The 55,709-nt window shown below is 36.7% G+C and overlaps 2 protein-coding genes across 2 annotated transcripts in view; both read left to right on the forward strand.

Annotated features, from left to right (window-relative positions):
• The first annotated feature begins 597 nt into the window (after window positions 1-597).
• Window positions 598-25,472, forward strand: Myh1 (myosin heavy chain 1). The gene is made up of 40 exons (XM_047547110.1): window positions 598-642; window positions 891-923; window positions 2,418-2,664; window positions 2,773-2,916; window positions 3,042-3,198; window positions 4,217-4,244; window positions 5,019-5,133; window positions 5,230-5,322; window positions 5,457-5,520; window positions 6,186-6,284; window positions 6,377-6,480; window positions 6,602-6,740; window positions 6,955-7,073; window positions 7,166-7,315; window positions 8,136-8,306; window positions 9,097-9,409; window positions 9,496-9,572; window positions 10,669-10,756; window positions 10,843-10,960; window positions 11,256-11,379; window positions 11,468-11,604; window positions 11,703-11,958; window positions 13,508-13,750; window positions 13,829-14,005; window positions 14,812-14,957; window positions 15,040-15,130; window positions 15,220-15,609; window positions 16,360-16,486; window positions 18,243-18,361; window positions 18,510-18,706; window positions 19,945-20,128; window positions 20,420-20,585; window positions 20,672-20,796; window positions 21,188-21,496; window positions 21,583-21,786; window positions 22,185-22,310; window positions 22,399-22,569; window positions 22,838-22,942; window positions 23,062-23,157; window positions 25,213-25,472. The coding sequence occupies exons 3-40, from the start codon at window positions 2,461-2,463 to the stop codon at window positions 25,363-25,365; spliced, it is 5,829 nt and encodes a 1,942-aa protein (XP_047403066.1). The 5' UTR covers window positions 598-642; window positions 891-923; window positions 2,418-2,460; the 3' UTR covers window positions 25,366-25,472.
• Window positions 25,473-37,427: 11,955 nt separating this feature from the next.
• Window positions 37,428-55,709, forward strand: part of Myh4 (myosin heavy chain 4) — a 25,906-nt gene continuing 7,624 nt past the window's right edge. The window contains 32 exon segments of the mRNA XM_047547112.1: window positions 37,428-37,498; window positions 37,724-37,772; window positions 40,156-40,398; window positions 40,503-40,646; window positions 41,017-41,173; window positions 42,768-42,795; window positions 42,894-43,008; window positions 43,429-43,521; window positions 43,665-43,728; window positions 43,874-43,972; window positions 44,096-44,199; window positions 45,981-46,119; window positions 47,031-47,149; window positions 47,239-47,388; window positions 47,926-48,096; window positions 49,889-49,931; window positions 49,934-50,143; window positions 50,146-50,193; window positions 50,998-51,071; window positions 51,647-51,734; window positions 51,817-51,934; window positions 52,105-52,228; window positions 52,318-52,454; window positions 52,579-52,834; window positions 53,543-53,785; window positions 54,090-54,126; window positions 54,129-54,265; window positions 54,481-54,626; window positions 54,890-54,980; window positions 55,065-55,146; window positions 55,149-55,334; window positions 55,337-55,452. Of these exon segments, the coding sequence (XP_047403068.1) occupies window positions 40,195-40,398; window positions 40,503-40,646; window positions 41,017-41,173; window positions 42,768-42,795; window positions 42,894-43,008; window positions 43,429-43,521; window positions 43,665-43,728; window positions 43,874-43,972; window positions 44,096-44,199; window positions 45,981-46,119; window positions 47,031-47,149; window positions 47,239-47,388; window positions 47,926-48,096; window positions 49,889-49,931; window positions 49,934-50,143; window positions 50,146-50,193; window positions 50,998-51,071; window positions 51,647-51,734; window positions 51,817-51,934; window positions 52,105-52,228; window positions 52,318-52,454; window positions 52,579-52,834; window positions 53,543-53,785; window positions 54,090-54,126; window positions 54,129-54,265; window positions 54,481-54,626; window positions 54,890-54,980; window positions 55,065-55,146; window positions 55,149-55,334; window positions 55,337-55,452 (3,723 nt within the window). The 5' untranslated portion in view covers window positions 37,428-37,498; window positions 37,724-37,772; window positions 40,156-40,194.

Here is a 55,709-nt window from a genome sequence, read left to right on the forward strand (position 1 = left end):
GCAGTGCAATTTTGGAGCAAGCCCGAAGTGGAAATGGAATGATTTCACAAAGAATAAGAGGCAAATAACTGGCGGAAACAAAAGAAGCTGTCTATCTTTGCTCCTCATGAAGCAAGTTTTAAAATAAGTTTCAAGGCATCATTGGAAAAGCACAATGCATTGCAAAAAAAAATGTCTTCTTGGGAGGAACCAGCAATCTCTTTATGATATTCAGTTAAAGAGCAAAAACTTTCCTCTCCAGTGTAATATTACAATTGTCAGACAGTTGAAAAGACTTCACACGAGCTACTCAGTGAAACAGAAGAGCAGTAGGCAACAAAGTCCAGGCATTCCAGAACTTAGCAGTCTTTGAAACAACACCTTACATTATTCCAAGGGCAGATCACTTTCAGATTGCCAACAACTCAAATTATTTATAGGAGATTGATTCATATACTTAACCCAATGTGAGAGGAAATATTTCTAATTATATCCAAACATCTTTAATATGAGGGGAATTAGGCTTGGAGACCTTCTTTGCCAAAAACATGTTTTGCCAAATATGTTTTAAGAAAGAGGAGGAGGTTACGTGTTTTCCATATTTGATCCTATAAAAGTACCCTTGGAATGAGTATGACTTGTCTTTCCTCATAAAGCTTCAAGGTAAGAGTGTGTGAGGACAGAGCTCTGTCTGGAGGACGTGAAGGGATGCTGGCTGCTTGCATGCATGCCACACATCCTGGTTCCCACTGTCCCTGGCAGCCTTGCCAGTGAAGCACCAACCTACCCCACAGCAATTTTAATTAGATGTTGTAGTCTTCCCAGTCATTTCCTGGTTCCCAGTTAAGAAGTGTACTATTATTAATAATCATTAGAATTTAATCAAAAGAATTTTATTATTTTTCTTACAGTTCTGACCCACTTGAAAGGTTTCATCTCTAAAGGTAAGAGCCTAGTTCCTTTTTTTAAAATTCCTCCTGGAGTGCAAGAGATTTTCTGCAATGGTTTGGATGTGGCATGGAGTAGGTGCTAAAAAATAAAAGTATTGCAATTTCAAGACTGATCATGCTCCTTTTAAAAACTCTGAGGACTTTAGAAACTGTGTCTAATTAACTCAGATCCTTGCAATATATGAAAATGTTTTCTCAGTCTTCAAGAGTTTCATGTGTAGTTTTTTTTTTTATTTGTAGCATTGTAGTTTGTCTTTTAAGTGAGTATAAAGTGCGGTGCAATACTTCACAGGGTTATTCATTTATAGAGAAAATGTGAACTTTCTATGCTACAGTTTTTACCCAGCACTATACAATATAAAAACTGAGACAATGTCTAAATGGATACAATGAATGACCTGAATCCTTGCCTTGGAATAGTTGCTTAACTCCATGTTGTTTCACAATCTGTAAAATGGAAATTTAAAAAAATACACTATTAAAATGATTTCCAGCAAGACAAATCATTTTAATGTGTTTAGATAAGTCATGTAATTTGAATGGAAAAATGTGAAATAGTTTATTCAGGTGAGTTTTATTGGAAAAGGTATATTATTATTATAAATATATATATGATGATCATGGATAGCATTCATGAATGCTAGTTAAAGAAGCAAAAGATGAGTTTGAAAGGAAAACCTTTTATAAATTTTTTGAGAATATTAGTAATAAGGTAAGAAACATATAAGATATTTTTAAATAAATCTTTGAGAAATACTAAGGAATAATGAAGAAGCTGGGTTTGTCAAAATTATGAAGAAAGAATAAACTGATGTATAATAAAATTATTTCCTCAACAAAACAATGTGAAACATATCTCTTCACAATTCCACTCTCTTATATATTAGTTAATCTTTGTAACTCCAAAGTCTATAATGAAAACATTTTTACCATGTACAAAATACTTCCTAAAATTTTTGCGACATATGCTTATCATTCTTTTACTTCAGAAAGCCAGCTCTGAGCCCTTCTCTGCATCCAGCATGTGTTTTTAGAGGTGTGAAGAATGCTGTAAAGAGTGTACCCTGCCTGCAAGTTGCTTATAATCCAATGGGGAAAATAAAAATCATGCTTGAAAGACCCCACAGCATCATGCTGTCATCTTAGCTTTGGGTTCTGCATAAACCAATGATAGGCAGCTTATAAAGATCAATACATATAACAAATGAAACACAGAGATTAGTCAGGATAGATCTCCCAGTAGGTGAGCCAGAAACAAATCTCTCTTTCCAAATGCATGATTAAGTAGCTGTCAGCACTGGTGCAGAACAAGGAGACTGATATTTCACCTACATCCAAGCCAGAGAGATGGTGATACCCAATGCAATGCTAAGCACCCAACAGTCAGTGAATTTAAAACAAACAAACAAAAAAAAAACTCTTTAAAAATGTGATGGATCTAATGGTCTAGTTTACGAATTTCTATAATTTCTTTTCTTCTTGCGCCAGGAGGCCGGGTCCTTAACTGGGCTGCCAGCAATAACCTGCAGCCATGAGTTCCGATGCTGACATGGCCATTTTTGGGGAGGCTGCTCCTTACCTCCGGAAGTCTGAAAAGGAGCGCATTGAAGCCCAGAACAAGCCTTTCGATGCCAAGTCCTCAGTCTTTGTGGTGGACCCTAAGGAGTCCTTCGTAAAGGCAACAGTGCAGAGCAGGGAAGGGGGGAAGGTGACAGCTAAGACTGAAGCTGGAGCTGTGAGTAAAACATCTGTAGCTGATTAGATTGTTTAAATTGTGCCTCATTTGGGGTTAGGTTAGCTGACCATTATTTTCTGATCTAGTCTCTCCTGTTTTACTAAACAGACTGTAACAGTGAAAGAAGACCAAGTCTATCCCATGAACCCTCCAAAATATGACAAGATTGAGGACATGGCCATGATGACCCACCTGCACGAGCCTGCTGTGCTGTACAACCTCAAAGAGCGCTATGCAGCCTGGATGATCTACGTGAGTTCTTATGGCCCTCTACTCATATGGAGTTAATAATTTTTTTTGAAAAAGAGTAAATTATCAAGTTTCTTGTCAAATAATCATACTCCTTTAAAAAAAATGTGTTTTCTCTTTTGGTGCAGACCTACTCAGGCCTCTTCTGTGTCACTGTCAACCCCTACAAGTGGCTGCCAGTGTATAATGCAGAGGTGGTGACAGCCTACCGAGGCAAAAAGCGTCAGGAGGCCCCACCCCACATCTTCTCCATCTCTGACAACGCCTATCAGTTCATGCTGACTGGTGAGTGGTTAGACCGGTTTTCATATGAATTATTTTATCACAAAACGTTAGTGCTAAGAAGATACTTAGAAATATTCTAATCCAATTCTCTGGTTGTTAAGAAGAGGTGATCAAAGCACAGAGAGGTATATGCTATCAACACTGGAACTAAAACTCAACTCTCTATCCCTTGAACTTACCAGAACTTGCTAATGCGTCATCCCTGTTTAATATGTTTATAGGCTTCTTGCTTAGAAACATACTAGCAATTTTATATATTTAAATAGTAAGAGTAAGACTAAGTAACATGTGAATCATATGTTGTCTGAATAGAAAAGAAAAATACATGTTAAATCCTTTTATTTCCTTTTTATTGTTGATTATCAATTATGTAATTTTAAAAGTATCATCATCTTTTAAAAGTTATCAGAGGGGTGATAGCTTCTCTTTGAAGTTGTTCTTTTCCCTCATAAAAGGATTTCATTTTGATTTAGGCACCCTCTCTTATCTGATCTTTCTTTAACACAATCATGGTACACTTTTGGGAAGGTCAGTCATATTAAGGTTCTAGTCTGTGGCTACAGGAAGAAAAAAAGGATTTTTAATTTTGAGGCTAATTGACTCATTTAGAAATTAAATCTCATCCTGCCTTGCAGGATACTATTTCAGTTTGTCAAACCATAGTCCAAACCCATAACATAAAATGCATTTTTCAGTGACATGTATTAATCAGTAGACAGCATGCCATTGAAATCTACAAATGGCAACTCTGGGATGTGTCTGGCTTTGGAATATGGAATTCTTTACATTAAAACAACAGGATTCATTTCTTGTGATGACTTAAGAAATTTAAAATATGACAACATTTTATCTCTCCCAACTTAATTGACTGAAGAATAATACCATGTATAACTTGACAATAATATTTTGAAAATACCATCAGAAATGACACTTATATACTCATATGTCCTGTTTCCCTATAGAAATTTTCACTTATGTATTGAATACATATACTGATTGTTCACTATTTTTCTTCTAGATCGGGAAAATCAGTCTATCTTGATCACGTATGTACTCCTATTCAGAGACTTATTGGTATTTTTTCTCACTAAAAAAATGACAAATGAAAAGGCAAAAAATTAGTGAATGCCCTCATACTAACACAATGGCAGGATCAGTCAGAAAGTAGATAATGGTTTAACTTTATTGTAAGGATGTAGATTGAGTCAGAATGTAAAATAAAAATGCCCCAAATTATCTCATTTTCTAGTTCAGTCCCAAAAGTCTCACAGGAGTTCCCTGGAAGTTGGGGATATAAATTGCCTTCTCTGATCCTGACCAGATCCTATTCAGGACAGAGAACAGTCCACAACCTTCTGGAGGTAGAGTGGTTTGGGAATACACCAGTGACACATTTTCAAGTCCTACTTAGGAAATGTCTATCACTTCAAAGATGTAGACATCTGCAGTCTAAGGAAACTGAAGAACACCTACACATTTCATACAGTTTCTTACTTAATGTTTCATTTACTATGTAATTGTTGAGTGGCTGTTTTGTATATCTCTCACAACCAGATCTCAACACCTAGCAATGAATTAGGAACATTTTAAGCACTCAAGAAATATGTTTAAGTGAATAATGAATGAATTTCTCTACTTGTCAGTGCTAAGCAAGAGAAATAATATGAGCTATTTGTAGCCTAAATGAAAAAGATCTAGAAGACTCTCAGACAGAAAGATATAAAAATACCTAGATGCATGAGGCAGTAAATGCTAGTGGTGGAAATTATTTCATTTGTCACGATGTATATTTTCTCATGTACATTGGTCTTTGTGGACAGTGGAGAATCTGGTGCAGGGAAGACTGTGAACACCAAGCGTGTCATCCAGTACTTTGCAACAATTGCAGTTACTGGGGAGAAGAAGAAGGAGGAGGCAACTTCTGGCAAAATGCAGGTGTGTCTGATTTTCGCCATCAGAATCCAAGCTCTGTTAGGACTCTCAGGTAAGAAATTCCTGCCCCAGATGCAAGAACTGCTCTCTTCTTTGTAGGGGACCCTGGAAGATCAAATCATCAGTGCCAACCCCCTACTGGAGGCCTTTGGCAATGCCAAGACCGTGAGGAATGACAACTCCTCTCGCTTTGTAAGTCTTTTGGTCACAGAAGGATTTTTTTCATCCTTTAGATACCAGAGGAAGCATATTTAAATTATTTCAAATACATCTCTCTTGTCTACTTCCAAGTTTTGTATATAACATCATCTTTTTTAACTTACAAGGGTAAATTCATCAGGATCCATTTTGGTACTACGGGGAAACTAGCTTCAGCTGATATTGAAACATGTGAGTAACAAGACCTTCCAAACGGAATTCAAGAATGATAAATGATGGTTTGGAGGAACACTCTGCAGCTCTTGCTGAGAGTAAAGCCTATAAAATCCTTGTCTTCTGCCAAACATGCCTGTGGTAGTGTCAGTCTTATCTCAAGTAAACATACTTGACCCACTCCAGGTATGAGCTAATGATTCTGTAGAAATCATTGGGAACTACTGGGGTTGTCCATAGTATCCTGTTTTCAGACTAATTTCAGACTTTTCCAGGAAAAAAAGTAACATTTGGTGCAAATGATTTGCCTATGTGTAGAAGATAGGTGATTTCTCCTCATCTGAGCCTTGATTACTATATTGCTCTCAGTAGCCCCTCTGGAATAGAATGACAGAGGACACTGGGGAAGGAGCATTCTCAAGACTCAATTACATTCCAAATGTCAAGGTTCTTCTGTATGAGAAGTGAATAATGTCTTCTGCCAAGCAGGTATCACTTTCTTTCTAGAGATGATAGGAGAAACTGCAGTGATATTTGTAGAGACATTATATGTGGTACCTCCTGGGAACATTCAACTGAACTCTCAAGGGTTCAATAAGATTTAACTAATGACCTCAAGCTCTAAAATCACTCCAGAGCACTTTTTAATTTTTCCCCAATTCAATGTTTACTATCCATTACAGATCTTCTGGAAAAGTCCAGAGTTACTTTCCAGCTAAAGGCAGAAAGAAGCTACCATATTTTCTATCAAATCATGTCTAATAAGAAGCCAGATCTAATTGGTAAGAAAAAAACTTAAATACACAGCTAGAAATTAATCATTATACTAATATTATCTAAACTAAAGCATATATCCTGAATTCTATGTACCCAGAAATGCTCCTGATCACCACCAACCCATATGACTATGCCTTCGTCAGTCAGGGGGAGATCACAGTGCCCAGCATTGATGATCAAGAAGAGTTGATGGCCACAGATGTAAGTTACACATTACATATAAAAATGACAATAACGGCTGACTGTAAATGTGGCTAAGAATAAAATTCTCCCAAATAAATTCATGTCTTTCTAACTTTTGTCCTTTCATCTCTCCTGGTAGAGTGCCATTGACATTCTGGGTTTCACTTCTGATGAAAGAGTGTCCATCTATAAACTCACAGGGGCTGTGATGCATTATGGGAACATGAAATTCAAGCAAAAGCAGCGTGAGGAGCAAGCTGAGCCAGATGGCACTGAAGGTACCAAACCAATCTCTATCTGGGTTTAATGAGAGAATATAGGACAAAAAGCCCAATCCAAACTCATCTCTTTTACAGTTGAGCTTTGGATGAACATACACAAATTTACCTTCACATAGATCTTTGATAATACAATTCACTCAATACTCTCTCTCTCTATGAATGGTGGGGCCCATAGTAGGTCATATTTAGTATCTGAATTATGTTTCTGCAGTTGCTGACAAGGCAGCCTATCTCCAGAGTCTGAACTCTGCTGACCTGCTCAAAGCCCTCTGCTACCCCAGGGTCAAGGTCGGCAATGAATATGTCACCAAAGGTCAGACTGTGCAACAGGTGAGTGCATGATCTCAATGAATCACATCCATCCCAGGCCTCCATGCCATGTTTTTTTAATAATACTAACAAACATTACTATGTTTGTGAAGGTGTACAATGCAGTGGGTGCTCTAGCTAAAGCTGTCTATGAGAAGATGTTCCTGTGGATGGTCACCCGCATCAACCAGCAGCTGGATACCAAGCAGCCTAGGCAGTACTTCATTGGGGTCTTGGACATTGCTGGCTTTGAGATCTTTGATGTGAGTTAGCAGAAAGTTTGTAGCAGAAAATTCTACAAATCATACATGCTATAGTCATACATGGAAAAGATCTATAAACTTAACTGACACATGAAAAAGGTCCAAAAGACCATAAAAGGGCATGAACTTTGAAATGATGCCGAACTGAATTTAAACTCCAACTCTGTCAATTCCTAACTTGGTGATAAGGGGAATGGTATCTAACTGATCATTGAGCAATTTCAATGGGTCCCCATAGGTAAAGCATCTTGCATTTCAGATAATACACTCATTTCTGAGATCATTTTGCAGTTATAAGATTTCTTAATTTAAAACTCTTAGCATAGTCCCAACACATAATGTTTAAGATGATTATGATTAAAAAGATGATGAAGGCAAAGGTAGCATCAAAGAAGTGATGAGAAACACAATGAAAAATTCAAAGACTTTAAGATTCCGATCTGACTAATTAAGGGAAGTGACATTTAAATATTAGGTTAACCTCAGAAATACCAAGGTATACAGAATGGAAATGGCATTGTAAATAAACTCAAATTTGTCTGCCTAGGAAAGAATACTACCTAGCATAGGAAATAAGGCTACTCTTGGTCCTTCACCTGACATCAGTATTTCTGAAGTATCTCATCCAGAGGACACATTTCTAAACATTTTCTGTATGTGGACTGATAGAAACTGGATGAAATTTTAGTAAGGGCTTGGCATGGGAGGACAAAATCTATCATCCTAGGAGGGCAGTCAGCCTACCCAAATGAGAAAACCCCTTTCAAAGGTAAACTTTTGTTATAAATTTAACTTAAATTTGTGTTTTCCACTTACTTAGTTCAACAGCCTGGAGCAGCTGTGCATCAACTTCACCAATGAGAAACTGCAACAGTTTTTCAACCACCACATGTTTGTGCTGGAGCAGGAGGAGTACAAGAAGGAAGGCATCGAGTGGGAGTTCATTGACTTCGGGATGGACCTGGCTGCCTGCATTGAGCTCATCGAGAAGGTTCATTTGCTTTTTTCAGACCACAGATTATACTACTGTATAGCATGTAAAAAAATCACAAAACCTTTGTATGTACTATGATAAAATATTTTTATTTTTAAACAAAATTAGGAAAATTCCTTGTTTTATTAACTCAGAGATAGGTATTCTGGTAAAAGGAGATTGAATATTTTCTATAAAGTCCATAACTCCATACCTAACCACAGTTTGAAGTACAAAGTCTTACATTTAAAAACATCTTTCTTTATAAAACATAGCTCTGACTAGAATACTTTTTACTTATTTCTTTGGCACTTTTAGATTCATTATTACTAACATTTGATGTATGAATTTCTAGTACTTTAAAACAGAGGCTTTCAAACTCTGGTTCTGCCAAAGACTCATGAAGACAACTGCAGATTTCCCTATTCTGATCCCTAGAAGTCCTCTTTGGCAAATGTGGGACGAGGTCTTGGAATTTGCGTTTGTTAGCAAATGATTCTGATGTAGCTAACTTTCAAGCCACACTTGGAGAAATATTGTTCTAAGGACTTTTGGGGTAAAGACAAACTCTACAAGAGCCCAGCCCTCATCTATCTTATTCTGTCATGTTCTAAAACTTGACATAACACCTCATTCTTTATAGGCACTCAATAGATATTTGTTAAATTAGTGACTTCTGACCAAAGAGATAAGTTCATTAACTCTATGGAATTAAAGAATGAATTAGTCAAATGGATCATTAATGTCACCTGTTATTTCTATAAGTACACAGAACTCATACATCATTTGTTTCTTTTCATTTTTCTAGCCTATGGGCATCTTTTCCATCCTGGAAGAGGAGTGCATGTTCCCCAAGGCAACAGACACCTCCTTCAAGAACAAGCTATATGAACAGCATCTTGGAAAGTCCAACAACTTCCAGAAGCCCAAGCCTGCCAAAGGCAAGGTCGAGGCCCACTTTTCCCTGATCCATTATGCTGGCACTGTGGACTACAACATTGCCGGTTGGCTAGACAAGAACAAGGACCCCCTGAATGAGACTGTGGTTGGGTTGTATCAGAAGTCTTCAATGAAAACTCTAGCTTACCTCTTTTCTGGAGCTGCAGCTGCTGCTGAAGCAGGTAATTTGCAATAAGTCAATCTTTTACATACAACGTAAGCAGAGAAAGTGTGTCTCATAATTGCTTGTGCTTTCTTTGCCCCTCAGAGGCTGGTGGTGGTGGTGGAAAGAAAGGTGGCAAGAAGAAGGGTTCCTCTTTCCAGACTGTGTCTGCTCTCTTCAGGGTATAAACTTCATTTTTTCTCTAACTGAATACAGGACATTAAATTTTACTTCACTGTGTGCAGAAAGGGATATAATCTTGTGAGGATTCTAGAACTGAATATGACTCAGGGAGATGAGTCAGTCAACAGTGGCAGAACTGAGTTTTAGGGAGCTTCTGGATAGTTTAGAAGAGAAGTCTCAGTAAATAAGATAGGAGAGCCAAGAAGTGATGCAGGTGAATGACAAAAGTATCAGCTGGCAAAATTCAACTTTGGGGTTTGGGAAGGTCCCCATAGGTATAGGATTAAGTATAAAATTAGATTTGCTTGAGCCTTTGGGGGCCTTCAAGTGATTCAGGTACTTAAGTATATATGAGTATAGCACTGAAATGAGTAGCTTTTGAAAGCCAAAGACATGAATAGTGATGGGAATTGGAGGATGAGTCAAAAGAAGGAAATATAATAAAACAGATATGATAAGAAATGGTTCTTTAAGGAAAACTTATTCTTCTTTTGACAATTCCTTCCCAAAAATGGAAGCTCTGTTATTCTAACTGGAGGATTTCCATAGAATGGAAAATGTCTTACCCTGGGTAACACAGCCTTTAGTTTTCTGTCAGTTCCCAAAGTGAGATATTAAAAGGCTATTTTCTTTGACATCAACAGGGGGGCACAACTCTATATCTATAACATAAATACATGATAAAGCAGTACACATGTGATAGGTAGACAAAACCGAAAGTTGGGGAAAGAAAGAAATGGGAGAGCTGGAGGAAAACCTTTAATTATTACTAAAACCAGACCATACATCTAGGAAAAAGGCTGTAGGTGGACTATATCCATATGTTTAGAGTGTCATACTAAATTTACAGCATAAGCTAGAAGATGCAACGACAGTGAACAACCACTTCAAAGCTAATAGAAAACACATATAATGTACAAAAATACCAAATCACATGTTGGGAAAGTGGAAATTTCAGAGCTAACCCTTTTGAAAACTCAAATGTAGACACTATTCAATAGAACTGAACCAATGTCAAGGAACAGGATCATTATGTCTGTAAATATGAAAGTACAAAACAGTGCATTTTAAAACCAAATATTCATGACTCTACAGGAGAATTTAAATAAGCTGATGACTAATCTGAGGAGCACTCACCCCCACTTTGTAAGGTGCATCATCCCCAATGAAACCAAAACTCCTGGTAAGATACTTTTGATATCTATCAAGACAAATCCCAGTGTGTTTGCTGTAGACCACGAAATATGGCACATGCATTTTTTCTTTTAGGTGCCATGGAGCACGAACTTGTCCTGCACCAACTGAGGTGTAATGGTGTGCTAGAAGGCATCCGCATCTGTAGGAAGGGATTCCCAAGCAGAATCCTTTATGCAGACTTCAAACAGAGGTCAGATGTTTTCATGTGAATTATTTTAAGAGATTCTTTTATTTAGTTTTTCAATGAAGAATCCTTCATACCTTCTATGAAAATTGAATAAAAGAGAAAAACTATTTATGGACATATAAAAAGCATACAGTCCTTCAAATATACAGAGAATAGATACAGGAGTAGATATGACTTCTTGTTTATGTTAGACAACCCTATGGCTGTGTTGTTCCTATGGCAGGAAGATTTCTTGTGGGTGACAACAGCTATCATACATTTGATATCACTATATCATTTATTTGTTTGGCTTAAACAGATATAAGGTACTAAATGCAAGTGCTATCCCCGAAGGACAATTCATTGATAGCAAGAAGGCTTCTGAGAAGCTCCTTGGGTCCATTGACGTTGACCACACCCAGTATAAATTTGGTCACACCAAGGTAATACTCTCTAAATTCAATCTGATAATATTCCTATCCCTTTGAAATTTATGTAAAGTTTCTAATATGCAACACTTCCCACACACAGGTCTTTTTCAAAGCTGGTCTTCTGGGGCTCCTAGAGGAGATGAGAGATGACAAGCTGGCCCAACTGATTACCCGCACCCAGGCCATGTGCAGAGGGTTCTTGGCAAGAGTGGAGTACCAGAAGATGGTGGAGAGAAGGTATTAGCAAAGATAATATTACTTAACCCATCATCCTAGGATTTTAAATTCTGATTCTTGTTATAATCTAATGTTGAACATTTCTGTTCCTATTATAGAGAGTCCATCTTCTGCATCCAGTACAACGTCCGTGCTTTCATGAATGTCAAGCACTGGCCGTGGATGAAGCTGTATTTCAAGATCAAGCCCCTTCTCAAGAGTGCAGAGACAGAGAAGGAGATGGCCAACATGAAGGAAGAATTTGAAAAAACTAAAGAAAGCCTTGCAAAGGCTGAGGCTAAAAGAAAAGAACTAGAAGAAAAAATGGTTGCTCTGATGCAAGAGAAAAATGACCTACAACTCCAAGTTCAAGCTGTGAGTATCAGAACCCATCTTTCCCCCAATATCATAAAATTTCAGTTCAGTGATCACCAAGGAACGGTCTAGATTTCATATAACAGAGGGTCTGGTTATCAGTCTTTTCTAATTCACAATTCCTTTGAATGTTCTATAAAATTTCATGTACAACATTACTAATAATCAATGTGGCGAGGATTCCTTATTGTCCAGAAAGCAAAAACAAACAAACAAACAAAAAAATCCTTGCTTTCCTCTAGTTTTTCTTCCTGGAAGAATCCTGAACAGGAAATAAGATTTTACCTTCCTAAAATTTTCCCTATTGAAAAAATGCAAATAAAAGCAGAAAAATAGACCAATATAGTCAATGAAGATAGAGAATTTGTAACTAAAACACATCAACTTGAAACCAGTATCTGAGTTGTATCTCCAGTTCCCTAGAAACTTTCTGCTCAGTTTTATTTTTAGAAACTTTCTACTGCCTGAAAGAGTAGGATTGTGGCAAGGATAATGGCAAGGAATTCTAGGGATAATGTCAATTTTTATGTAAAGCATGAGACACAGTACTGATAGTCTCTCTCTGAAGACCCAATAAATATTCAGAGGCTTGAGGAAAAGTATTTGAAAAAGGGTCACTGTTGAATCTACTATTTGACCCAAAACTGACACCAAAATCAATAAGAGAAACATTAAAGTTTATACCCCGATTTCTGAATTCAGAAGGGGAATCTATTGGGCCCTTGGGTCTATAGATTTTCTACACATAGTTTGAAAATTAAAAGAAAGATGAATTATAAATACCTAGGTTGGTCTGTAATTTTCTTGTACTTTGAATAAAGTAGAATTTTCCAAATTGAGGAAAGGGTCATCATACCTTCAAGAATCAAGAGATAATTAAAGGGAATATCTAATTCCGAATCATGTATTCTCTTCTCCTTTGGGCATAGTATGACCTCTTTCCAACAACACTCCATCAAATACCATTTTAGTAAATATTTTATGTATTACGGATCCTAGGGATACAACTTTGAGCAAGAAACATGTTCCAAGGCGTCACAGATTTTGTTTTTAAACTTCTCTTTGTTCTCTTGAGAAGCATGCCTTTTACTTCTTCAAATATCAGCTTTTAAACATGTACCATTCCTCTTAGTTCTTCCACACTATTCTGTCACTGGAGAACATGTCTTCCCTTTAAGTCACTTTCCTGATATCACTCTTTCCCCTCAGCTACTGCCTAAATACACGAGTCTTTTGTTTACTGGTTCTTCATATACTAAAGTTTTCTCAAAATAAATACTAAACAAAGAAAACTGATCTGAAATTATATGCCAGCACATTAAACATAGGTTATTGCAAATGAAATGGTATCATAATTTCACCAGGAAACATGATTTAAATTTCTTTATTTAAACTCCAATTTTATAATAAATGGTCAATTAGTATTTTCTGAGTGGTGGAAGGCTAAAAAAAAATGCAATGTCTTTAAACATAATTTGCATATTTGGTTTCACAATATTAATACTTTCTAAGGAACCCAAATCTAAAAGTGTCTATTGTCTCTCCATAGGAAGCAGATAGCTTGGCTGATGCAGAGGAAAGATGTGACCAGCTGATCAAAACCAAAATTCAGCTTGAGGCCAAAATCAAAGAGGTGACTGAGAGAGCTGAGGATGAGGAGGAGATCAATGCTGAGCTGACCGCCAAGAAGAGGAAACTGGAAGATGAGTGCTCAGAACTGAAGAAAGACATTGACGACCTAGAGCTGACACTGGCCAAGGTTGAAAAGGAGAAGCATGCCACGGAGAACAAGGTATGAAGCGTACTCTGTTGTACTACATACAGGTTCTTAGTGAGGTGGCAGAGCTCATCTCTTTCTTAACCTCCGTAGGTGAAAAACCTCACAGAAGAGATGGCAGGCCTGGATGAAACCATCGCTAAGTTGACCAAGGAGAAGAAGGCCCTCCAAGAGGCCCACCAGCAGACCCTGGATGACCTGCAGGCAGAGGAGGACAAAGTCAACACCCTGACCAAAGCTAAAATCAAGCTTGAACAGCAAGTGGATGATGTAAGCCTAACAACATGTGAAAATAGTTTTTCATTTTATAACTAGGCAAGCATGGGTTTGCATTCTTATGATACAATGAGTACTCAATAAGTGCTTCCTATGAATAAAAAATATAGAACATAATCCCTGCTGCAAGGGCCAAGATGTACACACAAGAAATTTTAAAAAGTCAATAATGACAGTTAGCTGTAACATATAATTTGGTTAAAAAGAATTAAGGGGAAGGAAGGTAAGTGTGTCCATCAAGAAAATCTGTGCAAACAAAAACAGGTCTTTGGTTATGCTTGAAAGGTTAGTGTCTATGGGAGGATGAGGAACAGAATTGTATTCTAAGCAGGGAACACAGCAACAATAAAGACGTAGTAATGGTCATTAAAGTTTAGTCTCTTAGGAACAAAAAAATATGGAAGACATATTTGGCTTTAAATATGATCTGATATCAGAAACCAATTGAAAATGTCTGAGTGAGGGAAACATTAACAAAGATCATGGTTTGGAAATATATTGCAATGGTCTCCATCCCATGTCATGAGGTACTGACTACAAGGGATTCCAATGGGGAGATATAGAAGGCATGATGTCTCACTAGTAGTTTGTTGTACAGGTTAGCACACTTCACATTTTAAATGCTGAATCCTTAAACTAGGTAAATATCAACAGGCAAGGAATTGATGGGACAATTTTCCTAATTCAAACAACAACCAAAACAATTTGCTGATAAGATACGTAGAAATGTTTAAAAGTTCAACCTGAGACAAAAAGTGAGGCCACTCTAGTAACTATATTCATGTATTACTAACTTTTAGCTTGAAGGTTCTTTGGAACAAGAAAAGAAAATCCGAATGGACCTAGAAAGGGCAAAGAGAAAACTGGAGGGAGACCTAAAATTGGCCCAAGAATCCACAATGGATGTAGAAAATGACAAGCAACAACTGGATGAAAAACTTAAAAAGTAAGCAGCAAGAGACAAAAGTTTCAGGAGCTAAAATTACTATTAATATTTCTGTGACTGACATAAAGTGTTTTTCCAATAGGAAAGAGTTTGAAATGAGCAATCTGCAAAGCAAGATTGAAGATGAACAGGCACTTGGTATGCAGCTGCAGAAGAAGATCAAGGAGTTACAAGTAAGTACATGATTTCCATCAATCTAATTCAACAAGAAAAATAAATGACTGACACTAAAAACTCAGTTTGTATTTACCATCATTTTCAGGCTCGCATTGAGGAGCTGGAGGAGGAAATTGAGGCAGAGCGGGCTTCCAGGGCCAAAGCAGAGAAGCAGCGCTCTGACCTCTCTCGGGAACTGGAGGAGATCAGCGAGCGACTGGAAGAAGCTGGCGGAGCCACTTCAGCCCAGATTGAGATGAACAAGAAGCGAGAGGCTGAGTTCCAGAAAATGCGCAGGGACCTGGAGGAAGCAACCCTGCAGCATGAAGCCACTGCGGCCACCCTGAGGAAGAAGCATGCGGACAGTGTGGCTGAACTTGGTGAGCAGATTGACAACCTGCAGCGGGTCAAGCAGAAGCTGGAGAAGGAGAAGAGTGAGATGAAGATGGAGATTGATGACCTTGCTAGTAACATGGAGACAATCTCCAAATCCAAGGTATAATCATGATTTAAGTTTCAAAGAGGTTTCTGTAGGACAGGTGTGAAACTTTCAAGGATCTAGTAATTGGCAGAAAGAAACTTGGGTCATGTAAGCTAGGGGACTTGGGGCCAGGGGAATAACCCCAACTTGCTCACTCTTTACTCAACAATAGACAAATCTAAATAATATGGAGGCTGAAAACTTAGACTCTTTCAAATAAAAAAATACATCCAACTTGAGATTTTTAAAACACTTCACATTGATTATTAGGCTTTTTATTTTTCCCTTAGAGACAATATAATTTGCTTCTCACAAATATCTCATGAACTGAATCAGGTATTATTATTCTCACATCACAGTGAATACAATTTAGTAAAGATGTTAAATTCTTTTTAAAAATTTTTTTCAAATATATTTTTAGTTGTAGATAGACACAATATCTTTATTTATTTATTTGTTTATTTATTTATATGTGGTGCCAAGGCTTGAACCCAGTGCCTCACATGCACTAGGCAAGTACTCTACCACTGAGCCACAACCCCAGCCCAAGATGTTAAATTCTCAAGTAATTTTGTGATAGTTTGTTTAGACTATGTATCTTATTATTCTTTCTATAACAATCTAAGGTCCTCATTGTTTTATTTGTTTATAAAAATAGTTTATTCTCAAAGTAAATTAATACTGCAGCTATGGAAGTTTCAGATTACTGAAATTTTCTTTGGTGCAAATCCTTGCTTGAGTGCCTCTACTACTTTTTGAATGTAGGGAAACCTTGAAAAGATGTGCCGTACACTAGAAGATCAAGTGAGTGAGCTCAAGACCAAGGAAGAGGAGCAACAGCGGCTGATCAATGAGCTGACAGCACAGAGGGCACGCCTGCAGACAGAATCAGGTGGGCCATTTACCGTTACCTCAAATGACAGATTTATCCTATATGTGCTATGCAAGATCAAGTATTACTACACCAGGAGGAACCTACTAACATGAACACATTACTGAAAGAAAGTATGTAGCTGCTTTCTTTCATAGACAGATGGATTAATTGATGGTTCAATCAGTCAGGTCCTTTGGTTTTGGAACATTTTAAAGCAGATTTGATTTTAATCAAAAAGTTATCAAACACCAAGGATATCCCCACAGTAACTCTTTCCCTTTTCAAAATGCTTTCACAAGCTATTTGTTTGTTTTCCTCATTAGCCTGTGTGATGGTGTCCCTACTGTAAAGAGGACAGATTATAGAAATGATGAAATAGCTGGTCCAAGAATTCTTACTTCTGTTTTTTTCCTGAAGTCTGTTAAGCAAAGCAATATTCAGGATAACAACTCAGCCATATAGCATTAAGTGAAGTTTGTGTGTTTTTGATTAGCAAAATTGGAAAGTCTCTGCATTTACTCTTCTTACTACTAACTTGTCCAACTTTCTACCAAAGTTCTACCTCCCTAAATAAGAGGTTATGAGATGGAAATTGGGAGTAGTTTCAGTTATTAGAGTAATAGGCAGGTATATGTGTTGCAGAACAACTCTACACTTTCATATTTATTCAAATGTTTTTTATAATAAGGTTCAAAAAAAAGTTTTTAGTTAAAGGCAGGAAGTACATTTCCTGAAAAGAAAAGCTACATTCTCAAAGAGTCAAAAAGCTCCTTATGTGCTGAATGCAGTGGCGCATGCCTGAAATTCTAGCAGCTTGGGAGGCTGAGGCAGGAGGATCTCAGGTTCAAAGCCAGTATCAGCAAAAGCAAGGTGCTAAGAAACTTAGTGAGACCCTGTCTCTAAATAAAATACAAAATAGGGATGGGATGTGGCTCATTGGTTGAGTGCCCCTGAGTTCAATTGCCAGTACCTGCCCCCAAGAAAAGCTCCTTGTGTTTTTTCTTTTTTAAAACATGTTTATTCCTAGTAATAATTAATTGCTTACTAGTAACTCAATAGTATGAAAGAAATAAAACTTGTGATTTTTATTTAAATCAAATGAGATGCTTTCCAAGTAACTAGGTAAAAAAAAAAAAATGGTGCTAAGAGGTTTTCCTCCTCTTCTAACATGATCTAGTGTATATCTTGAATTATAGCACTTAAAGAATTGAAGACAAATTTAAATGCCATTCAGTTTAGGAACTGATTAGTTATTTAGAACCAATTCATTTTGGGCTTAGGAGGACCACTGATCATTACTTAATATAAAAATGTTTCCAGGATTTTCTTTTAAGCATCACTTCTACTTATAGAGTCAATTGTTCAGAGCCTCCTACTTTTCATAGAATAATTTTTTTTTTTTGTTTCAACAAATTTTCAGTGGTAAGAAAACCAACACCACTGCCTTAGCCAAAAAGCACTGGAATATTTTGTTGGTTTGATTTACATTTCTTTTCACAGATTTCTTCTTCACTTTCTATTATGATCATATGATCTTAAATGTCATCTGAAATCTTTGGGGTTGTTCATAAATATGTATGTACCTTTAAGTTCTCCATACTTCTCATTTTTCCATAGATTTGCTCATCAGGGTTGAAGTGGATATTGGTGTTTTGCTATATTCATGCTCTCCAGCATATTTCAGACTTGGCTTCCTTTCCCTGCTCCAGTTTTTATTTTTAAAGACTTTAATTTTCAAAGTCAGGTTGAGTTTTCTGGATCTTGGTCTTCACAGGTGAATATTCACGCCAGCTAGATGAAAAGGACTCATTAGTTTCTCAACTCTCGAGGGGCAAACAAGCATTCACACAACAGATTGAGGAACTGAAAAGGCAGCTTGAAGAGGAAGTAAAGGTAAATCCTACTTGTTGTTTTCATTATAGTTGTTTTGTGGTTGTTTTTAACTTACTTTTACATATTTTCTACTAGTGATCTACAGGAGCTTGGGAATACACACCACTTTGAAGATATGAAATTAAGTTACCAATCTGTCTATTCCCAGGCAAAGAGTGCACTGGCCCATGCTCTCCAGTCCTCCCGCCATGACTGTGACCTGCTGCGGGAGCAGTATGAGGAGGAGCAGGAAGCCAAGGCTGAGCTGCAGAGGGCCATGTCCAAGGCCAACAGTGAGGTTGCCCAGTGGAGGACCAAATATGAGACAGATGCCATCCAGCGCACAGAGGAGCTGGAGGAGGCCAAGTATGTTCTAGATTTGGTTAAAATGGAAATGCCTCTGTTAACAAAGTAAATCTGCTATGAGTTCTAAATGGGCAAAGAGGATCCGGGCTGCCCCCAAAACTAAAAAAAAATAGGAAAAAAACCCATATAGACATAACCCTAAACAAGAAATGCAAATACCCTAGGATAGTCTAGGGAAAGAAATGACATAGAGGTTTGAAAGAGAAAGGGATATAAGATAAGAGGAAGCCTAATAATTAGTTTTTAAATGGGGAACTTTGGACCTCATTTCATCTACACAGGTACAGATTGAATAAAAGTTACTTACACTCTCCTGTTTCTCTTCCCTCTCAACCACTAATGGAATAACTGCTCCAGGGTGATAGATGTGGAAGAAAAGCAACCAAGCTTTAAAGTTCAGTTCTTTTTTTTATATATAAAAATGTGATTACATGTACATTTATTTATAGTAGGGGAAAAGTAGAAATATGTTGTTAAAGACCAAAATGTATACAGAAAATGCTATAATAAGAAAGAAAATACAGTGTTTTATAAAGGAGTAAATATTCAATGTAATTCAAAACTGAATTATGTAATAAGAAGAATATGGACAGGAAAAGACCTACGACTTGATAGAAAGTTTAAGATGACATTGAGTCATTTATTTTTCTGGAATTAATGTTTTGATGAATGCTTAGGAGAGATTCTGAGATGAGTTTTCAAAGCAAAATTTATATTGATTTGAGAAAGTTTCTTTTAATTAATGGACTAATAAAATGCCAGCAAAAATAAGAACTATAATTAAACACACAAAATCAAGTGTATTTTATTTGAATTCAGTGTACCCAATAGTTGGGTCCTTAATATGTATGACAGCCCACAAATACAAAGATTGGTAAGATACAGACTGTACCCTCTGGAGATTAAAATTAAGTAGAGGCAGACGTGAAAAATATTAATTCAAGGTAGATATGAATATGCTAAAAAGGAACAATAAACCAGCTACCTTGAAGAATAAATGTTGTCTCAGACTTGTCATGGATGCCTCAAAGGCAGACTATGTGTCCAAAAAAATTGAAATTTTCAAGTTTTCAGTATTTGGTGTAGGAGAGTAGCAATGAGTTAATATAGAAGTGGAAACCTGAGAAGCAAAGTGTTAAAGAGGTCTCCCTGTGGAAATCACTCACTTGTCCCCACTTTGAAACACCCAGATCGACTGATAGTCATTCACTTCTATTATCGATATTTCATTTTTTTAGGAAGAAGCTGGCTCAGCGTCTGCAGGATGCTGAGGAACACGTGGAAGCTGTGAATGCCAAATGTGCTTCCTTGGAGAAGACAAAGCAGCGGCTCCAGAATGAGGTGGAGGACCTCATGATTGATGTGGAGAGAACAAATGCTGCCTGTGCAGCCCTGGACAAAAAGCAAAGGAACTTCGATAAGGTATTCTACCCAGTTTCTGCTTCCATATTCAACACATGATTAACCAGAGCCTGCTACCTTCAGTGTGCCTCATTCAAAGCACCTGAGGGCTGTTCTCAGCAGCTCTTGCTTCACTGGTAGGTGTGTGTGTTTGAATGTGAGGGAGATGTTCCTGTGCCTCCTATGCTTCTCATCCACAATTATTTTTTCAGTCCCAGATCACTAAAACTCTGGTTGGGAGCTGCCAGAATATATGGCTTTCATCCCATAAAACTTTCTCCCTAAATTTCTTGACTGTTTCTTGCCCTTTAGATCCTGGCAGAATGGAAACAGAAGTATGAAGAAACTCATGCTGAGCTTGAAGCTTCTCAAAAAGAATCCCGCTCCCTCAGCACAGAACTGTTCAAGATTAAGAATGCTTATGAGGAATCCTTAGACCAACTTGAAACCTTGAAGCGGGAAAATAAGAATTTGCAACGTGAGTACATTTTACCTATTCTTTAACAAAAGATTTGAAAGAATGCTTCCCTTTTTCAACAAATTTCTCTATTTGTTCACCAACAGAGGAGATTTCTGATCTCACTGAACAGATTGCAGAAGGAGGGAAACGTATCCATGAACTGGAAAAAATAAAGAAGCAAATTGAGCAAGAAAAGACTGAACTTCAGGCTGCTTTAGAGGAGGCGGAGGTAGACATTTTATTTTATAATCTAAACCAATTACAAGAGGCATTAGGTTCTAGTGAATGCAAGAACTATTGAATCAGGAAAAATGAAAAATTATTTTTACTCTACAAAGATAAAGAATTGAACACGTATACAAATAAAACAACTGTGTCAAGAACTGTGCTAGAGACTGTGAAAACAAAGACAAGTAAGTTAAGTAAGGGTCCTTCCCTCAAGGGCATGATCTAGCTGGAGATAGAAGCATACAAAACAATAATAACACATTTGTAGACATTTCTGTAACAATGGAATAAAGATGTTATCATGGCAGCACAAAGATAGGAACTAAATCCTATTTTCTAAAATACTACAAACTTCTATTCCCCTGCTAATGTCACTTTTTGCGGTCATTAAGGCATCTCTTGAACATGAAGAGGGAAAGATCCTGCGCATCCAGCTTGAACTGAACCAAGTCAAGTCTGAAATCGACAGGAAAATTGCTGAGAAGGATGAGGAAATTGACCAGCTGAAGAGAAACCACATTAGAGTCGTGGAGTCAATGCAGAGCACACTGGATGCTGAGATCAGGAGCAGGAACGATGCCATCAGGATCAAGAAGAAGATGGAGGGAGACCTCAATGAAATGGAAATCCAGCTGAACCATGCCAACCGCATGGCTGCCGAGGCCCTGAGGAACTATAGGAACACCCAAGGCATACTCAAGGTACATGGCTTCCAAAGATGGACCCAGGATGATTTCTGTGACTGCAGCCTGAGAATGTGGTATCTCAATGATCTCTTATTCCACAGGATACCCAGCTGCACCTGGATGATGCTCTCCGGGGCCAGGAGGACCTGAAGGAACAGCTGGCCATGGTTGAGCGCAGAGCCAACCTGCTGCAGGCTGAGATTGAGGAGCTGCGTGCCACACTGGAGCAGACGGAGAGGAGCAGGAAAATTGCAGAACAAGAGCTCCTGGATGCCAGTGAACGTGTCCAGCTCCTTCACACCCAGGTGAATATAATAGTAGAATGGTAAATAAAGAACAAAGGGCATAGCTCGGTGGCAGAGCACTTGTCTAGCATGCATGAGGCCCTGGCTTCCATCTCCAGCACCCCAAAACAAAAAAACAAAAGAATGAAGATGAAATTCTTGCTCAGATTTTAGTGCTATTTAGAAATGTACTCATAATGTTTTGTGGAGAATTAAGTTTGAAACCTTCAATGTTTCTGCATAACAATATTTTTGTTCATCTGAACTAAGGCATACAGAATTGTCTTTTAAAAATATATTCTCAACTCAGATCCTTTATGGAACAAGGGATACTAGTTAACTAAGAGTTTATTATAGTATTGGATATCCTAACTTTGCTCTCATGTATTTAATATTTCTAAATTTGATATTTTAACCAGAACACCAGCCTGATAAACACCAAGAAGAAGCTGGAGACAGACATTTCCCAAATCCAGGGAGAAATGGAGGACATTGTCCAGGAAGCCCGCAACGCAGAAGAGAAGGCCAAGAAGGCCATCACCGATGTAAGCAGAGGACCACACATTGGTGGATAAACTTGAATCCTGCTGCGCTCTCTTAGCTATTAAGTAATTCTGTTTTACTGCTAACCAGGCTGCCATGATGGCTGAGGAACTGAAGAAGGAGCAGGATACCAGTGCCCATCTGGAACGGATGAAGAAGAATCTGGAACAGACAGTGAAGGACCTGCAGCACCGGCTGGATGAGGCTGAGCAATTGGCCCTGAAGGGTGGCAAGAAGCAGATCCAGAAACTTGAAGCCAGGGTAGGTCTTCAAATCAACATGTATTCCTATCTCATTCCAAACCAGCATATAACTCTGAATAACTAGTATTGCTAAATGATGGGAGCATCCTAAGATGCAAGAGAGATATTCCCTATAGTCTGAGAGCTCATAATAGGGCAATTAGATGAGGGCATCAAAATCTGCTTATGAAAGTGATAAAAGAAATATGTGGGTCATTTGAAGAAGTAGAAATTCATCAAGTAAATGGATGATAGTAACTTTTTTTTCAATGTCCACCTTCTTTCAGGTACGTGAACTTGAAGGAGAAGTTGAAAGCGAACAGAAACGCAATGTTGAGGCTGTCAAGGGCCTGCGCAAACATGAGAGAAGAGTGAAGGAACTCACTTACCAAGTAAGGAAATTGGTCTATCTAGGTTCTTACCCAGTCTACAATAGATTAAAAACTGTGTACAATAAAACGTAGCAATATTTGTATTTTCAAGAAATTCACTCTTTAAAATATTATTTCAGACTGAGGAAGACCGCAAGAATGTTCTTAGACTCCAGGACCTTGTAGACAAACTACAAGCAAAGGTGAAAGCATACAAAAGACAAGCTGAGGAAGCGGTAAGTTCAGAATCTCTGGGCAGGGGTGATTTGGCAGCCTCTAGTTCTCAGATGTGACCTGACTGATTTAGTTAAAGGGATGAAACAAAGGATAAGTAAAATAAGGAAAAATCAAAGGAAAATGACTGAGTGAAGGTCTGACAATGAGATGATACCAACCACTTGACAAGCCAGAGAAAATGTTCTATGGCACATGGAACAAAGTGGTAGAGTGTTAAGTTGGCACACGGGAGGCCCCAAGTTCCATCCCAAGCATACATGCGCACACACACACACACACACACACACACACACACACACAAATCAATATTCTAGAAAGGGGAAGGGCAAATGCAAAATTTTTAAGTGTAAAAGAGTTTGATTCAAGAAGCAGAAAGAATAAGGAAGAGAGCAGCCTAGAGGGGTCTGGAGAACTAGGCAAAAGGATAGATCACAGAAATCTTCCAGACCATAGTAAGACCTCTGGATTATATTCTAAGTACAAAGGGGCACTGGGAAGCAATGGGAGAGTTTTCATCTGGGTCAGTCATGACTTGATTAATATTTTTTTGAAGAATAGGTGGTGAACACCACATATCATTGAGTAACACAGTGGGGGCAACAGGGAAACATGATAGGAGACTTTCCAGGTGGTTTTGTGGTTTGGATAAGGTAGTAATGGAGCAGAAAGAGAGAAATAGAAAGATTCAAAATATGTTCTGGAGGAAAAAGAATATAAGACATGCTAATAGGTTGCACTTGTGTTGGTGAAAGAATGGCAATCAAGGGAATTCATCAGGTTTATGGTTCGAGTAACCAGGTGGACAATTGCTAAAATGGGGAGCTAGGGGAAAACCAGATTTGAAGGGCAAGAAGGAAACAGGAATTCTGTTTTAGATACATTAAATGTGAAATGCCATTATATACACAAGTTGTGCCAAGTAAATAGTTGAATACAAGAGTCTGGAGCTCAAGGTCTCAGTTGTGTTCAAATCAGTAGATTCTTGGGACTTCACCTTCTCTCATTTCCCCATTCCATGATTAATCTAAAATAATAATTAAATAGTGACAATTTCCTAAGTATAGATATACATAGCTACATATCACAAGTGAGTTCTTCAGGTCATTGATGGTTTTTATTATGTCCCTGGCCTCTAATGTCTGAAAGGAAGACAAAGGGTGGGGAGGGTGTGTGGTGGGGAGGCAAGCAAGGGAGAGAGAACAAAGACAAGGTGTGCACATTCACATTCACACTTTAGACAAATTGCCTAATTTTTAGTTCCTGTTTTCCTCATCTGCAAGAGGAAGATTAAGGTGTTTTTTGTTTTGTTTTGTTTTGTTTTTTCAAGGTATGCTATTTAGTGATTCTAAGCTTTATAAATGTTCCAAATTGGAATGTCACATCTGGGGAGGATTCTTTTTTTTTTTTTAATTTTATTTTACCTTGATTGATTTACACTTTGTAACACTATTGCCAATGAGTCTTCTATGATTGTTGCAAAACACCTGGGTAAATTGGCAATTGCTATGAGAGATTCTTAAAGAGGCTTTTAAAAGAATAATGAATACTGGAGAATAAACTTGAACTAGTCTTCTCAAATTCACTGATATATATTCAAGCATAATCAGAGATCACTCAGAAAAGATAAACTTGTTTAATTTGTAAACTTAACTAAGTGGCAATAATTTATAGTCAAGGCTAGTATTTTGGTTTAATATAGATTGCCTTCCTGCATTTTTAAAAGGTTTTGTGTTCCAGTCTCAGGATCCTGGAAAAAAAAAAAAAAAAAAAAAAAAAGACTGGAAACCTGGTATATTTAGTTGTAGTTCTAAGATGTTTAGATATTTAACTTTTCTTAAAGTCAGAGAAAAATGTCACCTGCCTTTCCATATTATCTGAGTTCAAGAAGCATAGAAGTAATTAATAAAATAAAATTTTAAAAAACATTTCTCTAGGTTTCTTTAAAAATTTTACAAAAGTGAATCACTTTTAAATAAAAAGAAATTCAAGTCACATTGACCTAAGAATCTAGAAATTGGAACATTTCTTCCGCCTAAATGCATTCCCATTCACAGGAGGAACAATCCAATGTCAACCTTGCCAAGTACCGCAAGATCCAGCATGAGCTGGAGGAGGCAGAGGAACGGGCTGACATTGCTGAGTCCCAGGTCAACAAACTACGGGTGAAGAGCCGGGAAGTTCACACGAAAATCATAAGTGAAGAGTAATTCATTCAAATGGTGAAAGTGACCAAAGATGCACAAAATGTGAAAATCTTTGTTGTCACTGTTTTGTACTTAAAACTTTTGGAGATAAAAAATTTATCCACCAAGAACTTGTGAGTCTCTTTCTCTTTCTCCTTTTTCCTTCTTTTTATGCACCAAGAGAAGAAAAAAATTTGCTTAAATTTTATGGAAAAGTGCTTAGTTGACAAGATTAAAGCATGACAGAGAGCAGCTGGGCCAAGCTTAGTAATTATCACCATGACAGTATTAAATACTGTCAAATATTTAAAAATACAAACTCCTCACTGTAACTACATGAACTGTTAAGCTGGAATTAGGATTCCTTGAGAGGGAACATACTCTGTTTACTGGTTCTCTTTAAATACAAGAGATTTGTGGGTTTTTGTTAACTACAGATGTTCACTTGTTTTATTACACCTTCTCCCTGGTTAACATGTTAGAATGGTAAAGAGGAAAGAAGGATGAATATGTTCCTAATATTAATTGTTCTCTTTAGAAACTTCCATATTTTACATGTTTTTTTTTTCCTAGTACTTTTGATAGTAACAGGTTAATTAACATATAAATGTTATATATAACGCATATATATTTGAAATTCAGTCCCATATTCTCATTATGTTACATTTAGATTTCTATATTGTGCCTTTCTATAGTTCTATGACAATTATTATCAACATTATTATAACTACTACAGGTTTATATGTGCTGAGATTAGCATGGGCCTTCTATTTTTGTCAACTTTAATAGATAGTATATAAAATAACAGGTATCCTAATCTATTAGAAATATAATAAAGTTCTTGTGTGAGAACAATAATCAACCTACTGAAAGGAATAATATATAATTAAATATTTTTTATATTATCATCCAGTAGGTTAAATTATTAAGACCTCAGGTCCTACATAAAGTTCCCTCTGGGTTGTTTCATGCTTCCATAATCGCTGCTGTTAATCATGGAAGTCGACTAATTATTATAATGCTGTATCTTGAGCTAGACTTTAAAATAATTTACAAATCAATTTTTAACAGATCTTAATATCCTATTTTCTGCCAAAGGTTTCTACCTAAAACTCCAATTTCACATTGCCATTTCATTTAGTTATTGACTTAATGAGTAAAATGAATAGATAAATGGACAGATGTTAGGTAAAGAGTCAGGAAGAGAAGGACCTGATAATGGTAGCAATTCTTAGCTGTATCTTCACTTATAATTGAAATTCCTGGAAAACACAAGGTCCCTATTCTCTGAGAACACCCACCCAACCCCTAGGTTTAAATTGAAATCTGCCTCCCCCTGATAAAAATACCTCTTAAGAATGACTATAAGGACTGGGGAGATAGCTCAGTTGGTAGAGTGCTTGCCTTACAAGCACAAGGCCCTGAGTTCGATCCCCAGTACCGCAAAAAAAAAAAAAAAAAAAAAGAATGACTATAATTCTCTCATGTTTTAAGAACTTCTCAGTCCTTATCTAGAAATAATCTCTCTCTCAATCCCAGTACTGCTTATTCTCTTGTAGAAAGATCTTCCTTCTTTGAGGTTTATGCTAGTTAGCTCATCCACATAATTATTTTTTCCACCTACTGACTTTTCATTTATTAAAGATTTTGACACCTGCCTTCCCTCTCCATCCAATTCTTAGCACATTCCCGGGAGATTTCAATGTCCACATTCATGATTCATCCAATGCACTGATTCCTACCTCCACCATCTTTTCTTCTATTTTACCTCCTCCACAATCTTTCTCTAGAAAATATCATCAAAACGTCCCAACCTCCAAGGTTACAAAAATAAACATCTCTGTCCTGATTTTCTAGCTTCTTTTTTGGAGTACTCCCAAGATAACACTACTTCAACTCTGTTGGCACCTCCAACGGAGTTGGACTCTCTTTCTTCTTCTATATTTACCAACCCCTGTTTTCTTTCTCATTCCAATTAAACAAAAATTCATAAACTAGCTTTATGGTCACTTTCCTGATAAATCCTTAACTTTTTTGCCATTCTCTACCTCCTGCCACACCTGAGTGGAAAATCGTACAATTATTAAATGTACAACTTTTAATTCCCACTTATTCCCATTTATTAACTCCACTATTTCCTCAGAGATGAAGTTATATAATAAAATGTTAGTCATTCTCTTTATTTCTATTTTAATTTTTCTCCATTCTCTTTAAAACTCTTTCCCTTTTTGGTCTCAGAAAATGATCTCATGTCCTGCCTAAAAGAAAAACAGATCAGCAAGTTGGCAGAATAGGAAGTCCCCCAGTCTTATCTCCCCACAGCAACAATAATTCTGCAACCATCCATGATTAAAAGTGCCTTTGTGAGAGCTGTGGGACTCAGGTGGGAGAATGTGAAACCCTGGTAGAGTTCAAGACCTGGGAGGGTGGCTCTGAGAGAGTAGACTCACTGACCAGCTCCAGACTTTGAAACATTTCTATCCCTTTGTGAACTGATATATGGTCTCATTTGGCTTTGGGACTACTACCAGAACCCTCTGTCAAAGAACTCAGGAGAGACAGACTAACTGTGGACAGTTAGTCTAGACAGACTAACTCAGTTCTAACTGTGGAGCCTTAAAGAGTACTGCAATCTGGTTTCAGAGGCTCTCAGGTATAGTCAGAGTTGTCCTGCCTGTCCAGTGATCCATTTATACATGTCTGAAAGTTTCAACCTCTGCTGTAGAACCCAAAACAGCCCTGTGACTCAAAGCTAGTCCTCCTTAACCACTATCCAGAGCATGTTCAGGGAACCACACAGTGACCCAGCAGGAGTACTTACAGGAACTCGAAGGAAGCCATACTTATCCACATGCCTGGTAACAGGCCCACCTTCTGTGAACACTGCAGTAGACCTTCATCTCAGTACCATCCCTGCTGACCAAAGATCCCAGAGGTAAGGTAATCCAGTCTACCCAGGGAGTAGATAGACCCATGCTGCTTGAAACCCTGATAACAGACCTTCCAACCACAGATCCCACTGCAGATCCCAAAGCAGTCATGTGATCCAGTTCCAACCCCACTCAACCACAAACTCAGAGGTAATCCCATGAACTTGGAGGCCCAAAAGGCAAAGGTCTTTACTTGCTGAAGCCCATATGTGAAGATTAGAAGATGTGTTTGTACCTTCAAATGAACAGACATCAATATAAAGCTACCAAGATAACAAAGAATAATATAACACCACAAAAAGGAACTAATAAAACTTCAGTAACCAATCTTCCTCCCAATAGAGATGAATGAATTATCTGAAAAAGAATTCAAAGTAATTTTCTTACAGGAGCTCAATGAGATTCAGGAAAAGAGAGAAAAATGGCTACAAAAAATTAGGAAAATAATGTTTGAACAAAATGAGAAGTTCAACAACAAAAAAGTAGAAACCATGAAAAACAATAAAACAGGAACAGTATAATAATAGAACTGAAAAGTTCAATGGGGGAACTTCAGCAGCAAACTCAATCACTTAAGGAATTAGTGAACTCAAGGCATGTCATTAAAATTATCCAACTAAAGGAATGAAAAGAAAAAAAGAATGAAGACATAAGATATTATGGGAGACCACCAAACATACAAATATATGAATTATGAGAGTGCCAGAAGGAGAAGAAAGTGGAACAAAAAACTTATTTAAAGAAACACTGGCTAAAAATTTTTCAAACCTTGGGAAACACATAGTCATCTGAATTCTTGAAGGATTCCCAAGAAATATTAGCCCAAAGAAGAATACTTCAAAACATATTATAAGCAGATTGTTAAAAGTTACAGATAGAGCAATAACTTTGAAAGCAACAAGAGCAATGACATTCAATACACACAAAGGTTAATAGTGGACCTCACAATAGAAATCAGCAATGACATCCTTCAGAAATGAAAAAGAGAGAAATGCATTTCTGGACAGAAAAGCTGAGAGAGTTAATCATTGTGCAAGTTAGCTACCTTACAAGAAGTACTAAAGAGAATTCTTCAGGTTCAAATTAAAGGACTCTACGTAACAGAATGACATCATATGGAAGTATAAACTCACTGTTAAAGGCAAATTTATAGTCAAATTCAGAATACTCTAATACTAAAATGATGGTGTGTAAAATGCTTTAATTCTAGTATAAGTTAAAATATAAATGTTAACATATGAAAGTATTAAAATAACTATAGCTACAACAGTTTGTTAATGGATATACAATGTTAAAATATGTAAAGTGTGGCATCAATAGCATAAAATGTGGGGAGAGGTAAAAGCATAAATTTTTTGTATATAATTGAAGTTAAGTTGTTATCAACTCAAAGTCGAAGGTTGTAACTATGCTTTATGCAAGTCCCACAGTAACCACAAAAAAAATCCCTAGAAGATACACAAAAAGTTAATTAAAAAAAGAATCAAAGCACACCAGTACAAAAAGTCAATAAATCACAAAGGAAGGCAGAAAGAAAGGCAAAAAGGGGAACAAATGATATATAAAACAACCAGAAAACAATCAACAAAATGACAATAAGTTCCTGTCGTTTGATAATTAATTTAAATGTTAGTGGGTTAATGTCTCCAATCAAAAGAAACAGGGCTGAATGGACTTAAAAAATCCAATCAGATGCTGCCTACAAGAGACTCACTTTAGTATTAAAGACATGCATAGGCTGAAATTGAAAGGACAGAAAAAGATATTCCATGAATATGATAATCAAAAGACCATGAGTAGCTATACTTCTATCAGACAAAATAGACTTTTAGTCAAAATCTCTTGCAAGCTACAAAGAAGGCCACTATACAATGATAAGGGGGTCAATTCACCAAGAGGATATACTAATTGTAAATATATGTGCACCTGATATTGAAGCACCTAAATATATAAATATTGGCAGAACCAAAGGGAGAAGTAGACAACATGTCAATAATCATTTAACTTCAATACCTCACTTTTAATAATGGATAGATCATAAAGCAAAAAGAAAATATTAGGCATGAATAACAATACAGACAAAATGGATCTAACAGACATGTGGAACATTTTATTCAACAGCACAACAATGCATATTCTTCTCAAGTATGTATGAACATTCTCCAGGATAGGTCAGACACTGGGAGATAAAACAATCCTGAAAATTTTAAGAAGATTGAAATTATCTCATATATCATTTCCAGCCACAGTGGTAAGAAACTAGAAATAAATAATAGGGTATTTTGGAAAATTCACAAATATGTGGAAAATTAAACAACAAGCTCCTATTCTGCCAATAAGTCCAAGAAGAAATTTTTTAAAAAGTGTCTTGAGACAAACGATAATGAAAACATAACATATAAAAAACATGGGATACAACAAAACAAATTCTAAAAGGGTAGTTTTTAGTAACAAATATTGATAATTAGAAAAATTAATGATTTCAAATATACTACCTCAAGGAATTAGAAGAAAAACAAATTAAGCCCAAAGTCAGAATAAATAAAGAAATAATGAAGATTAGAGAAAAATAAATGAAAGGCTAGAAAGACAATAGAATAAATAAACAAAACTAAGAGTTTTTTTTTTTTTTAATATAAACAAGATTGACAAATCTTTGGCTGGATTAACCAAGAAAAAAAGGACTTCTATGAAATAAAAAAGAACTTCTATGAGCAATTATACACAAACTGAATAACCTAGAAGAAACAGGTAAGTTCCTCAAAATATACAACTTCCCATGACTTAATTATGGAAAAAAATAGAAAATCTAAACAGACACATTTGTGACAGCATAGAGGAACCTAAAGGATATTATGTTAAGTGAAATAAGTCAGACACAGAGAAACAAACACCATGTTATGTAACTTAAGCATGAAATCTAAAAAAATAGAACTCACAGAAGCAGAGAATAGAATGGTGGTTACCAAAGGCTACTGAGAGGTGGAGTAGACAGAGAAAGGGAGACCTTGGTCAAAAGGTACAACATTTCATTTAGATGGTAAAAATAAGTTCTGGTGATCTATTGCACTGCATGGTGACAACAGATAATAACAATTTGTTACATATTTCAAAACAGCTAAAAGAAAAGGATCTAGGTATTCTCACCACAAAGAAATGACCAAAACTTGACGTGATAAATGTGTAAACTAGTTTGATTTGATCGTTTCACAGTGTATACATAGAAATGGCCAACAGGTATACAAAAAGGCGCTCAAAGGCACTCAGAAAATGCAAATTAAAATCACCATGAGATATCACTGCATGTTAAGATGGTTATTATAACAAAAGACAAGAAGAAACATGTATTGGCAAGAATGTGAAAAAAAAGGGAAACCTTGTACCTAGCTGGTGGGAATGTAAATTGGTACACCCATTATGGAAAACAATAATAAGATTCCTCAAAAAATTAAAAATGGAACTACTATATAATTCAGCAATCTCACATCAGGATATATATCCAAAAGAAAAGAAATCAGAATCTTGAACATATATCTGCACTGCCATGTTCACTGCAGGATAACTCATAATAGTCAAGATATTAAAACAACCTATATCCATTAATAGCTAAATTCATAAAAAATATGGACACACACAATTGAATATTATTAAAAAGGAGATGCTATCATTTGTAAAAACATGTTTAAACATGGAGAATATTATTCTAAGGAAAACAGGTCAGACACAAAGACAAATATCACATGATTTCACTTAATACGTGGAATCTAAAAAAGTCAAACTCACAGAAGCAGAGAGCATAATGGTAGTTGCCAGGGGCAGAGAGATGGGAGAAATGGGGAGATGTTAGTCAAAGGGTATAAATTTTCACTTATGAGATGAATAAATTCTAGGGATCTGATGTGCAGCATATGTGGTGATAAATGTGTTAACCTGATTGTGTTAATCATTAGAGAATGTATATGTATAGCAAATAATCATGCTGTATACTTTGAATATATGTAATTTTTGTCAATTAACTTTGCTAAAATTTAAGAGAAAAATAGATGTCATCAAATGGAAATGGTCTTACGTTTCCACTGCCAAGCTATTTTCTTCCTTCCAGCAAAGAGGCATCTCTATTTTAGAGCCACCTCCTCTGCTTGGTAATAAATCTCATCCCCTCCATCCTTCTTGGAAGGTTATACAATGGAGTATCTTTCTCTCTCATTTTCATTTCCAATCTCTCCCATACTAACTAGATTCTTTCTTAAACTCTCCCTTAATCTTAGTTTTCTCCAGCTATTATCTCTTTTTTCTTGACTTTCCTTTATAACTGTATATAGACAATATACACATACTGTCTCCATTTCCTCATCCCCCAATCTTCAGCTCACTGTAATCTGGTTTTTGCTACCTCTACTCCCCTTAAATGGGTCTCACTATGCTCCTCAATGATTTCTTTGTTGCTAAATCAAATCAACACTTCTTGATCTTTAGTTAACTTCTTGATCTTTAATTTTCCAACTACATATTATAATCTGACCATCTTTCTTTTTGGAAATGGTCTTTTTCCTTGATTTCCAAAACTCTGCCCTGTCCTAGTTTACTTCATGGCTCTGACTCTCCATTTTCTTCTTCTCTCTCCTTTATCAGTTCATTTTCAATTCATGACTTCCCCTGCTCATCTTGAAATTTATGTATATTCTGATCCTGTTTCCTATCATGGTAAATGGCAACACTATCCACTCAGTTGTTCAAGCTAAAAATCTAGGATCCGCCTTGACATCTACATATTCTTTATTCCCCCACATCCAATCCATCATCAAGTTCTTTTCTTACTACTCCTAAACATCTTTCAAAACCATCAACTTCTCTCCTATCTTTGCTGCCACCTTCCTCATCCAAACCACCATCATCATCTAGTCTCACATACCTATGCTTCCATCCCACATCTAAGCCATTCTGAGCTACATCCAGAAAGAGCTGACACATTCTCTAGCTTAAAACTGTCACTTTGCTTTTAGCATAAAGGCCAAAATATCACAGATGGCCCTTGCTGACTCTACAAGCTTCACCTTGTGAAATTTTCCTCTTTCCTCTTTATGCTTGAGCTGCACTGACCTCCTTTCAGTTCCATGAATCAGAGACTTACCTCCATGTTTTGATTAGCTAAAGCCTACTCATCCTCCACACTTCATTTTAAATCACACTTCTTTAAGAAGTATAATTTTAAGTGTCTATATACTCCAATAAGTATAAAGTATACAGATAGTATATACATACTGTCTCCATTTCCTTAACCCCCCCAACTCTTCATCTCACTATAGTCTAGTTTTTTCTCCTTCCACTCCCCTTAAATGGATTTCATTATGATCCTCAATGATTTCTTTGTTGTTAAATCAAATGGGCACTTCCCAATCCTTAATTAACTCCATCTTCCAACTGCATATTATATATCTAACCACATTCCTAGACCCTCCAGAATAGTTCAGATTTCCCTGCGGTCTGTTCTCTTCACCTATCACTTACCATAACTATAAATAAATCATTTCTTTTTTCCCTCACTAAAGTGTAAAGTACGTGAATACGGGTTTGGGATCTTGCTTATTCTTCCCTAGTAGAAAGAAGACTCTTTCTAGAACAATTATCTGATACATTCTCCTATCTTATCTTTCTGATTTAATTACTCCATCCTGATTATCTCTCCCATCAGTAACTATTTCCTGTACTAACTTTCCAGTCCAGATACTGCATACTACCTTATCTGTCAGTTTTATTTATTGTATCCAGTCTTATATCTCCTGTTCAGTTATTCTATTCTGTTTTATATTTCCCTCCATTTATCCATCACCTTACCTCTCCCACTCATTTTTATACCCTGTCTTATCTTGCCTGCTCATTTATCATATACTGTTTTATCTCTGTAGTTGTTATCCCATCCTGTACTGCCTCTCATGTTCATTTATCTCATCTTGTTTTACCTCTTCTTCTTCTTGTTATTACATTGTCTCCTCTCTCTTCTCTCTCTCTCTTTCATCCTTTCTTATTATTCATCCCAAATTACTGCATCTTGACTTCTCTATTTCGCTTAAGTAAAATGCTTTTTTCAATCCTGTCAGTAATTCCATCCTGTATTAAGTTTTACCTTCAGTTACTGCATCCTGCCTTGCTTCTTCTCTTTGATTACTGCATCCTGTCTTATCTCACTTGTTACTTAAGGCAAGTCCAGATTGTAGACCAATGTTTGTTTCATTTGTTTAAAGAAAAACAGCTGTATTTATTTGTATTTTTTCCTCTGAATTTTCCACAACCACAACATATAAGTAAGAAAAATTTTATTTTTCCAATCCTTTAGTGCTTAATACTTTCTCATATACTATAAATTTACTTATTCAATCACTTATATATGTCCACCTTTGTTGTTTACTTATTCATTCACTTATATATGTTCACCAGGAGGGCATGGACTTTGCCAGTATCCCGTGTGCTACAACAGTACCTGACACACAGTGGGCAGTTGATTAATATATTTTAATAGACAACTGAGTGAATAACCTCCCCACATGATGTAAGGAGAATTATGTAGAGTGCAATAAATAGTTGACTTGAAAATGAATCTAACATCTTTTATCAGTAGTGGTGACTCTTTGGAGTCTCAGAGAAATTTAAAATAAAAGACCAGTTTGACTCACTGAATGTCAAGGAGTTTTATTGATATTCTGCACTATTGGACACCACAGAAGTTAGGACATGAAATATCTCCTGTCTACATCCCAATTTTAGTTTTTGAACAAAATTTATATAGCAAAAAAATAATCTTGCTCCTTGGATATTTCCCAACCACCACCTAACTTCAGCCCTTTACTACCACTTTAATTCCTTGGTGTATTTGGGAGAAGTAGCATTCCATTGTGATCTTTTCACTTATTTAAGAAATGCTGCCCTTGCAGTAGTGCATGCCTATAATCCCAGCTGCTTGGAAGGCTAAGGCGGGAGGATTGCAAGCTGAAAGCCAGCCTCAGCAAAAGTGAGGCTCTAAGCAACTCACTGAGGCCCTGTCTCCAAATAAAAATACAAAGGAGGGCTGGGGATGTGGCTAAGTGGTCAAGTGCTCTGAGTTCAATCCCAGGTACCCACCCTCCCCCCCAAAAAAGAAGTGCTTGCCTCAGGCGCCCCCTGGTGACACTACCTAAGCAAATTACACGTAAGTATGTGTGTGTATGAATTAAATAAGATTATATATAAAATTCCTGTAGGTGAAAGTAGTATTAGATTTCCACCAGATTTATACTTTTGATAGATAAGGAAGTGCAAGATCACAGAAACACGCATTTCCTAAACTGAGGATATTAGGGGGGAAATGTCAAAGAGAAACTTTTATACAGACTGCTTAAATACAGCGTTCATAATAACTCTCCTAATTTAGATGGAAGTCATTCTTCCCTCTCATATCTAATCATAAAAATCCACACAAATACAGAATATTATTCATTTCCTGTATTTTCTACTTGGATAACCCTAAGAGAAGCAAGTATAAGGGAATTGTCTCCTTCCTAATTCAGCATTGCTTCTCTTCTGTCATCCAAGTTCTGCAAGGTTCTCTGATCAGCTCCTGGTGGTCCATGCTAGTTACTACTAGAATGTCATTGCCTTGTTCCAGACTTTCAAGATCTGAATGATTGGTCCCTGTGCTTCTCATCAAAGATTTGACTTCCAGGTAGAGAGTTCTCATTAGCTATATTTCTGTAATTCACCCTGTGTGTCTTTGTCTCATCCAAATTCTCTTCTTTCATCTTTCAGTACAAATGTATATGTTTAATAAAGAGTCATGTCTATGATTCAGATATCAAGTTCCAAAAGAAGTAAAATTAAATAAGTTATGAAAATCTTAGCAAAAAATCAGAACGATTTTCTTTGGGTAAGTCACTAGACTTATGTGAGTCATTTCCATTAAGATTTTTAAAAAGGCTAACCACCTCTTTCATAAAGAAACCTAGATCATCCTCTGTCAAATTATATATAGGCGTCAAGAAATATTTCTAATTATATCCATTAACAGCCACAGTCAGTGAATATTGTGCAAAGAGATTGCCAATATTATATCAAAAGAAACTTAAAGAGCATAAAAGATTTAATTGGTCAATGTGTTAAAGCAAAATCCTAAGTCAATAAGATTATAAAATCAGTGACCTCATTAATCAGTAATTTAAGCCAGTAGATGATATCATGCCAGACCTCAGGGACAAACTTAAGAGTAGGTAGATTACCTGACATATTCAGCAATAGCTGTCAAAACTACCAGACCCAATTTATGAGTATCATGGGCATATGTGATGACCCACCCATCTTCTCAGTTCACTGGAAGTTTTGTGGAGAGCATGTTCTTCCCCCCACCAAATAAAAATATGCAGTACCCACCTCATTAGAGCTACATCTAGTCATGAGGGTGTACCCATGACCTACGAATGCATGTTTATGTCTCCCTCCATTATGCAGTAGAAACATGCATGGAACATCACACGGCATCCTGTTATCCCTTCGGTGAAAACAAACAAGCAAACTGGAGATATCCATGGTAAGTCCTCCAGAAAAGGAACAGGAGTGTTTATATCTATTCTAAATCCCCCAGGCCTCCCTCACTGGTCCATCACCACTGCCTAATCTGAGAATTCACTTTCTACTTCATGTGTAGACTTTCAGACTTTAAAAGAATCTATCACCACTCTTTCTAAAATCCGGACCTTAGCTAGGAATTTTCTCTCTTAATATCCATCACTCACTGACTCCAATCACAGTGTCAGATCCAAAATTCATTCCAGACTCCTTAATGGCTCTAAGCTCTAACAAATCAATTAGTCCTAAACTCCTCATGTTGAACTCACACTGTTGGACCAATTTTACAGGCAGGAGAGTAAGTAGGAACCTGGCTTTAAATTCTGTGATGAATGATGCAACAGCCAAGCTGGAGAAACAGCCTCAGAAGCCCTGAATCCCCATCCCCTATCAAATGCTTATAAAGAACCCTAGATCATCCTCCGTCAAATTATTTATAGGTGTCAAGAAATATTTCTAATTATATCCATTCACAGCCACAGTCAGTGAATATTGTTCAAAGAGATTGCCAAAAAAGGTTTTGCCAAGTAGGTTCCCAACTGGGACAGCTGAGGTAGCTGCTGTGTTTGCAGAATGGCCTCTATAAAAGTGGAGCTGAGATGCCTCTGTCCTGTCCTTCCTCAAAATTCTTAAAGGTATGTATTTTGTTGAAGAACATGGTTAATTTTACATTCCTGATAATGATTTTTCATTTAAGGGAAAAGACTACCATTTCCCAAATGTGAATTTTTCTTTACACATTCCTAAGGATGACATTGTACACAAGATAGTTACTAGTGTTTATGACTAAATGCAAAAAAACAAACAAAAACAAAAACAAAAAAAACCAATCCCACATTCTCTGTTTTTTCTTTCAACAGTAGTTGTCTGCTTTGAGCCTGCCACCTTCTTCATCTGGTAACATAAGAGGTAAGAGGAATTTATTATTACACTCTGAAGAACAAAGGGATCTTTATATTGCAACATCTTAATGAGCTACCATTTAATATCCTAGATTAGTACTGAATATAGGACACAAAGAGCTCTTTAAAAATGACCTCTCATAAAATTTTGACTTTTCTGGCCATTTATCCAAACAAAATTTCATGAAACTTCTCTTTTGCATTTTTTTAGAACTTCAGGAAGAATGCATTCATCTTATGTACTATTTAATGTGCATTACTACTCCAATTTAACCAATAAGAGAGGTCACATGGTAAAATGAAAAATGTGTCAACTTGGAAGTCAAAATCTCTAGGTGCAAATACAGGCTTTTCCAGTTGCATAGCTCAAGCCAGTTAGCTTTTATGTATCTTCAAACACAGTGTTTGCAGTGGAATTTTTAGCAATGAACTCAGATTTAGGAGAACAGGTCTCATGTCTCATCATTGCCACTTACCACCTCTGTGACACTGATTGACCCTTCACCTTTCTGAGCTTTAGTTTCCTCATCAGTAAAACGAGGAGGATGAATTCTACATGACTGCTAAGGTTCTTTCAGTTCTTGCTGTCTATGATCTTAATCAGTGCTGTCAAGGACCCCTGCACCCAATGACAACATTTAATGATCTTCCCAAATATTTAAGTTAGGACATGTACTTTTAGTATTATGTTAAGAATATACATAATGATGAAAACCTACTATGCATTTAACAATGATTTCAAATGAGTTTTATATTTAATACAATAGCTATATTCATTTAAAAATTAGAAAACATATTTATGTGAAATTATAGCTTATTCAAACTTAAGGCAGTTATCGCTGTGTGGATTCAAGGAATCCCTAAAACAAACATGAGGCTCCTTAGGGTCTTGTGACCACAACTGACCTAAGACATGAGATGTAAAGGTGACATCTTCCTTCTGTTTCACAGAACGATTGCACCAGAGTAATTTCTGGATAGTATCATGTTATAAATTCAAAATTGTGCAATGTAAAAACAAACATAGACACTTGATAAAATAGAATAATATTTCTCTTCTGAGGAAAAGAAATTAAATGTTTCAGTATCTGTCCCCTGAAAATACAATTAAATTTCACTGTGTCCTCAGGAGAGTTTGCAGAAATGATTGATTTTGAGATAAGGGTTTGTGGCAAATTCCATATCAAACATTCTAAGTGGAGGGGAAGTTTAATGTTGATGAAGACTAAGACTCTTTCTGCAAAGCCTACAGAAGGTTGAGGCTATTACTGTTGTCATTATTGTTGTCATTGGTAACCAAAACACATCTCCCTACAAACCACTGCCTCTTCCACTTATCAGTGGTCACTTTCTTTTAATCTAATCAGAACAAAGTGATTTATTTTATATTCTCATAATTTGTCAGTGGAAACAAATTTAAGTTCATTCTGGCTTGAAACTGTATACTATCAATTTCAGATGAGATATCTAAAAGATTGATTTTGTTTTTTTAAAAAAGGGAGAAAAAGAGACAAATTCATAACCTAAAACAAGGACAATTAGATTTAAAGAAATTAGTATGCTGAAATCAAGTGGAAAACTCAGAAAAATACGGATGAAAAATATACAATTACTGTAAAGTTTTAGTAAAAATTCAAATGCCGGTTTTACTCCAAGAACATTTTAAAGTTGCTGACTTTCCCACAACATAAAGTTAATAAAAGAGACTTAATTTTGAATTAAGACAAAATCATCTATTGGGTTTTCAGCTTTCATTGTACTGATTTTTCCCTTTACATACCTAATACCTATCAGTTAACATTCAGTTTATTTGTATTTATTAGGTATCTTCAACCTGGACTTATGTCCTGAAAGAACAGATGAACCTTTTAACATCCAAAGTTAACTTTTACATCCAAGTTTAGTAATTTGGGAAAGTGGGAAGTATGCCTAAATAAAAACTTCAGCTTTTAAAATAGTTTAACTTAAATCATGATGCCACTTAAAACAGTTTCCACTTCTCTGTATCAACACAATGTAAAACAAGAAAAGGAGGGGTTGGAAAAAGGGAAGGAAAAAGAGCAAGTAGAAAAGAAAACATTCTGAACACATGGGAGACATGACAAACGCTGCTGGTTGACTATCAACCCCTCCGCATTTCTCAAGTAAGGCTTACAGTACAGAGGAAAGAATGGAGGCTTAAAATGTCACAGTCACAAAAATTAAGCTGCCAACATAGGGCTTTCAAGTCCACAAACTGATCTCTCAGCGCCTTGACAGAGTACACAGAATAATTCCAAAGGTAGAGGCCAGGAAAACAAGTGTGGAAAATGAAGCATGTTAAAGTGAAATCAACAGGACAGTTCTCCACCCCACCCTGTTGTCTCACCTAGCCCTGTTTCTTCCTCCAGGTGCACCTAGCCCTGAGCTGCCATCAATAACCTGCAGCCATGAGTAGCGACGCTGAGATGGCTGTATTTGGGGAGGCTGCTCCTTACCTCCGAAAGTCTGAAAAGGAGCGCATTGAAGCCCAGAACAAGCCTTTCGATGCCAAGACCTCAGTCTTTGTAGTGGACCCTAAGGAGTCCTATGTGAAAGCCACAGTGCAGAGTAGGGAAGGGGGGAAGGTGACAGCCAAGACTGAAGCTGGAGCTGTGAGTAAAAAAATAAAGAATTAAAAAACAGTGAAGGGTAAAGGGTGAAGGGAGGCCCAACTACTACTTAGTTGATACCCACTGGCTCCTACTTCTCTTAACAGACTGTCACAGTTAAGGAAGATCAAGTCTTCTCCATGAACCCTCCCAAATATGACAAGATTGAGGACATGGCCATGATGACTCACCTGCACGAGCCTGCTGTGCTGTACAACCTCAAAGAGCGCTATGCAGCCTGGATGATCTACGTGAGTGTCCCCCATTATTCACCAATTCCCTGTACTTGATGTGTTCGCTGATACAAATTAAGGACTTCATTTTCAGATTTTGCTAGTCCGTTGCAATATTCTCTTAAGACCAATCATTTGGTTAGCATAAATTCTGATGCATTTGAAAATGTACATGTTGGAAAGCCATCTGTTTAACTGAATTAGTTGGAAAACTAAAGAGATCTGTGCAATAGCAATGACAGAGGGAAGCAACAAATAAACCAAAATCATTAAACTTCCTGAGAACTAACCCAGTTCTTAGGTCTTTTGCCCCTTGCCATTAGAGCAGGATTTCCAAGATATAATAATGAGGTAATTGCTGATTGAGCAACCCTGTCCTTTCCCACAGACCTACTCAGGCCTCTTCTGTGTCACTGTCAATCCCTACAAGTGGCTGCCAGTGTACAACCCTGAGGTGGTGGCTGCCTACAGAGGCAAAAAGCGCCAGGAGGCCCCGCCCCACATCTTCTCCATCTCTGACAATGCCTATCAGTTCATGCTGACTGGTGAGTGAATCCATTACAATGCTACAGGCATTGTAAATACTTGTATACTAATAACACAGAAAACATCTGACCAGTACTTTGAGACTAAAACATTCAGCATAAACATGATAATCAATAATCAAAATGAATTTAGAATAAAATTACTCATTTCAAAAATGTAGAAAATTCTGCTTAAATTTCTACACTGAAATCTGAATTAACTAAAGCTAATTATAGCTCAAAATTAACCAAATGTAGGTATCAAGTCTCTTATTTATAACTAATATATCATCTCTTCTAAAAAGTAAACTTTGAAATTTCATAGTGACAAGTTATCACAAGCACTATAAGAAACTGTGGATTAGACATTAATGTGAGAGAATTTCAAACTATGAACCAGGTGACATTAAATGGTTATTCATTCAACATTGGCTGATTATTCTCATAGATAAAATGGTGGAATAATGCATTCCCCTTACTATCACATTACTGGCAATGGGAGTGTTATCAAATTAATGAGCATACCTTTCGCCACTTATTTTGAAAAGACTTGTAAAAAGCACAAGTTTATATAGTTTTTATTTTTCTAAGTGGAGAATTGTAAACACATCTTGGAGTTTACAAGTACTGTGTTAATCTAGGTGGTGTGTTTGGTTTTTTGTTGTTGTTGTTGTTTGTTCATTTATTTTACATTATCTTTTTTTTTTTTTTTTAATTTATTTATTTATTTATTTTTTTTACGTTTACATAGGGTAATGATGTTTATTATATTTTTCCCCTCCCCCCCACCCCTCCCACCCCTCCCACCCCTCCCACCCCTCTTTTCCCTCTACACAGTCCTTCTTTCCTTCATTCTTACTGCTCTCCTTAGCCTAACTCTAAACCTAACCCTAAACCTAATGCTAGCCCGTCCCACCCCCCATTATATGTCCTCATCCGCTTATCAGCGAGATCATTCGTCCTTTAGTTTTTTGAGATTGGCTTATCTCACTTAGCATGATATTCTCCAATTTCGACCATTTGCCTACAAATGCCATAATTTTATCATTCTTCATTGCGGAGTAATATTCCATTGTATAAATATGCCACAGTTTCTTTATCCATTCATCAACCGAAGGACATCTAGGTTGGTTCCACAATCTGGCTATGGTGAATTGAGCAGCAATGAACATTGATGTGGCTGTATCTCTGTAGTATGCTGCTTTTAAGTCCTTTGGGTATAGGCCAAGGAGTGGGATAGCTGGGTCAAATGGTGTTTCCATTCCAAGCTTTCTGAGGAATCTCCACACTGCTTTCCAGAGTGGTTGCACTAATTTGCAACCCCACCAGCAATGTATGAGTGTTCCTTTTTCACCACATCCTCGCCAACACCTATTGTTGCTTGTATTCTTGATAATCGCCATTCTAATTGGGGTGAGATGAAATCTTAGGGTAGTTTTGATTTGCATTTCCCTTATTACTAGGGATGTTGAACATTTTTTCATATATCTGGTGATTACTTGTACATCTTCTGTGAAGTGTCTGTTCATTTCCTTAGCCCATTTGTTGATTGGATTATTTGTATTCTTCATGTAGAGTTTTTTATTTTACATTATCTTTGATTTCTCTTTCACAGATCGTGAGAATCAGTCCATCCTGATTACGTATGTAGATGTCATGCCTTTCTTTCTGTTGAGTTCTGATCATTATGGTGGTTATTACCACCTTACAATCTGATTTTTTTCTTGTTTGGTCTTGACAGCGGAGAATCTGGTGCAGGGAAGACTGTGAACACGAAACGTGTCATCCAGTACTTTGCAACAATTGCACTTACTGGGGAGAAGAAGAAGGAGGAAGCACCCAGTGGCAAAATGCAGGTAGGTATGATAATTATTTGAGAAAGAAAGGAAGAAATAACAAGTTTTTAAAGATGTGAACACTGTACTACAAAACCATTGTGATCACTTGCATAGGATGCCAGAATTTGGAAAATAATCTTGAATGGGCTTATGAGAATGAGACGAACAAGGCAACTGGCAAGTTTAATAGGCAAGAGTTCCCATGAACATTTATTATGAGCAAAAGGTTGACAGATACAGGAATTAAGGCCACGTCATTGGAGTGTCTCGTTCCTGGATTTGTCTTCCTTTCCACTCACTTTACAAAACCTTACCTCAAATTTCAGAATGCTGTGAAGGGGCAAGGTGAAAGGGAAGGAGGTCAATGGGAAGTTATTTTCATACACTGCAACTCAGCTTTCCTAAATTTCTTTATCCAACTTACTCATTTTTCTTAAGGGGACCCTTGAAGATCAAATCATCAGTGCCAACCCCCTACTGGAAGCCTTTGGCAATGCCAAGACTGTGAGGAATGACAACTCCTCTCGCTTCGTAAGTTTTTCACTCTTCCTTTTTCATGTGAGAAATGCCACACTGGCATTTCTGTACATGCAGTGTCAATATCTCTCATGTATTTGGTCCATAGCTAACAAAAAGTTTGTGCCTTTTAATCAGTGCTCCCTTGCTTTCTTAAGGGTAAATTTATCAGGATCCATTTTGGTGCTACAGGCAAACTGGCTTCTGCAGATATTGAAACATGTAAGTCAATAATTACTATTGATTGAGAATCTTTCAGGGGTGGGGGTTGGAAAATCCTGTTCTTATGTATGCTGTGTAAAATTTTCAAATGCTTAAATTTTCATCATGACTCTTTCTTTTAAATTTACTTAATCTGATTTTACAGATCTGTTAGAGAAATCCCGAGTCACTTTCCAGCTGAAGGCTGAAAGAAGCTATCATATATTCTATCAAATTATGTCTAATAAGAAACCAGAACTTATTGGTAAGAAACATCTTGATTTTTTTCTACCAATGAAGAATAATAGCTTGTCTGTAATGTCCCTTTGAAATGTTTTTGATGACCAAAGTAACTCTATCTGTATACTGTTCTTTTCCATGTGTTCAGAAATGCTTCTGATCACCACCAACCCATATGACTTTGCCTATGTCAGTCAAGGTGAAATTACTGTGCCCAGTATTGATGACCAGGAAGAGTTGATGGCCACAGATGTAAGTAATGGGTACAAAGCAAGAAAAGCAAAGTAATTTTCCAGTATATAACACTCTCCTTCCTATATTAGGGTAAAAAGCATTAGCAGAAAAACTATGACTAGGTAATACTACTATCTTTTCGGCTTTCTTAACTCTTGTAGAAAACGACAGTATATTTCAATGTCCTTCCAATGTGTTAGGAAAGCTTTAAATGACTGTGATAAATGTTAGGTCTTCGACACTCCTTACTTAATTGGTTCTTTTTATTCTTTCTTCTCATTTTTGGTCAATATTGTACACTTTGTTATTTCTTTTCTATTTTATACCAGATCCTATACCCAAGAATCTGGAAAAGAGCTACAATATTTTCATGTTTTTAAATAACAAAACATGAAATTTTCAGTCAAAATGTAACCACAAACTTTGTTTTGAATAAATGTCTGTGACCTAACAGACAGGCCTCTGGCCTGCCTATGTACTGTTAGAAAAATATGGATTGTTTATCTCAAAAATATTCTTTGGGGAGACTCCTTGATCCTTGACATTTATTTTAAAACTATATATTCTTTCCTTCTCCACCTCTTTTTTCTAAAGATTATTACTTTAGAGCTTATTTTCTCAATACATGAACTTTATACATATTTTGTATTTTCTTTTGAATTTCTGGATAATCTTTGATTGTCATATTTTTAAATTTTAATACTCCAACACCCCCCAAATAAGGTTGACAGTTGCTTATGAAAATACCTTTTCTTTCAAAAAGTTTATAATCTATTTGTGTGCCTTTATCTTATGTCAGTTTTTATTCACTAATAACTTATTATTATGTTCATGTGTCCAAAAGTGATATGGAGTTGAAAAATACCCACTAGTTTGGGAGGTTAAAAAATGTAACAGTTTTACTCTTGGACTTCTGGATGGTCCCTATTCACGCATGTAAGGACAGGGGAAAGTTACTTAACCTCTCTGAATCTGGGTTATGGGTGTGCTCTGTAGATATGCAGCACTACTGAGCTTGAACTGGAAAACAATAATTCTGTGAAAGAGTCTTAGAAAATAAGAATGGTACATAAACACACTTTCCTCTTCCTTCTGTAATCCCTGCCCACATTTATAAATCTTTGCAAAGCCTAGCAAGGTAGTTAAGAAGGTAATTAACATGTGATAGGAAAAAAAAAAATAGTTCACTGAAATAAGAAAGTTTTTTTCATAAATATCTCTTCCCTGCATGAATAGTGAACAACCAGATGAAGTTCACTCCCAGGCATCTCATGACCAGTTGAGCTGTGACTTTTTATCAGAGAGACATATGGAGAAATACTTGGAGCAATTGTTGTTTTCATATCCTCTTTTCAACTGAATCATTTGTGCCCATTCAGGTGGGAAGGTAGACTGCAATTGCCTATTAGTTTAGGACAACATAGGAGAAGGAGGAGGAAAAGAGATTTGGGAGATTGGAAACAAGAAACAAGAACAACCCAAATCATAAGGAGTATGTGCCTGAGCAGAAAGGGCAGGCTGAAATAGATGGTAAATGGTCTTGACATCAGTGGTTATGGGTATGAGTCTGGTTGAGTTAAAGTCTGATTTAACTCAAATAGAAAGACTGCTATATGCCTGCTGGTGTTGCTGCGTGGATCAAAGAATTAAGAAAATGAATGCCTTCCAAAGTAGGCGAAGTGTTAGCCAAATACATGTCAAGGCACAATGAGGAAAACATAGATAGGCAGACCTTCAGTGTCATGAGTACATCTGCAGAGTGATCACTGGAAGGTGAGTAAATTCAACTCTTTCAACAGAGCGCCGTGGACATCCTGGGCTTCACTTCTGATGAAAAGGGGGCTATTTACAAGCTAACTGGGGCTGTGATGCACTATGGCAACATGAAATTCAAGCAAAAGCAAAGGGAGGAGCAAGCTGAGCCAGATGGCACTGAAGGTACCACTTCTGTTGATGGCTTTCATTTGAAAGTACATGTCAAGAGTTTTGCAGTGGCAGAGTCAATGTTTTTTTACTTTCTTTGAACTGCCTCATGAGGGGCAAATTTATATGGAAAGTGAAATGACGTACTGTCTGATGTTTTACACAATTGAGAAGACTTGTGGAGATTTGCAATTTCTGTCCGTTCCATTCTTCATTAACTTTTTAAATTTTTTTTTTAAAAATTTTTATTTGTTCTTTTTAGATATACATGCAATACAGTGCATTTTGACATAATATACATACATGGAGTATAACTTCCCATTCTTGTGGTTTTATATGGTGTGGAGTTACACTGGTCATGTATTCCTATATGAACATAGGAAAGTTACGTCCAATGCATTCTACTGTCTTTCACATTCCCATTCCCTCTCCACTTCCTTCATTCCCCTTTGTCCAATCCAATGAACCTCTACTCTCCCCCACCACACCCTTATTTTGTGTTAGCCTCCACATATCAGAGAGTTCACTTACTTTTTGTAAGCTAGTATTTAACTAATTGGTTAAAATATGTTTTATTTAGTGAATAATGTTTGCCCACCTGCACTGGGGGGAAAAATTGAGATCTGAATTTCCTTGTTACTGCTAGGTTAGGGTTTTTAAATTATTTCTATGTGTGATATAATATTGCCATATTTTAAATATTACATAGATTATCCCATTCCCCAAGCTCCAACGTATCATTATAAAAATGACTAAAATTAGCATGAGCAGTGGCAATATTTTTGAAACAACATGAATAAATGAATAGATTTCACAACATTTGCACATATTACTATTTAAGCAAAGTTCTTTTTTTATCATCATCCCTCACTTCTTAAATCATGTAAACCATGCTTGGTTTCACCATCCTCACCTTGTTCATGCAGTTGCTGACAAAGCTGCCTATCTTCAGAGTCTGAACTCTGCTGACCTGCTCAAAGCCCTCTGCTACCCCAGGGTCAAGGTCGGCAATGAATATGTCACCAAAGGCCAGACCGTGCAACAGGTAAACATGATTTCACTTGAACCACAGGAAACTCAAGAATTCATTATTGTGTTCAGTTCACAAAACTAACACCACAATTCTTTTTGAAGGTGTACAATGCAGTGGGTGCTCTGGCCAAAGCTATCTATGAGAAGATGTTCCTGTGGATGGTCACCCGCATCAACCAGCAACTGGACACCAAGCAACCCAGACAATACTTCATTGGGGTCTTGGACATTGCTGGCTTTGAGATTTTTGATGTGAGTAGTAAATTGACAGAAAATCAGCAAATGCGAATCACTAATAATTTGACCAATCTTCTTAGAGAAATCAAAGTTATCTTTACAAATGTACTTTAGAAAAAGTACAAACTATAATTCCTGCTTTTAAAAAGGGTCTTTGAAGAGATGTGAATTCAAGTAAATAGATAAGAATAGAGAATTCTACTTTTTCACATCTAGAAGTCTTGAAATACAGTCCGTGAAGGGAATATTCAAAATCTATCCTTGTCCCAATCAGAGTAGTATACAAGTACTTTCTTAAATTACTCTAAGGGAGTAAACAGTCCTCATTTAACAGGATTTTGCCTATCATGCATGATTTCATGCAGTTACTTGGAAAGTATCTGAGGAGTCAATTCTTTGTTAAGAATTATATCATACTTTAAGAAAGGAATATGAAAATTTATAATGTAATAAGCCAAAATGCTTTAAATTCAGAAGAAAATGTTAGTACCTACACTGTAGATACAAATACTTAACTTATGACTAATTTCCTATATTTATTCCTTCCTATAGTTCAACACCCTGGAGCAGCTGTGCATCAACTTCACCAATGAAAAACTGCAACAGTTTTTCAACCACCACATGTTCGTGCTGGAGCAGGAGGAGTACAAGAAGGAAGGCATCGAGTGGGAGTTCATTGACTTTGGGATGGACCTGGCCGCCTGCATTGAGCTCATTGAGAAGGTATGCATGACTTTTTAAGTGTTCGAAACAAGAAAAACAAATTGCCCACCTCTCTATGCTTCATTACAATCCCAATTCTCAAAAACAAGCAGCGGTGTTTCATGACATGTTTGTACAGTCTGATTCATTGTGAGATGTGGACAAGTGGTCCATTATTAATCAATAAAATACAGTAGTGGATAGAAAAATGACTATAACACACCATAGGTTCACATTTATAACTCTTAATTACTTCTTTCTCTCTCACTTTTATTCCTACATGATTTTATAATTATGGTAGAAAGGAATTAAACTACAGCTAGTTCTCTGAGTACTATAATTAACACTGGTGTACCCATGACAGTGTATTGTGCACGTATTATCCCTCACTTATAATAAGGCAAGCTATATCAAGATTTCTTAAACTGGGTGCAGTGGTGCACACCTGTAATCCCAGGGGCTCAGGAGGCAGAGGCCGTAGGATCTCAAGTTCAAAGTCAGCCTCAGCAACTTAGCACAGCCCTGAGCAACTTAGCGGGACCCTGTCTCTAAATAAAATATAACAAAGGACTTGGAATATGACTCAGTGATTAAGCACCCTTGGGTTCAATCCTTAGTACCAAAAACAGAAAAGTGTCTTAAATATAGTCTTAAGTGTTGAACATTTAGCCCTTCAACTGTTGAAGTCATCAATTCACTCTCTACTCAAGATGATTACTGAATAAACACCAAGCTCCTAAATGACCTCATCTAGAAAATAAGCTCTGAATTCCCAATTAATAACTGATAGATTTAATAATTGGTGGTAGAACACAGTTACATCAGATTTAGATATATTAAAACTTATGGAGCAAAAAACACCCCAAAACTTATCAAATAATTATTAAATGCTTCAAAACAAATTGAGTTCATCGTTTACCTACTGATACCAGAAAGTATGTGTGAATTCTACCCTAAGCAGTAGAAAGGAAGAAAAAAATGGAATTTCCCTCCAGGAAAACTTCAAATAATCTGGTCAAAATTCACAAAAATGTAAAGAAGAGAGTATAAAAACAGACTAGATCTGCACAACTTGGAAAAATGTTACTTTAGTGACAGAATGTCTCCACTATTCATGAGAACTGTACAGCCTCCAGGAAAGGGATTTATTTTCTTCTCTAGTTTTCAGTTTCTGCCTCATCAAAATGGTGTTTGAAAAATAATTTATGAATTTGTGAAATCATCAAAGTTGAATTTGCTTTCAGTCTTTCATATCATTTTACTACTGAAAAAAGTCAAACTGCTTAGAAAGCAAAACCAAATTACCATTACTTAACTCCATTGTTGTGGAGGACATAGTTTAAAGTACATAATTTTAATGATATAAAACAAAATGCATTTTTCTCTTGTCAATAGTTCATTTTTAGTCATTAGACGTGATCTTTTCATACATTTGTCATGTATAGATTGGGGTAAAGGAAGTTCTATTGTCGGTAGAGAAAAAGTATTCAGATATTTACATTTATGGAATAAGAATTATTTTTAAATGATACTTTTAAGAATTTACTTTTATACACTTAAAGTTTGCCAAATGGCACAAATAGATTTTTTAAGTGAGTCTTTCTAATAAACATATTTACCTTACATCCTTTGACACATAATGATTGTTTGACATTTTGGCAGTAGAGAAGCATCATTAAAATACAATCATGCCTATTTAATGTGTCACTCCAAGTCTTTGAAACATCATATTTTCAGGTTTCCATCAAATGCATTAGCTATTAGAGCACAATTTCCTCAGGGACTCATCATCATCCCCTTTTTCTTTTGTTAGCCTATGGGCATCTTCTCCATCCTGGAAGAGGAGTGCATGTTCCCTAGGCAACAGACACCTCCTTCAAGAACAAGCTATATGAACAGCACCTTGGAAAATGCAACAACTTCCAGAAGCCCAAGCCTGCCAAAGGCAAGGCTGAGGCCCACTTCTCACTGGTGCATTATGCTGGCACTGTTGACTACAACATTATTGGCTGGCTGGACAAGAACAAGGACCCCCTGAATGAGACTGTGGTCGGGCTATACCAGAAGTCGGATTGAAGACTCTGGCTTTCCTCTTTGCTGGGGGACAAGCTGAAGCAGGTAATTTTTTAATATCATATGTTTTAAGAGTCACAAAATAGAAACATACTGTTTATCAGAAACATACAGGAAAATCTAACATGAAAATACTAGCCAATACTGCTCTAATGAAAGAGAGAATATTTAATAACTGTAGTCCACAGTCAAGACTTTCAGAACTCAAATTGGCATGATGGAGCATTTAGTCTACAGTCTCATATTTTTCAAGGAGAAAACAGACACAGATACTTAAGTGACTTGCTCAGGATTATACAATTCACGTATTACTTCCTTCAAGGATCCAGCTAAGTTGGAGATAAGGAAGTTCTTTCTCAGTCTTAGCACTAGGGGAATTAAAGTTTTGTTCTCTTAAGTACCATAAGACCAGATGTGCAAGTAACAACATGGAAGTACAGGCAAACAGAAAATAAGACTTCCCTGCAGGTGAGCAGAGACTCCCAACCAAGCACGCAACTTGCCTCTCCTGGGGGAATGTGTGCATTAAAAAAGGCCTTCCTATTCTGTCTCCTGGGTACATCCTTCTAGGAACAGGCACTGCTGATCTAGAGTCGGGGAGTCCCATCCTCTTCACATTATCTTTTCACATTACCTTTTCACTCACATTTTTTCCCCCCGGAGTGCCTATAATGTGAGCCAATGATTATATTTTCTTAGTCTACAATTGAGGGAGGAAAGATATGGAAGTAAGAGGAATAAGTGCAAATTGAAATTCCAAAGGGAATTTTGGTAACCTGATGTCTATGGATTGTAGTTCAAAGATTATTGCAAATTATTTTATTTATTTATTTTTTTTTTATTTTTCAGAGGGTGGTGGTGGTGGAAAGAAAGGTGGCAAGAAGAAAGGTTCTTCTTTCCAGACAGTGTCAGCTCTTTTCAGGGTACAGTATAAACATGAATTCCAGAGTAATACTTTTATTAATAAATTAAATTATTTTAATAGGAACTTCTAAAAAGATACCTTAAGGTAAAAGTCAAAAAAGTAGTGATGTACTAAAGAAAAACAATCTGAAAAATACCTCAGGAAAAATTTAACAAAAAGAAGACATAAGTATATCTCTTCACATCAAACTTTCTGATAAGTCAGTCATTTTCCCCAAACTTCAAATGTAAGCGATCTGTATTAAACAAATTTCATGAAATCAATACTCTTAAAAACATCTATTGTATTCATTATACCTACACCATATTATCAAAGTCTCTATATAAATTTTCTCTGCCTGGCAGTGCTTGAAAAAAACTAAAATTGACTGATTTTGTATTTTGACTGATTGTATTTACTGATTTTGAATTTCCCATGTATACTCCATATGTATGATTGCTCTTAGTCCTTATGATAATTTGAAACAGCTCATTAGAATGTGAAATGGGGGTGAAACTAATTACAGAGCATTGATAGGGACACTTATGTAGATTCAACTACAATTACTTTAAAATTTTTCATATGGTTTTATAGGAGAATTTAAATAAGTTGATGACCAATCTAAGGAGCACTCACCCACACTTTGTACGGTGCATCATCCCCAATGAAACTAAAACTCCTGGTAAGACACATCTAATATCAAAATGAGACTCCACCATGCAGCCTATTTAGACTATTAAACTGAAAATATACCCTTTTTTTAGGTGCCATGGAGCATGAACTTGTCCTGCACCAGCTGAGGTGTAATGGTGTGCTGGAAGGCATCCGCATTTGCAGGAAGGGATTCCCAAGCAGAATCCTTTACGCAGACTTCAAACAGAGGTTTGTGTCTCATCTTTCCAAGTGTTACGTGAAGTATTTGTTTTTTTAAAATGACATTTTGTTCTTTGAAACTTAAAGTGTCCATATTTTCAATACTACCTACTAAGTGTTCTACTTTTTTGTTTTTAGTGAAGAAAAACCACCTTTTTATGTTGTTTTTATTTTGACAGATACAAAGTTCTAAATGCAAGTGCTATCCCAGAGGGTCAATTCATTGACAGCAAGAAGGCTTCTGAGAAACTTCTAGGGTCTATTGACATTGATCACACCCAGTACAAATTCGGTCATACCAAGGTACCCCCCATATTTCTATCTATCATAATTTCATCATTTTGGACTTTCTCATGAGTGAAAACCAAACATTTAACTTGTTCCTTGGCAAGGTTTTCTTCAAAGCTGGCCTGCTGGGGACTCTAGAGGAGATGCGAGATGAAAAGCTGGCTGAGCTCATCACACGCACCCAAGCCATCTGTAGAGGGTACCTGATGAGGGTGGAGTTCAGAAAGATGATGGAGAGGAGGTGAGGAACAAAGCACAAGTTTCTTCCTTTTTCACACTTTATAACTGAATTCAGTGAAGTCACTACTTTTGCTGATGGTGATTTCACATTTGTCTCCCTTTTCATCTGTTTTCCTTTTCAACAGAGAGTCCATCTTCTGCATCCAGTACAATGTCCGTGCTTTCATGAATGTCAAGCACTGGCCTTGGATGAAGCTGTATTTCAAGATCAAGCCCCTACTCAAGAGTGCAGAGACAGAGAAGGAGATGGCCAACATGAAGGAAGAATTTGAGAAGACTAAGGAGGACCTAGCTAAGTCAGAGGCAAAAAGGAAAGAACTGGAAGAGAAGATGGTAGCTCTGATGCAAGAGAAAAATGATTTACAACTCCAAGTTCAAGCTGTGAGTATTACACCTTGCATAGTTCAGTCATATCTTATTACCCAATCACGGTCTGACTGAGCATAAAAATTTTTTCTTAAAGTTTAAAAATGAGAAGGTTTCCACTGAACACATTTGTTAGTATTGCTCACCCTTCAAAAATACTAAGACTCAGACAGAAAGAAGCAATAGATGCAAAACCACATGTGCTACATATGTTCAAATGTGCATTTATACATAGTTTGGTCACCAGTGAAGAAAGTCCTAAGATATCCCTAGATATGTTCCTTTCTTTATGAGTTTAATCTCTTAGATTATATTAGATTAAATATTTTTGTGCATAAAATAGAAGTTACATTGTTTCTTCTAGGCAGGAAAAAAAAAAAGGCTGAGTTAACTACCCCTTAAATGTGAAAAAATAATCCTGGAATGAGTATGTGACTTTTCCAAAAGTAGCAAAGTTTAGTAAGTTGTAGAATTTTTGCTAAAGGGCTAGTTTTCCAGATTTGAATTTCAACACATAGATATTTGGAGGAAATGTGTCACTATTAACCAGTAAACTAAAAAAAATGTTAACAATATATTATCTACTAATTTTTTTAAAATTTGGCAATTTAATTGGCATTTCTGTTGATGAAACTGGTAGTCACTGAAGTTTCTACCTTTTAATAAATTGTGTGTTTTTAGATACAACTTAGACAACTGAAAATATTCCATTTCTTCCTTTAGGAAGCAGATGGCTTGGCTGATGCAGAGGAAAGATGTGATCAGTTGATTAAAACCAAAATCCAGCTTGAGGCCAAAATCAAGGAGCTAACTGAGAGAGCTGAGGATGAGGAGGAGATCAATGCTGAGCTGACCGCCAAGAAGAGGAAACTGGAGGATGAGTGCTCAGAACTGAAGAAAGACATTGACGACCTAGAGCTGACACTGGCCAAGGTTGAAAAGGAGAAGCATGCCACGGAGAATAAGGTACAAATTGTTATCCATTTTAGAGTACTGACAAGCATTAAACTTGTTACTGAAGTATTTTAATTGAAAGTTTAATTTTATAATTATTGAGTATTAAAGAAAAACACAATTATGTCCTCTCTTTAGTCTTCACCTCTATCATATATACCTTTGCCTTTATCTTCTATTGTATTCAGCCTCATAAGGCTAGGTTAACTTCTGCTTTCTATTTCCCTTGTCAGGCAGACATTGTCCTAAGATACTACCATCCTTTTCAAGATAACAGTCTGTCATTAGCATTCCTGTTATCTGTTCAAATCTATAGGTGAAAAACCTCACAGAAGAGATGGCAGGCCTGGATGAAACATCGCTAAGCTGACCAAGGAGAAGAAGGCCCTCCAAGAGGCCCACCAGCAGACCCTGGATGACCTGCAGGCAGAGGAGGACAAAGTCAACACCCTGACCAAAGCTAAAACCAAGCTTGAACAGCAAGTGGATGATGTAAGTGTGAAAATAAAATGTTTCCCCTTAAGATGAATGAAATCAATGACAATGACATGAAACTATCAGTGACATCCACAGACTTTAACTGCTCGTTTGTAAGCAAAATCCTCAAGATATTTGTTGTATCTTTTAAAATTTTCTTGAGTATCAGGTGAGTGGCATGGGATTCAGTGCATATGAAGTTAATTAAATAATATTCATTATGAATTTAGCTTGAAGGATCTCTGGAACAAGAAAAGAAACTTCGCATGGACTTAGAAAGAGCCAAGAGAAAACTGGAGGGTGACCTAAAACTGGCCCAAGAATCCACAATGGATATAGAAAATGATAAACAACAACTTGATGAGAAACTAAAAAAGTAAGTATAATTCAGCTATTAACCTGCCCAATGTATGTCAATGCAGACAAAACATATGTTTAAAAGGTCTCCAAATACTACTTCATGGCATGTACAAAAGAATAATGGCATCTTTGATTTTTTTTATTAAATGAAAATGGCACATTATAGACATGTAAAAATGTCCTTCCTCAACACCAGTGGTATAAAGAAGTTTGATTATACAATGAAAAGAAGATTAGTAAGAAAATTGCCTACAAGATAATGTGTTACTCTTCTACTAGGAAAGAGTTTGAAATGAGCAATCTGCAAAGCAAGATTGAAGATGAGCAAGCCCTTGCAATGCAGCTGCAGAAGAAGATCAAGGAGTTACAGGTAAGTCATAACCTCCATCTTTTCTGGGCATTATAGGAAACAAAACTCCCCAAATTCATATTAATTCTGACATATCACACCCAGGCACGCATTGAGGAGCTGGAGGAGGAAATTGAGGCAGAGCGGGCTTCCAGGGCCAAAGCAGAGAAGCAGCGCTCTGACCTCTCTCGGAACTGGAGGAGATCAGCGAGCGACTGGAAGAAGCTGGTGGAGCCACTTCAGCCCAGATTGAGATGAACAAGAAGCGAGAGGCTGAGTTCCAGAAAATGCGCAGGGACCTGGAGGAAGCAACCCTGCAGCATGAAGCCACTGCAGCTGCTCTTCGGAAGAAGCATGCAGACAGTGTGGCTGAACTTGGGAACAGATTGACAACCTGCAGAGGGTCAAGCAGAAGTTGGAGAAGGAGAAGAGTGAGCTAAAGATGGAGATTGATGACCTTGCTGGAAACATGGAAACTGTCTCCAAAGCCAAGGTCTTTTCTAACTTTTAATCTTTATTTGCAATAATTCAAAATGGCTGACTTTATATATGAGTATATATAGCCAATTTGCATAAATATTAGATGTTACCTGAAGTTCAGGATTTTTCTTAATAGATATAATATTGAACTGAATCACTTAAGTTTCATATCTTATTTGTAGAAATCACTTTAACTTTAAACTTTGTAGCTATTATCAAGACAGAGTACAATTACAAAAAAGACATCTAACGATCATATTCTACATGATG

The sequence above is a fragment of the Sciurus carolinensis genome, chromosome 3 (assembly GCF_902686445.1).
Source record: "Sciurus carolinensis chromosome 3, mSciCar1.2, whole genome shotgun sequence".
Taxonomy (NCBI): domain Eukaryota; kingdom Metazoa; phylum Chordata; class Mammalia; order Rodentia; family Sciuridae; genus Sciurus; species Sciurus carolinensis.

Excerpts from the sequence above, each read along its gene's own strand:
- Myh1 (XM_047547110.1), top strand. The coding sequence starts at position 2,461 with ATGAGTTCCGATGCTGACATGGCCATTTTTGGGGAGGCTGCTCCTTAC. Across the intron at positions 6,481-6,601 it reads AAGAGTTGATGGCCACAGAT|AGTGCCATTGACATTCTGGG; the intron begins GTAAGTTACACA and ends CTCTCCTGGTAG. Across the intron at positions 9,410-9,495 it reads TGCAGCTGCTGCTGAAGCAG|AGGCTGGTGGTGGTGGTGGA; the intron begins GTAATTTGCAAT and ends TTTGCCCCTCAG.